The sequence below is a fragment of the Mastigoproctus giganteus genome, chromosome 12 (assembly GCF_048544385.1).
Source record: "Mastigoproctus giganteus isolate SK-2022 chromosome 12, ASM4854438v1, whole genome shotgun sequence".
Taxonomy (NCBI): Eukaryota; Metazoa; Arthropoda; class Arachnida; order Uropygi; family Thelyphonidae; genus Mastigoproctus; species Mastigoproctus giganteus.
The window spans coordinates 105,635,097-105,707,185 of record NC_143586.1 but is presented as its reverse complement, the minus strand read 5'-3'; positions in this window follow the sequence as shown (position 1 = coordinate 105,707,185).

Here is a 72,089-nt window from a genome sequence, read left to right as displayed (position 1 = left end):
TCAGCATGCATTTATAATATTTACAAAAACATTTTAAATAATCACATCTAATTTGCAGAGACAGTTCTTATATTTAGTGTCTTTGAGTCATTGATCACAAAAGTGTTGAATACATTGTTTTCTCATTTTCCAAAGGGGCAAAATTACACACTGTTAGTTTAATATGAAAATTCACAAGCAAAAAAAAAAAAAATAAATAAAAAAAAAAATAATAATAAATAAATAAAAAAAAAAAAAATAGTTACCTACTTGTTACATACATAATGTGTATTTATGAGTAAAGAACAGTGCATAATAGTTTCATGATGAACGGTAAACAGGTAATAGTAGCGATGAATCTTTTAAAGATGAAAGAAATTTTTAAGGAAAATAAAACGTTGGTTGATTTTTTGATGAAAACTAAATTAATAAAAGTTTCGTTCTGTTCATTTTTATGTTCTTCATTACGTTTTTTTTTCTCATTACTAAAAGCAGATTTTTGGAGTTCGTGAGTGTTTTTACTATACCTTTGATTTAGGTTTGGTTACGAAAAAATGAAAAGGTTTCTTTATTTTTCATTATATTTCGTAACCTGATCTTAAAAATAAAAGTACAGTAATAAAAAATTAATATTTTGTTAATACACAATTTATGCACTAGTCCACCCATAATTCTAAAGAAAAAAGGTTAGGTTTTCCCCTCCATTTCGGGAGGGTTCAAGCTCCCATGGGATTCAAGTGGAGGTAACCTGACCTTTTTATCACCATTAGGGCATATTATTGAACAAGAAAATAAAAATACAGTCATAAAAAAATTTATTTTTTTATGAATGTATTTCTAATTATGACTGTGATTCTAAACAAAAAAGGTTAAGTTACCCCCTCCACTTCGGGAGGGGGGTCAAGCTCCCATGGGATTCAAGTGGAGGTAACCTGATCTACCATTATGGAAAGCGTTCATTACGGCAAGTTACTATTAGTGCTTCTGAGTGCTACTAAAGTGATACTAAACTGATGTTATCGTGTGTTGTGTTCACGCACAAATCAGCACATCGTTTGCCATGCCTACCTGTCAATCAATATATCGTTCTCGACTTTGCTCCAGACCGATAACACCTACTGTTGTTTACCAAGCGAGCAGCGCTAGAGTGCCGTATTGGGAAACTAATTTTCTGTGTATGTTATCCGATGTTTCTTGTTGTTCTCGTGTTAGCTTTCTTTACCTTCGCCAAAAATAAATATATAAATATACAGCAATGAGTAACATATATTAGTATCACAAACTATACAGCGTTTGTCGAGGCCACGTCATGTCAAAGATCTAGGTATATTCTTAACATGTGTACGCCATATCCAAAAATTTCATTACTTCATACAGCATGTCCCCCTCCAACACTTTTTCTTACTATTGAATATACCATGAATTGTCAAACTAATAGAGTAAGCTTACCTGTGAAAAGATCTAAACCTCCCAAACATTTCCTAGTTCATTTCACAAATACAGTATACGTGGTCTCAGTTCTAATCTCAATGGTGTCCATTTCCACTTAGTCTGCAAACCCCATTTACTTTTTCTGGCAGAAACAGAGTTATTGGTTGATTCAACTACTGCTCATCTCAGTTGCCCAAATTATTCACTGTATGATTCCTTTCGCCACAAAGGGGCACTTGTGCATATGTCCGTTCCGATATTCTCTGTCAGAGTCTTGGTAATTTGGAATCTCCTCTTTTCAATCTTCTCTGGCTTAAAATCTCTCTACCTCATTCTGTCAAATTCATTTGTTGTCTCTACCATTCTCCTAACTCCACTAATCACTTGGGGCTCTTTGACTTACTCTCTTTGCAACTTGACTTTCTCCAGTCCAACTTTCCTAACAGTGAGGTAATTTTCTTTGGTGATTTTAATGTTCACAACTCCAACTGGCTTCCATTTTCTAGTCAAACAGACTCAGCTGGTTGAGATGCTGAGGCTTTTGCAATTACTAATGACCTCGCACAGATTGTTCATTTACCTACCAGAATACCGTTCTAACCATACAGCCAATACGCTTGATCTTTTTCTCACAAACAACCCTTCTAAGTACATGGTTGAAGTGAGTGGTTCTTTAGGCACATCAGATCATAACTTGTTGATTGACTCTTCTACAATGGAGCAAGGTTTCTTTCCTTTACCTTAGTTGGATTATCGTTTCAAATCTTTTGATGTCAACACTTGCTCAAATCTATCAGTGAAATTATTCTTGTAGAAATGAAGTCCTTTATTCCACACTCCACCTTAAAATCTCATACTCTATCTAAACTTTGGTTTTCCAATAAATGTGCTAAAGCTGTTCAAGATAAGAATGTTGCATATCGCAATTGGCTTGTATCTAAATCTCTGGATTCATTTTCTGCCTACACCAAAGCTCGCAACAATTGTAGAGCAGTTATCAATGAGTCCAAACTAGATTTTGAATAGGCTGAGTAGAAAACTTGCTTCTTGTCCAAATGGCATTCAAGCGTTCTGGCCTACTGCCAAAGTTATTAGCCACAACTTTTGCCTCTCTTTTGACCTTTGTCAAAAATTCTACTGCCACTTCAGCCAGCCAAAGATAAAGCTGACCTGCTAGCTTCCTACTTTTCTTCCAACGTATATTGAATCTTGGTAAATGGCTTCCTACCATTCCCAGGACACTCCATTTAATGCCCTCCTGTGGTCTTTCATCAAAAGGATGTCAGAATGATTTTGAAAAATCTTGATGCTAAGAAAGCTTTGCGTCCTGATATCTCTCTACTTCTCCCCAAAACTTGTGCTCCCAAGATTACTCCTGTTCTGTTGCCTTTTTTTACTTTCTTATCCCACAGATGTTCTACCTTGTGCTTGGAAATTTACTCATATATCCAGCCAGGTCCTAAAAAGGGTAAAAATCCCTCTCATCCAGTTATTGTCCTATTGCACTTCTACTCTTTCTAAAGTAATGGAGAAATCAATTAACCACAAACTCTTAAAACCCTGAAAACCTTCCATCTGATCAGTAATTAAATAAAGATTCCGTCAGTGTTGATCCACTGGTGATATACTGGCTTATGTTACCCATGTATGGACAAATTCAGTGTAAAAGTTTGATGAAACTCAAGCAGTTGCTCTTGACACTTGAAATGCTTTTGATTGTGTTTGGCATAAAGGTCTTCTAAATAAGCTTCCATCTTATGGTTTGCCAACTGTTTTTTGTAATTGGGTATCCTGCTTACTGCTTGATGCAGATGATGGTAGATGGCTCTGTCTTCTAATTTCTCCACTAACACAGGTATTCCCTGAGATTCAGTTCTTTCTCCCACTCTTTTCCTCTTGTATATTAATGACTTTCTTCCATTGACCAGAAATCCTATCCATAGTTTGCTGATGATAGCACATTGCATTCCATCTTCCAGTTTCAGAAACCTTGCCCTGCACAGGTTCAGCTTCTCGAATATCCACTACTAATTCCTTAAATGTAATCTACAAGTGATGCAAGGATAACTCATTAATTTGTCCTTCTAAAAACTTCTCAAAAAGGATTTTTCTGCTCCTATGCTTTTCTTCGATGACCTTGGATTTCTAGAAAAGATCACATTGGAAATTACCCTGACTTCGAATCTCTCTTGGCATAAGCACATCACAAATATTGCTTCCCCTGTTTTCTGTTTCGTTCTCAACATTACTTTTCTTCCAACCAGCTGCTTACTCGGTAAAAATTGCAAATTCGTCCAGCATGAAATATTGTTCCCACATTTGGGACAGTGCCCCCAAAACTTATCTTGGGCTTCTAGATTCCATTCAAAAGATGGCAGTTAGTTGAATTAATGACTCATGTCTAACGAAGTCTCTCCACTGTCTGTCTCATAGACATTATGTTTCTGATGCATGCCTTTTCTATAGATACTTCCATGGGCACTGTTCTTCTGAATTGGCTTCTATAATTCCCACTTTCTCTTCCAAACCATTCCGAACACATGCCACAACCAGTCAACATCCTTTTACTATTCTGACTTCAATATAACTTCAAACTCATAGAACCAACTTTTCTTCTTCCTCATTTATCCCTTCAACTTCTGTTTTATGGAACAGCCTCACTTCCTTTACATCTCCTGAAAATTAGGATCTACAGAAATTCAAATCTAATGTCAACAGTTACCTTCTTTCATCTTCTCTATCTTCAACCCATGCACACTACTAAGTTCCATAGGTTCTAATACCACTTGTGCTTGGGGGTTTTCATTAAAAAAAAAAATGTATATACAGTGACTTCTTAATTTACATGTTTAAATTATGCAAATTTAACATAACGTGCAGGAACTATATTTACAGAAAGCACTACAAGGCCATCATTTTCTCATTTTGTTTTGCTGAAGATTGTCGATTGGTCATCTGTTGGAAGTGCATGATTTTTTTCTTTTGTGCATGTTTTTATTATTACCCTTATGGCTAGTAAGCATCCTCATAGTTCTTGTGGAAGTGATGGTAAGCGCTCAAGGAAATCGATTTTGTTTGAAATGAAATTGGAAGTGCTTAAGAGTACCTTATGTACTATTTGAGATAGTGCTGATAAAATTAAAGTGTTAAGAGTGGTGTGTCCTTAACTGCACAAAAGTTGTTGTAAGTGACCAAAATAAAAACCACACTAACATTAGCCTAGCACAAGTGCTTGTAGCCTTTATGATGAGTTAAGAGAATATGAGGAAGTTAAACACTTTTCGGCAAATTCTGGATGGTTTCCAAATTTTCGCCAATGTTAAGGTTTTCATAATGTGAAAACATCTGGAGAAGCTGAATCGACCAATAAAAATGCTGCGGATATGTTCCCTGCGAAACTGAGGGCGATCATTGAGGAGGGGGAGCACACACCCAAACAGATATTCAACCTCAACAAAACAGGTTTATATTGGAAAAAAAATGCCTGATCGTACTTATATTTCCATTTCTGAAAAGACTGTGCCTGGCTTTAAGGCAGTGAAAGATTGGCTAACACTTGCGTTTGGTGCTAGTATGGAGAGCCATAAACTGAGACCTGTGCATATTTACCACTATCAAAACTCTTGTGCCCTTAAAGGTTATGACGGGTCATACCTGCCTGTGTACTGGTACTCAAGCCCCAAAAGGTGGATGACTACTCTTATTTTCAGAAGTTATCTTGGATCTCAGATATGACCAGAATTAGAACTGTACTGCAAGGAATTCTGTTCAACACCTTACTTATTCTCAATGCCACAAGCCATCCACCTGGTATTGTTGATGTCTGTTCCAATATCAAGATTTTTTGACGTGAATATCGTCTATACTGGGGTACTCTTGGGCACTCAGAGTGTAATGAAAAGTGAAACGCTTAATCACTGTTATATCTCCGAAACTAATAGACAAAAGTATAATACATTTATACTTATTTTGTCAGGTATATAATGCTATCGATGAATATGCAAGAAAAAATTTGAAATTTTGATATCTAATATAATTTTTTTCAAAAAAACTAAAAAGTTCACATTTTGGTCATTTGCCGTTGCACCTTGGTTACTTTCACTCTCAATAGCAGTGAAGCAACAAGTGCAGTGACACAACAAGTACAATGCATGCGCCCAAGAAAACTCAATTGTACGCAACAAGTGCAGTGATGCAACAAGTTGTGGACAATTGAGCAACAAAATTGTTGCATCACCACAACAACAGCCGCACTGCTCTACAAGGATACATAAATAGATTTCAAATCGGGTTTTTAGTTTTCGAGAGTTGAACAACTCATTAAAGTACCTACTTTGTTCAGTTACTTTGCATTTGTCGAGCAGTGTGGTTGTGTTGTTGGCCTATCCACCTGTAACCTGTTTGAACCGGTTTCAAGCAGTATGAAGCAGAGTTATCGAGTTTCATTGGGATGATGCCATTTGTTCTGAAGATCCTTTGCTCAGTTATTTCACATTTGCTGAGCAGTGCGGTTGTGTTTCATTTCATTAATAACGTCATGTAAAATGATCCGTGAATAACGTCATGTGAAATGAAAAAATACAATTTAAGCTTAATAAAATCAGTTTTATTTTATTTGGTATTTTAATTTCACGTGACATTATTCACGGATCCCTCCCCTTCGGCTCCATGGAGCTAATGTCGGTTCCCCTCCCCCAGCAAATACAGCCTCAATACTCCAGCCTATGGACCAACATCTGATTAAATCTTTTAAGGTACACTATTTAAAGTGCATTCTGGCTGATCTAACTGACCAGACCAACCAGAACAGATGAGTGTGCAGCAGTATTGGCAAGCCATCAATATAAAAGATGCTTTAAAATTCATTGATGCTGCATGGCATACAGTTCCACATAACTGTATTCAAAGTTCATGGCATATGTTATGTCCAGATCTTAGCAACTCCTTCAAAGGTTCTAATATTGATGAAGATTATGCAAAAACTAAGGATAAATGCATGAAACTCGCTATAAAGATAGGGTTCACTGAAGTGGAGGCAACTGATGTCAATGATTTAACTGATTCACATCATCAAGAATTATCAAATGAAGATCTGTTTGCACTGGATCAGCATCACATTCAAGAGGAGGAAACAGCAGTGAGTGAAAGCCCAGAGGTTAAAGAAGAATAGAGCCTGACAGTAAAAAGAATATCAAAGGCATTAAATCTTATGGATGAAGGCCTAAATTTGTTAGCTGATGAAAACATCTTGAACGAAGCTCTAAAGTGCAACATAAAGTTATGCTAGAACTTGGTTGTTACTATGAGTTGTTGCATAAGAAGAGGCAATATGCAAATCAACTAACTCTGGATTCCTTTTTCAAGTGCTCAAGGAAGCAGTCAACCCTTCACCTCCTGGGTTAGTATAATACCCCCACCTATTTGGTCTGAATCTGAGGGAACAGAATCTGACCATGACGATCCCTCATCAATCTGCCTAAGGCCACCCTCCACTCCAATATCTCTCTCTCTCTCTCTCTCTCTCAATTGTTGTTTGTGTTGTACTGTATATGTTGGTTATAGTGAGCATGCTTTTTCTTACTGTACAAAAAAAAAAAAGTAAATCAATAAAGATAAATGAATCTCTCTGGTTGCTCATCATTTTCTTAAGAGTGCCCAGTCTTCCAACCAAAGGAAACAAATGGTATGTACCAATGTATATTTAGCTAGATGCTAGAGTTACTCTCATAGGCCTATTATCACATTTTTTGGTGATTATTTACATTATGCACGAATCTAAATTGTGTGAGATGTTCTGGAATATAACCCTTGCATAAATTAAGAAGTCACTGTATATATTCAAGGTCAAAAACACTGCATCTAGTGGCCCTGGGTGCCAAGCGATTCTTGCACGTTTATAGACGTTATAGAGCATTTTTCTTCCCAGTGACAGAATTTTCCTTGTTTCTTTTTTCTCATCTTATTAAAGTTTTCTATTAAGTAGCTCTACTTTCCTAAAAGCTAAGAAGAGAGCCCAGAAGAAGGAAAGTACCTTTTTCTTTAATTCAATACTCTAACAGTACTAAAATCTGTGCTTAGCCACCAAGCGGCACTGCTTAAGCCTCCCTGCGGCAGGGCCGGTAACTTGAGTGGTAAAAATAAACCCCCAAGGCCAAAAGGAGCCAACATGGATACAAGCAGTTATCCACCTTTAGAGCCATCGAGCTCAAGATCAGAAATTTCTGACATGAACCATGACACCAACCAACCCAAAAGGCTTCGAAGGGAAGCACAATGTCATAATGAATTACCAAATTCCTTGGCGATTCATTCTCTATCCTCACAACCTGTGGGCAAATTATCACCATTCTTGATTCAAAAATGTTTTGAATCAATTGTTGGATCACAAAAATGGTGAAAAACTACAATCTGGAGATATCCTCATTGAAACAGCCACTGCAAAACATTCTGAGCAGCTCTTAAACACAACATTTTGTGGGCTCACAGTATCAGTTACTCCCCATGGAACCTTAAATTCATCAAAGGGTGCGATCAGTGAATTGCAGTCTCCAAAGAAGAACTACTCCAAGAACGCAGTAGTCAAAAAGTAATAAATGTGAAACAGATTATGACTAAAAAAGATGGACATCTCACTCCAATGAGATCCATCATTTTAACATTCAGTATGCCAGACACTTACCATCCTCAATTACAGCTGGCTATCTAAATGGTCAGATTCGACCATACATTCCGAATCCCATTTGCTGCTTCAAATGCCAGAAATATGGGCATTCGCATCAGGCATGTAGAGGTGAAGCAATGTGTCCCAACTGCAGATCTAAAGAGCATTCTCAAGTAGAATGCACAATCACAACCCCTGTTTGTCTGAACTGCAAAGGAAGCTGCCCAATCTTTTCCAAAATCTGTTAACTTTGGATAACAGGAAAGAAAATTCAAAAATACAAAATAGAAAATAAAGTCATTTCCTGAGGCACGTAGGCAAGTTATGTTGAGCTTACCTAGTGGATGTTCCTATGCAGCTCACACTCAGAACTTTGTTTCTACTGCAGCACAAACAGAAGTTTCAGTTCCACCTAACATCTCTCTAGCGACTCTCCCAGAGCTAAAAGGAGTAAACATGGACACTAATGACTTCCCACAATTAGAGCCAAAGGCTCTCAACATGACAACCATGAAACTGATCATGACTTCTTGCTGTCAAAAAGACTAAAAAAAGGATACAAACAAGCAGGAATCTCCAGCTTTCCTGATCATCCATTCTCTGTCTTCACAACCTGTCAGCAAGCTCTCCCCTTTCACCATACAACAATGCCTTGAAAATGCAGCAGCATCTCCAAAAATGGTGAAACATCTTCAATCTAGAGACTTGCTAATAGAGACCTCTCCCCCAAGACACTCTGACCTACTGTTAAGACTTAAATCTTTAAATGGCATTCCAATTCAAGTTACTTCACATAATACCCTGAATTCTTCCGAGGGAGTGATCAGTGCATGGGACCTATTAAACGTTTCCGAGGAAGAAATAATCCAGGAACTCAAGGATCAAAATGTAACTCAGGCCAAGAGAATCATGATGTGAAAAGATGGCACCTTAGTCCAAACATGTAGCATAATTTTAACCATCAATTCACTGAATCTACCATCCTCGAAGCAGGTTATTTAAACTGCCATGTTCAGCCCTTTATCCCAAACTCTCTAAGATGCTACAAATGTCAGAAATTTGGTCACTCCCAGACAGCATGCCATGGAGATGCAACATGTCCAAACTGCAGTTGCAAAACTCATACTCAATCAGAATGCAAGGCACAGACTCTTGAATGTCCTAATTGCAGGGGCAATCATCCAGCATACTCCAAAGATTGTGATCTCTGGAAGTTAGGAAAAAAAATACAGAAATACAAGACTGAAAATAAAATATCATTTCAAGAAGCTAGAAGACAAGTAAAATCAAACATACCAAAAAGCACTTATGCTTCCACTACCCATAGTCACAAATCAGTAGCAGGTTAGACAGAAGTGTCAGTCTCTCCCGACAAATCGATTGCCAACTGGGCTCGATCAGTACTATTGACCAGTACAATTTAGATGTAGGCTGCTACATCTAAATCGCAGTTAGTTGACCAAAGTAATAATACACCACTCACAATTCCAACTCAAAACCTAACCCACAGTAAAGTGGCAGAAAAATTGCAAAAATCAGATCTTGTGGAGGTGAAGCAACCACAACCAACAAGCATGGATACCGATGATACACCCAACCAAGAAGATTTTCTTGAATTACATGCAGATGGTGATATAGAAGATGGTGATATAGAAGATAAAAATGATTCAGGATGCCCCAATTTTCTCAGAAAAGAAAAATCTAAATCTGAGACCGTTATAAACAAACCACGCATAAAAAGCAGATAGATTCATCTTCTTCTTACAAACCCAAATAACGGAACATATTATCCAATGGAACTGTAGAGGTCTTCACAGTAACATTGATGATATACATGAATTAATTCACCACCACAAACCTCTTGCAATGTGCTTGCAAGAAACTAATTTGACATCTCTGGTCTTGGTTTCAATCAAAAATTACACTGTATTCAGGCAAGACAGGGCTGACTCCAATAGTGCTCATGGAGGAGTAGCGATACTTGTGGATTCAAGCATCCCCTTCAGATGCATTCCATTACAAAAATCCTTTGAAGCCGTTGCCACTCGTCTTGTTAGTGGTATTACTCTGACATTGGTTTCAATTTATCTTCTACCTAATCATCAATATATTATTCAAGAACTCAAAGATCTTGTTATGCAGTTATCATCTACATTTTGTTTACTAGGAGACTTTAATCACATCATCCATTATAGAGTTCCCCCACCTCAGACAGACGAGATAAGCTTATCGAAATGCTGATCAATAGACAGAATTTAATGTTACTAAATACTGGATCTCCTACATATGTGCATTTCCCTACAGGTTCAACATCTGCAATAGACCTTTCCATTTGTTCCCCATTCCTCTTTCAAAGTATAGACTGAGTAACTCTGAGTGATCCTTAGAGCGGCGACCATTATCCGTTAATCTGCAAAATTCAAACATCCTATTCCTTCAAAGCAGAAAATGCAATTAAATGGAAATTTTCATGTGCTGATTGGACAAAATACAGAACACACATATCATTTGACAACAATATCATTTTGCCCGGTTCTATCAACAGTGTTACCTAGCACATCATCATCAGCCATTTTCAATCCGCTGCAAGATGAAGGCCTCTCCAGCAACTTTCCAGTTCCTTCTGTTTTGAGCACTGGCCATCCATTTACTACCCACAAACTCATGAATTTCATCTATCCATCTCCGCCTTTGTCTTCCAGGTTTTCTTCTAGCGCCTCTTGGATACCATTCTGTTATTTTCTTAGTCCATCTGTCATCATGTCTTCGAGCTATGTGTCCTGCCCAAGACCATTTTAGTTCTTTAGTTTTGATAAGAATATCCTTTACTTGAGTTTGCTACCTAATCCATGTGTTTCTCTTCTTATCTAACAGTCTGATCCCCAATATGATTCGTTCCATTCTTTGCTGTGTAGTTCTCAGCTTCTCTTCCATTCTTTTGGTGAGTGCCCAAGTTTCACTTCCATAAGTCATGGTGGGGAGTATGCATTGGTTCGTTATTTTACGTTTCAGACAAACTGGGATATTGCTCTTCAGTATGTGACTATATTTCCTGAATGCTATCCATCCAAAATTTATTCTTCTCTTGGCTTCCAGCCATTTATCATTATTACAGCTAATAACTTGTCCCAGATAAGTATATGACTCCACCTTTTCAATTACTGCTCCTTCAATCATTATTTCCCTTTCTGTGGCATACTTGTTTATCATTACTTTTGTTTTAGCCATATTCATCTTTAGTCCAAAATCCTTACTAGCTGTGCATAACTGATTAAGATTTTCCTCTAATTCTTTGGGATTGTGGCTTATGACCACAATGTCATCTGCAAATTGTAAATGGTTTAGGTACTCTCCGTTCACATTGACTCCTTTCTGCGACCAGTCTAATCTTCTGAAAGCTTCCTCAAGGGCAGCAGTAAACAGCTTTGGAGATATTGTGTCTCCTTGTTGAACTCCTTTCTCAATTTTAAATTTGCTACTGTCTTTGTCTAGTCTAATAAAGGAGGTAGCACTCTCATATATTTTCTTCAAAATTATAATATATGGGGTATCAATGCCTTGTCTTTCCAGTGCCCGAAACATTGCCTTATGCTGTATGGAGTCAAATGCCTTTTCATAATCCACAAATGCCAGGCATAATGGTGTTTTATATTCATTTGCTTTCTCCATTAGCTGTGATATTACGTGAAGGTGATCCATAGTTGAGAATCCTGTCCTAAAGCCAGCTTGCTCTTTTGGTTGATTCTCATCAAGTATTCTTTCTAATCTGTTAGTAATGACCCTTGTGAACAACTTGTAGATGTGGGATAACAAGCTAATTGGTCTATAATTTCCAGTTTCTGATTTATCTCCTTTCTTATGCAGCAAAACTATGATTGCATTATTCCACTGCTTAGGCGTCACACCTTTTCTAATGCACTTTGTGAAGAGCCTTGCCAGTTTTTGTGTTATGTCTCTTCCTCCCAATTTTAACAACTCTACAGTAACTTCATCTTCCCCCAGGGCTTTCTGATTCTTCATTTTCTTCAATGCATGTTCTACCTCATCAGGAAGAATATTGGGTATGTCGTATGTGTTGCTACTTTGCAATCCATCTTCCCCACTGCTGGCATCATTCCCCTGCTCCTTGTATAATTCTCTATAGTAGTCTTCTGCTATTTGAATTATGCCTTCTCTGCTGTTTATAAGTACACCATCGCTATTCTTCAGTTTCAGTATCATTTGTCTTTCTGTATTACTGCTCATGGCTGCTGATTTAAATCCTTTGTTTTCCCTTAATGCTTGTTCTACTTTTCTTGTGTTAAATCTTCTTATGTCCTCTCTGAGTCTCTTTCTAATGGCTTTGCATAACTCTGTATACTCAATTTTCTCCCTGTCAGTGTTTTTCTTGCTTTTCATTTGTCGTCTTCGGTTCATCATGACAAGTGTTTCTTGACTAATTTTTTCTTCTTTGGATTTCTTTTTCCCTATAGGTTTCTTTGGCTTTATCACTTTCAAAAAGTTGTAATATTCCTCGTCGATATCTTGGTCCTGAGCAGTCTGCAGAAGCTCAAACTTGTTCTTAAGTTCCAGTACATACTGCTTTTTCTCCTCTTCTGCTATCTCAAAGACCTTTATATTATTTACTCGAGTCAGTTTTTTTCCTTTCCTTTCCTACATCTATATCAAGTGTACATCTTATCACTTCCAACATTTACCTTATTCAGGATGGTAACATCATTCACAATATATCTTCTGTTAGTGAGGATGAAGTCTATTTCATTAGTAGTTAATCCATTTGGACTCTTCCATGTCCACTTTCTGTTCATCCTTTTCTTGAAAAAAGTGTTCATTACTGACAGTCCTTTACCTAGCACATCACGAATAAACTGCTGGCCACCACATCCGCCACCAATCCTCAATATCAAGTAAGAAATAGACGAAAAATAAATTAGTGGTGGAATGAAGATTGCAACAATGCAAAAAAAGATAAAACAAAGCATGGAACCTTTTCTGCAAATATCCAACCACATCCAATCTTATTAACTATAAACGGCTTACAGCTAAAGCTCGTTATATCAGACATATAGCAAGAAAAGAAAGTTGGATCAAATTCGCCTCATCAGTTAATAAAAATACTGATATCAGATTAATCTGGAGAAAAATAAAATGTTTGAACAGTAAATTTCCACCTTTATCCACCCCGCTGCTTAACTGGAATTGACAAGAGCTCTCTAATCCTACAGATATTATATCAAATGCACTGGGAATTGTATTTTCTCTGTTGTCTTCTTGTAACACTTATGACCAATCATTTCAAAAACAAAGCCGTTACAGAGAAATCCAGATTGAATTTCACTGACAATACTGCTTTATCTTATAATCAACCATTTACCATGCTTGAGCTGCAGCAATCACATACAAGCTCAAGAAACAGTGCTGCTGGCCTTGATGGGATATATTATGTAATGCTCCAAAATCTGGATCAAAGATCATTCTCTTCGCTGCTCATATTTTACAATAAAATTTTTTCTGAATATACCTTACCAAGTTCCTGGCATCATTCTTATGTACTAGCAATTGCAAAACCCGGTAACGATCATTCTATCCCTCAAAATTATAGGCCGATATCCCTTGCCAGCTGTATCAGCAAAACTCTCAAGAAAATGATACATTGCTGTCTCAGTTGGTTCCTTGAGTCTCAAAACTTGATTAATAACAACCAATTTGAATTCCAGAAAAACTGATCATTGGATCTCATGATCAAAGCTGAGACAAATATCAGAAATGCTTTCATCAAAAAGGAGCATCTCTTCATGGTCTGCCTTGATGTTGAGAAAGCCTTTGACACTGTGGCGTTTTGGCATCTTAAAGGATCTACATTCTCTTGCCTTAAAGGTAATTTACCATATTTTATCCAAAATTTCCTTCAACAGAGATCCTTTCAAGTTTGTTATCGGGGAACCTTCTCTAAAAACTTTATCCAAGAAGGAATTCCACAAGGATCTGTTCTCAGTGCCACTTTGTTTGCAATGAGAATGAATCATATTAGCATTAGCATTAGTAGAGGCATTTGATGCAAGAAAGCAAGCCTATGCAGCATCAGCCAAAAAAAATAAATAAATAATAAAATAAAAAAAAAATAAAAAATAAAGTAAAATAAATAAATAAAAAAATAACCACTTCCACTTCACCCCTCTGTTCGTTCGAAATACCTGTCCAGCCGAGCCTTAAACTTATTTAGGCTATCAACTTCCACGACAAGGGATGGAAGTCTGTTCCACCTACCAACCACCCGCTGGCTAAAGGCAAATTTCCGCACATCTATCCTACATCTGTCTTTCCTCAATTTGAATTTATGCCCTCTCAGGTGATTATTCTGAGCAAGAGGAAGAATCCCATCAGCATTGAGCATGCTCAAACCATTCAAGGCTTTGTACACCTCTATCAGATCACCTCGCTGGTGCCTAGTTCCCAGACACTGTAATTCGCAAAACTTAAGCCTTTCTTCGTAAGAGCACGACTTTGTTCCATTCACTAATCTTGTTGCCCTTCTCTGTACTCGTTCCAGCAGCTCTACATCCTTCTTGAAATGAGGCCTCCAGGCCTGTATACAGTACTCTAGGTGTGGCCTGACCATTGCCTTATACAAGGGAATAATCACCTCCTTATCTCTGCTAGAAAAATTCCTATATATCATTGACAATACACCATGAGCTACTCTTGCAGCCCTTCTCCACTGCTCAGAGAACTTCATATCTGCCAACACAACCACCCCCAGGTCCCTTTCATTCTCTACCACTGTCAGTGTAGTACCACAGAGTTGATACGGTGCTCTGGGGTTGCTGTTTCCCATATGTAGTACTTTACATTTGTCAATGTTAAACTTCATTTGCCACCTCGAAGCCCATTTGCTCAACCTTTCCAAATCCTGTTGCAGCAGCATAGTGTCAGTAGTGTCCTTGACAACCCTGCCATACTTCGTATCGTCTGCAAACTTGGACATTAAGCTTGATATACCATCATCAATATCATTTATAAATACAGAAAACAATAAAGGACCCAATACTTGAACCCTGAGGGACTCCACTAATAACATTAGTCCACGATGAGCAGTGTCCATTGATTACCACTCTGTCTTCTCCCCCTCAACCACCCCTTTATCCACAGCAGCAATTTGCCTCCAATGCCACACTGCTCCAATTTGTGCAGCAGTCTTTCATGTGCAACAGTATCAAAAGCCTTTCTAAGATCCAAGTATATAATATCAAAGTTATTCCCTGCATCCAGTTCTTTTGTGACTGCATCATAGTATCCAATCAAATTGGTCAGGCAAGACTTCCCCTTAACAAAACCATGCTGTGTCCGAGCTATAACTGAAGTCTTGTCTAGATGATCCTGCAGTGCTTCTTTAACCAGTGCCTCCATTAATTTTCCGGGAACAGAAGTTAAACTCACAGGTCTATAATTACTTGTGTCAGTCTCCTTTGTGAATTGGGGTCACATTTGCACATCTCCAGTCCATGGGTACCTCCCCTGAGTCCAAGGAAGCTCTCATAATTATGGCTAAGGGTTTGTTTACTTCCTTTGCTGCCTCCTTTAATATAACTGGATAGATCCCATCTACCCCAGGTGCCTTTCTTGTGTTTATCTTCAACAATTTCTCTTCCACTTTACTCTCAGTTATTACAAGATTCTCTAGCTTACTGCTAGAGTTGAATACACCTCTGGCATTCCCCTCACTGAATAACTCCTCATGTGTGAATGTCGATGCAAAATATTCATTTAGTTTGTTAGCTACCTGAGCAGGGTCATCAACAGTTGACCCATCGATATCAAGTGGACCAATCTGATTCATCCCCTTCCTTCTAGAGTTTACATAAGTAAAGAACTCTGTGCTGTTTTTCTTCGCATCCTTTGCCAAGGATCTCTCGTAATCTGCCTTTGCTGCCTAACCTCCTTTGTAACTTGGTTACAGATCGCCTTGTATCTATCATAGGCTTCTGTGTCACGTGTTAATTTGTATGTATCCCATGTATTTTTCTTCTCTGCCATATGCCTCATTAGTTCATCTGACATCCATTTAGGCCTAAACCTTGAACAATATTTCTTAGTTGGTATGTAAAGCCTAGTAGCTTCCAAGATAAGTTCTTTGAATGCTTCCCATTTTGAGTTTGCTGTTGGTAACATCATCAGTTGATCCCACTGTATAGAATTTAAATACTGTCTCAGTCCATCGTAGTCGCCTTTACGAAAGCAATACCCCTTCCCTTTACCCCTAATGGTAGTTACCTCTTTGAGTAACTCCCACTTCAGAACACTGTGATCACTGCCACCTAGTGGTTCATTTATCTGCAGATTCTTAATGCATGAAGAATCACTACTGATAATCAAATCTAGAGTATTACTCCCTCTAGTTGCCTCCCGAACATTCTGATGAAGAAAACAATCATCCAATAAATCCACAAAAGCCCTGCTAGTGTGTGAGTGACCAGCCCCCAAATCCCAGTCAATATCCGGGAAATTAAAATCCCCCATTATAAGACTCTGATTTACTGGCCCACTCTATTTCTCCGTACAGTTTCTTATTATACTCATCAGAGTCATTAGGCCTATAGCACACTCCTACTCTCAATTTTGATCTCCCAATGCTTATGTCACACCAAACTGACTCGACACTGCACTGTCCAGCGATGTCGACTGGCTTCACTTCCTTGGATTTTATGTGTTTTTTAACTAATATCATAACCACTCCTCCCTTCCTATCCTGTCTATCCTTTCTGTAGACATTGTACTCCCCAAATTCCAGTTCTGCATTCCTTATATCTGTGTGACACCACGTCTCTGAAATCCCCACAATATCTGCCTTTGATGTTTTGAGCAATACCTCAAATTCATCAAATTTATTTACTAAACTCCTAGCATTGGTGTACACGCAAGTATACATGCACCTGTTCTTTTTCTTAGCTACCCTAACACAACCCAAGTGTTTACTTGTACCCCAATGATTCCCAGCAGTCTCTGAAATATCCTGCATCTTATTTTCCAGGCTGTGGCTTATTCCAATAGAAGCAGTGCAAGAATCACCTTCACCTCTGCCAGTGGCTACTGTTAATCTATTAGTCTTTGTATCTCCCAATCTAGCAGTTTTCCGACCCACCTAACACTGCCTCGATAGCATCAGCAAACATTCTTGCACCCTTTCTATTTAAGTGTATCCCATCCCTGTAGAAGCAGTCTCTCCTGTTAACAAGTACAGACCGGGCTGAAAAAAATTCTACCCCTTGAGCCCTGCACAATCTTTCCAGGGCCGAATTGATCGACAGGGCTCTCATCATATACTCCCTCCTATCGTGTCTGGGCAGAATTGCAGACACTTTAAAATTCAACCCTAATTCACGGCTTTTTTTTCATCAGTGACCTGTACTTGTTAAGTAATTCCGCCGGTCTCCTACTCTTAATATCATTAGTGCCAACGTGTACAACTATATCACCTTTTGTGCCCTTAAAAGATGATATCCGCTCTACAACGTCATCAACCTTTGACGACGTTGTAGAGCGGATATAATTGAACTCATTCCGAAAACTGTGGATTCATACCTTTTCGCAGACAATCTCACAATTTCCTGTCATACTCAAAACATGCATTACATTGAATGCCAACTATAAATATCAATCAATCGCATCCTGACCTTGAGCTCCACTTGAATAACTATCCCCTTACAATAGCTAATAGTATTTGTCTACTAGGATTGTTTTTTGACAATAAGTTAAATTTTCAAAAGCACATTTAATATCTCCGGACTGCTTGTCAAAAAAACTGAACATACTCTTAGTATGTTCAGTTTTTTCCCTAGAGTCTTATCAGCCACAGCATGGGGAGCAGATCATTACAATCAGCTTCATTTATACAGATCCATAATCAGATCACACCCGGATTACGGTACACCTGTCTTCGATTCTGCTAGGGAGAGTGCTTTATCTCGCCTCAATCCTATTTAACATTCAGCTTTTAGAACAGCACTAGGTGCATTCAGAACATCTCCAGTGCAAAGTTTGTATGCTGAAGCCCATGAACCTCCTCTAAATATCAGGAGAAAGATGTTACTGCTGAACTATACAACCAAGATCCAAAGCCAGGTGACCCATCCTAATTGGTCAATACTTTATAATTCGCAGTTTATGACCTTCTACAGAAACAAACCACAGACAGTTCAGCCTGCTGGTATTAGGCTAAAGAAACTAGCAGAAGATTGGGATATACACTTCAATAAAATCTTGCAAGATTCTATAGATCTGGACCCTCTGTCATCATGCTGTCTTGTGACAATTGTTTCCACCTGTGGGGAAAACACTCTCTATCAGACATTAACATCCAACAGCTACACATTGCACATACTCAACATTATGCTGACTTCGCTAAAATATATACAGATGGATCAAAGTCTGAGAGTGGACGAGGTGCAGCAGTGGTACTCCCTGATACTACCATTTCTCTATCTCTTCCAACACAGCATAGTAGTTACACGACTGAATTATATGCCATAACACTTGCTATAGAAAATATTTTCCATATGTCAATTCAAAAGAACATAATGTACACGGACTCGCAAAGTTCCTTATTAGCCATGCAAAGCAATTCCCCACCTAATCACCCGTTATTAAAGCTCATTAGAACAGAGTTGATACATCTCAGAGAGCATCAAAAAAAGGTTATCTTCTGCTGGATCCCAGGCCATACTGGAATAGCAGGAAATGAAATTGTGGATCATGCTGCCAAACATCCATCCATCCATCTCAGCGCCAACAAATTCCCTAGTACTGTTCAGAGATTATAAAATAAATATACAAAGTACATGTAAAGATCGATGGACTCTTCAATGGCAAGCGTAAATTCATAATAAATGACTTCAAATTAAACCTGTACCAAAATTATGGGCTTCCAGCCTCATTGTGCAAACAGACGAGAAGAAATAATTCTAGCCAGAGCCAGAATTGGCCATACTCATTTAACCCATCTGTTCCTTTTGTAAGGGAATGACCCACCTCAGTGTAATCATTGTCATACATCACTCTCAATCAAACACATACTTTTGGAATGTACTCTATATAATAATGCTCGACTAGTGTCATTCAGTTCTCTGGCAAGCTTAAAGGAACCTTCATCACTTAATCATATCATAGGCAAAAAATCAAATCTCAGAGAATTCTTCTCCTTCCTAAAACCGAATATGATTGTATAGGCATTTCTAACTGCTTCTACATCAACCAACACAGGCAGTATGAACCACTTTCATAAGTGCAATATGGCCTAAGTAGCCATTGCACTTAAAACCCCATCAACACAACAACAACAACTCTCTAGTGAATTGATTGAAATCTACACTTATAACACCTAATAAAGATAATCCTCCAAGGAAAATTACTGAAGCAACAAATACCCCAATCACCATCCCTTTTGATACTCCATCAGTTCCATTTGCGATTTCCATCTCCAATCTGCCTTTTTGGTGACTCCAATGGCCACCATCCATTATGGGGATCGCCTGTGATTGACACAAGAGGCAAATTAATTGAAACATTCATGAATAATAACAATCTAACTACACTAGGCTCTGGATCTACCACTTATATTAGGCGCCTCCGTAGTCAGGTGGGAAGGAGCAGCAGTGTGTAGCACACGCTTCTTGATTAGACCGGGGTTCAAGCCCGCCACCACCAAATATGGAGGATGCGGAAAGGTCAGGGAATGATCACCGCATATTCCCGGAGCAATATGGCCTTAGTTGCTAATGCTCCTAAAAACCAAATAACAACAACAACCATTTATATTTACCTAACTACAGGATCTACTTCTGCAATAGACTTGTCAATCTGCTCACAATCAATTCTTCTAAGCATTACATGGTCAGTGATAAACGATCCTCTAAACAGCGATCACTTTCCAATCCTTTGCTCATTACAAACATGGGTAACTGCAACTCTTGAGCACCGATCCACCTGGAAATTGAAGAAGGCAAACTGGGAGAGCTACTCCACCCAGGTCCAGCTAGACAGGAGTTATGTTCAGCAACATCCAATTGAAAATGTATCCACCTACATTACCAATCAGATACTAACTGCAGCTAAAAATTCAATTCCAAAGTCACGACCTCACAAGTGTTCCCACCATAATGACTGGTGGAATACAGATTTCTCTGATGCTAAGCATGAGAAAAACCATGCTTGGAACAAGAACAAAAGCCAAAGCAAGGCAGATTAGGCAAAAAGCCAAACGTGACTCCTGGATCTCATTTGCCTCAACTATCACCAAAGACACTGACCCACGACTCATTTGGAGAAGAATAAAAGTGCTAAATGGAAAATTCTCTCGACCACCCTCTCCAATACTCTGCTGGAATGGAAAAGATCTATCTGCATTTAAGGAAATCGCCAATAGCTAGCAGACTCATTCTCTACAATATCTGCTTCTGCTTCATCTCCTTTCAGTGCATCAAGGCAGATGCAGAATCCTGCAAAATTAACTTCTGCAAACAGCTCTCACTTCCATTACAGTCAACCTTTTAATTTAACAGAACTTACGGAATCTTTAAATAAATCTTCAAATAGTGCTGCCAGCTTTAATGATTACGTAGTAGTAGTGGCATGTGATGCAAGAAAGCAAGTGTATGCGCTTATGCAGCATCAGCTAAAAAAAAAAAAAAAAAATCGCACCATTCCCTCCAAATCCCTGTTCAGTTCCTCCTTAAATTTATTTAACCTATCAACTTCCACAACGACAGATGGAAGTTTGTTCCAGCAATTAACCACCCGCTGGCTAAAGGCAAATTTCCGCACATCTATTCTACATCTGTCTTTTCTTAATTTGAATTTATGTCCCCTTAGGTTCGTAATCTGAACAAGTGGAAGGATCCCATCAGAATTCACCATGCTCAACCCATTCAAGGCCTTACATTACATCATATTAAAACAATTACTTGAAGAGGACTTACGTACCCTACTGATCTTCTATAACCAGATCTTCTCAGAAAATGCTTATCAGCTTTCCTGGAATCATTCTTTCATACTTGTCATACCAAAACAAGGCAAAGACCAGTCTTTGGTTAAAAATTATAGGCCAATATCTCTCACAAGCTGCATGAAGAAAATTTTTGAAAGAATGGTACATACAAGGTTTTCCTGGATCTTAGAAGTAGAGAATCTTTTAACAGCTCATCAGCGTATCTTTCGTAAGAACAGATCCACTCTTAATGCTTATCAAAGCTGCAATTCAGCTTTGATAAGGATGTCAAGGCATTGCACTTTGATAATCAAAGCACAATGCCTTTGTCATGAAGTAACATCTAGTCATGGTCAATTTAGATATTGAAAAGGCATTTGACACTACCTGGCAACATGGCATTATTATGGAACTTCATCATCTAGAGCTAAGGGGTCATCTCCTTCAGATAATTCAGAATTTTCTTTGCCTATGCTCTTTTCAGGTCTGCTATCAAAACATATCATTTATGTTCCATATTCAGGAACGAGTACCACAGGGATCTATACTCAGCACAATGTTATTCACAATTAGAGTCAACAACATGACCTGAGACATCCCCAAAACTGTTGAGGCTTACATATATGCGGATGACCCTACTATGTCCTGCCAGTCACAATGCAAGAACATTTATTAAACGTCAACTCCAACTTGCCATTAACAGAACTGAATTCTGGATGTCAGAATTCAATTCTGTTGCATGATATCCAGAATTGAATTCTGGATGTCATGCAACAGATATCGACTAGCTGAACAGAAGTCTATCACCACTCAGTTTTGTAAGCAATGTGTTCTCCACCCCCATCCTGAATTGCAGGTAAACAATAGTCCGATACCAGTAGTAAATAGCATCATATTTCTGTGCCCGATGTTAGATAGTAAGCTTAACTTCCAAGCACATATGACATATCTACGAAAGAAATACTTGTCTAAAACAGTTTAACACGCTTCGGTCAGTCTCATCCTTGTCATGGGTAGCTGATCAGTACTCCTTACTTCAGCTCTACAAGTCTCTGATCCATTCATGTTTAAATTATAGCTCTCCCATATATGACTCAGGTAGGAAAAGCACATTATAATGGCTAAATGTCATCCAGCTCTGAGGACTGCACTGGGAGCATACATTCAGGACTTCTCCAATGCAAAGTCTTTATATTGAAGGCCACAATCCTCCATTACATTTTCATAGGAAAACATTGCTTTTCTACGCTTCTAAGATCCAGAGTCTTCCATTGCACCTCATTTGGGAATATCTTTATCTCACTTGATGGGATTCTTTCTATGAGAATAAGCCACATGAAAATTTACCTGCCTCACCCAGAATCAAAGGTCTTATTCAGAGTTGGAATATTGATTTAGCTGATATTTTTCGGAATGTAACTGCACCTGTTTCACCTTGGACATATGTTTCTGTCTCATAATACACATTTTCTCCAGTGGGGGAAGAACGTCATACATCCCTACAACATCAGACAGTTGCACTCAGCTCATCATCATCATCAGCCATTTTCAATCCACCGCAGGATGAAGGCCTCTCCAGCAACTTTCCAGTTCCTGCTGTTTGAGCACTGGCCATCCGTTTACTACCCACAAACTCATGAATTTCATCTATCCATCTCCGCCTTTGTCTTCCAGGTTTTCTTCTAGCTCCTCTTGGGTACCATTCTGTTATTTTCTTAGTCCATCTGTCATGTCTTCGAGCTATGTGTCCTGCCCAAGACCATTTTAGTTCTTTAGTTTTGATAAGAATGTCCTTTACTTGAGTTTGCTGCCTAATCCATGTGTTTCTCATCTTATCTAATGGTCTGATTCCCAATATAATTCATTCTATTCTTCGCTGTGTTGTTCTCAGCTTCTCTTCCATTCTTTTGGTGAGTGCCCAAGTTTCACTTCCATAAGTCATGGTGGGGAGTATACATTGGTTCATTATTTTACGTTTCAGACAAACTGGGATATTGCTCTTCAGTATGTGACTATATTTCCTGAATGCTATCCATCCAAAATTTATTCTTCTCTTGACTTCCAGCCATTTATCATTATTACAGCTAATAACTTGTCCCAGATAAAGTATATGACTCCACCTTTTCAATTACTGCTCCTTCAATCATTATTTCCCTTTCTGCGGCATACTTGTTTATCATTACTTTTGTTTTAGCCATATTCATCTTTAGTCCAAAATCCTTACTAACTGTGCATAACTGATAAAGATCTTTCTCTAATTCTTTGGGATCGTGGCTTATGACCACAATGTCATCTGCAAATCATAAATGGTTTAGGTACTCTCCGTCCACATTGACTCCTTTCTGCGACTAGTCTAATCTTCTTAAAGCTTCCTCAAGGGCAGCAGTAAACAGCTTCGGAGATATTGTGTCTCCTTCTCGAACTCCTTTCTCGATTTTAAATTTCCCACTGTCTTTGTCTAGTCTAATAAAGGAGGTAGCATTCTCATATATTTTCTTCAAAATCATAATATATGGGGTATCTATGCCTTGTCTTTCCAGTGCTCGAAACATTGCCTTATGCTGTATGGAATCAAATGCCTTTTCATAATCCACAAATGCCAGGCATAATGGTGTTTTATATTCATTTGCTTTCTCCATTAGCTGTGATATTACGTGAAGGTGATCCATAGTTGAGAATCCTGTCCTAAAGCCAGCTTGTTCTTTCGGTTGATTCTCATCAAGTATTCTTTCTAATCTGTTAGTAATGACCCTTGTGAACAACTTGTAGATGTGGGATAACAAGCTAATTGGTCTATAATTTCCAGTTTCTGATTTATCTCCTTTCTTATGCAAAAAAACTATGATTGCATTATTCCACTGCTTAGGCATCACACCTTTTCTAATGCACTTTGTGAAGAGCCTTGCCAGTTTTTGTGTTATGTCTCTTCCTCCCAATTTTAACAACTCTGCAGTAACTTCATCTTCCCCCGGGGCTTTCTGATTCTTCATTTTCTTCAATGCATGTTCTACCTCATCAGGAAGAATATTGGGTATGTCGTATGTGTTGCTACTTTGCAATCCATCTTCCCCACTGCTGGCATCATTCCCTCGCTCCTTAGCACTCAGCTCATGCTACTCTTAACTCCCATGCCTGTAAAATATATACCGACAGATCGAAAACTGACAGTATGGTAGGTGTTGCAGCTGTTTTTCCTTCCTGTATAATTGCAGCCACACTACCGTTAGCATGCAGTGTCATCACTGCTGAACTTTATGCCATAAAGTTAGCACTTAGTAAGATTATTGAACTTTCCATCTCCCCTGCAATAATTTACACTGATTCCCTAAGTGCTATTTATGCCATAAGGAAGAATTTCTCCTCTTCTCATCCTACATTGAAACACATTCATTCCCAGCTATTTTCCTGCAGCATGTCCAATCAGTCAATCAGCTTTTGCTGGGTCCCTGGCCATTCTGGGAAATGAAAGTGCTGACTTTGCCACTAAACATCCTCAACCCACTCTCCTACAATATCCTCATGTTCCTTACACTGATTATGAGCCTACTATTCGCAAAGCATGTTACGACAACTGGTCACAGATCAGGAAAAGAAATACTGACAGCAAACTTTACCATATAAAACAAGAACCAAAGCTGTGGCTCTCTGGCCTCCGACAAAACAGGCGAGAGGAAGTAGTGCTGGAAAGGCTGAGATTTGGACATACGCATCACACCCATCTCTTCCTGTTATTGAGAGAAAACCCATCCCAGTGCTCATCCTGTAACAGTCAGCTTACGGTCTGTCATTTTCTGCTTGTTTGTCCCTTACATTCAACCATCTGGTCAAACACTTTTCAATCAGTTTCCAGGCTTAACCTATCACATGATTTATCTCATATCCTAGGAAACAATGTAAATATTGAAGAACTTTTAATATACTTAAAATGTATTGGCCTATACAAGAGTATATAATTTAACAACTATAAGGATATGGTCATGCAATCAAACTATGAATAGACACAATTTGGCCTCAGTTGCCCTTGTGTCATTAAACCCAATAAGAACGACTGCACCTAGTATATTAGAAGTGACCACTCAGGAATGAAACAACATAAACAAGGGGTCATAGTGTCCATACCATGCAGAAGAATAACTGATCTTCTGTATTGCTAGGCAATATCAGATTGTCGATTATTATCATTACATGTGCAATGCCACCACTTTCTTTATTGGAGACCGAAAGTGGAGAAAACCATATTTATTCTCGAAAGAAAAACCCTGGAATTTCGCCTCTTCTCCAACATGCATTTAAGATTATGATGGGCATCACAGTGAGATCCAATATTTTTTAAATTTCAAATGCAGCTGTAAAATAGTTTTGCACTGGTCAGGCAGGTAATCCTCTGGACTGATCCTACTGATAACTTTCTAGGAGGCAACAGCTACTACCACTTGATGCTTCTACTCTACTCTGCTAGCTCATTACTGGCACGATTTAGAGTAATGTGGATGCTGGGACGCTGTCAAGGATTTGGTTATACTCTTGCTCTGTATACACCACATCCAAAAATTTTATTGATTGATACTTATATCCCCCCACCAACTTTTATCTCATCTACAGAAGAATGTATTATGAATAATAAAACTAATGGAAAAACTTATCTGAAAACACATCTAAGCCCCCCAAAAACTTCCTAATTCATTTCAGATTGTATTGGGAAATGGACTTCATTTCCCAATACAGCCTGCCAAGCACACTTTTTTGAACAAAACGTGTTATCTCAATTATCCCAATTATTCACGTATGATGTAGGAACCCTGTATGATTCCTTCTACTTTAAAGGTAATATTTGTACATATGTCCACTCTGATATTAATTGTCAGAGACTACTTAATCAAGAATCTCCTCTTTTTGATCGCCTTTGGCTTAAAATCCCTTTACCCCATTCTGTCAAATTCAACTGCTGCCTTTGGATCTCTATTTTCTTTCTCCGGTCTGGTTTTTCTAACAGTGAAGCAATTTTTATTGGTGATTTCAATATTCACAACTCCAGCAGGATTCAGTTTTCTAGTTGCACGAACCCAGCTGGTTAAGATGTTGAGGCTTTTTCAATTAAACTTTACACAACTTATTCATTTTCCTGCTAGAATACCTGACAATTCTAACTCTTAATCACCCAACACTCTTAATCTTTTCCACGTGAACAACCATTCAAAGTAGACGTTAGTAGTCCTTTAAAGGATAAAGAAACTCAGATCACAACTTCTGAGCTGTCCTTTGGCATTATAAGAATGCAACTTAGGATGTTCTGTGGGGATTAATTTCTATTACTCTTTTGTAAAATGGATGATCTGTGGGGATTAATTTCTATTACTCTTTTGTAAAATGGATGATCTGTGGGATTACTTTCTAGTGCTCTTTTCTTTGATTTGATTACTATTCTAAATCTTCCAAAACTAACATTTGCTTAGATTGTGTCAGTGAAATTATTATTGTAGGGATGAAATTCCTTGTACCTTATTACACCCTAAAATCTCATCTGTTATCTCAGCACATTTATTTTCTAATAAATGTGCTAAGGCTGTTCAAGATAAGAACATAGCATATCAGAATTGATTTGTATTGATATCTCCGGCTTCATTTTCTGCCTACACTAATAAAGCTTCCAACAATTGTGAAAAAAAAAAAAAAAAACTCTTTTTAACAGATTAAGAATATGAACCTTCTGGTCTCTGGCCAAAGTCACTGGCTGCAATTTCTGTCCTTCCATATTTCCACCTCTGGTAAAACCTGATGGTTCTAGTGCATCACAGCTAAAAATAAATCTGGCTTATTAACACCTACTTTACTTCAAACTCTTGTCTTGATCTTTTTGGTAAACAGAAAGACTACAGAGGAATCCTGAAAAATCTTGATACAAACAAGTCTCCAGGTCCTGACAGCATTTCTTCACTTGTTTTTAGGTAGAACTAATTCTTCATATTGATTTTGAGAACAAATGAAGAAATGCCACTTTTTCAGAGCTTGCTCATGTTTTTATGTCACCTTTTTATACTCTTATTCCACTGGTGTGTTTTTTTTTTTTTTTTTTTTATCCTTCTACATGGAAATTTTCTCTTATCCAACCAGCTCCAAAAAAAGGGTGACAAATCCCTCTCTTTCAGTTATTGTCCTTTTACACGTCAACTTATTTCCAAAGCAATGGAGAATTTATCAACCATCAATTCTTATAGTCTCTTGAAACCTTCCATTGGTTCAGTGACTGTCAGTGCCAATCCACTGGTGATATGTTATTTAAATATCTGGAAAAATATGATCAAATAGTCTGGTGAAACTCAAGCAGTTGCTCTTGACATTTCCAAGGCTTTTGATCACATCTGGTATAAAGTCTTCTAAACAAGTTTCTATCTTATGGTCTATCCTCTGTTTTTGCAACTAGGTAGCTAGTTTTCTCTCCAGCCTCATAGTGAGTGATGGTATGTGGTTCTCTGTGCTTTAACTTTTAAACTAATGTTGTCATTCTCAAGGCTCAGTGCTCTCTCCCATTCTTTTCCTCGTGTATATTAATGGATTTCTTCCACTAATTAAAAATCCCATCCATAGTTTTAACACTGATAGCACAATTCATTCCACCTTCCAGTTTCAGAAATTTGCTTTACACAAACACCTGCAACTCCCCAAATATCTGCCACTGAATTCTTAAATGCTGATCTCTGGGTAATTCTCCAAAAAAAACTTAGTTAACCTTCTAAAACTCAGTCCTGTGTTATTCTTTGCAAAAATTAGTCATGTGTTCATATATTCATCTTTAGTAACAGTTGGATTTCTAGAGAAGGTTGCATGTCTTTACTGGGGATTACTGTGACTTCTAATCTCTCTTCTAATTTCTCCAACTGTATCAAAAAAAAAAAAAGAAAATTCTCTGTATATTTCTTTTATTCTAAACAGCTCCTCTCTCAGTAATGGCTTCAATAAACTAGGGTTACTTTCGATATAGCAAGAGGATACTGCACAAAACGTTTTCACCCAGATTAACTTTCCATAATGGAATGATAAACTGGCTACCACTGGACATATCATACCTGCCTCAGTAGAGTAATCCTTTTTACTATTGTTCATGGGTTGGATTTGGGCTTCTCTCTTTCTAGGTGCATTATCCTCATAGAGAGAGAGAGAGAGCAACAACATATAAATACTGTGGAAGAGGTACTATGGGGCTGAGCAGACATAATGTCCAACAATGCATATGGAGCTCCACCGCACTAGAAGTTAACTGTGACTGCTGTAAGATATAGGTGAGAAGTCCCTGTCAGACTTTTTAGAAGTGAGTGCAGTAACTGTAGCATTCCTTTTAAAAGACATTGGGGAAAAAGTTTCTTCAGTGAAGTTATTTTCTGATTGGAGCAGCCTCTCAGCCTGATTCTCACTGAGCAAGTATGGGATGTTCTAAGAAATAAATTTTGAGTTGGCAAGCATACCCCAGACCCATCTGTATTAGGAAATGTTCACCTATGAGAGTGTGCTTCTATACCAATATCACTCTTGGACACTCATTAACAGCACAAGAGCCTTTCACAAGGACTTTTCAGATGAGAGTTTTCTGACTGTCAGTAATAATGATAACCCCCATTAAAGCTTACAATCTTCTCTGTGGGATAATCAGTTTCAAATATGCATGAGCTAATTTGCATACTCAAAAAAAACCATGATTTATACATAAAGGTTCACACATGGTGCACCTAAACTAAATTTCATTGACTAGTATTAATTATTTTGCAAACTAATGCACTTTTTTTTAATAATATAACTGATGACCAATTCATTCTCTGAAAATTTTTTTTTTAAAATTATGCTCTGTGTTATGGAATTTCTGCCAATCCCTTCATCATAAGAAATTAACACTAATAGTCAATGTATTAGCTATTATTGAAATCCTGTAATGTGAAGTTTAATTTTATGATTTTCAAAAAATAAATTGATTATCCATTATATCATGAATAGCCTCAGTGCCTATTTCTGAAAGGTATATTTAGATATATTTATCAGTCTACTGCAGTTGAATTTTTATCTTATTATAGAATATTTTTGAGATTGAATAGTTCATTTACAGTTCTCTTTGGTCCAATATAATTAATGTTACACTCATTCTCAGTAGGATGCTCTTGTTATTTCTAAATTGTAATAAATATATTACAGTGTATATGACTACATGAAAGGAAAATCAAAAATGTGCATTCTATCCTTATTGTCTTATTTTAAGTAATCACGAAGTTTTAATTCATTGGTTATTTATCTATTATTTACTTGCTATAAAATGTTAGGAAATAGCTCATCAAGAATCATAACAGATGATAAAAAAAATAAACTAACTTGAAATTTCTGTGTCTCCTTTGGAAATAGGAAAAGAAATTCTTCTATTAATACCAGATGACTGTTTAGCTGCTGTAATAAATGCTCTTCTATGTTCTTTGGGTAAATTTTCCCACATATAACGAAATGTGTCTTTTAAAGCAGATGTGTTTACTATGCCTGGTGGAGTATACAATTGCTGAGATACCATCTGTCTCACAAACAAAATATAACTGGAATGAAAACACAGCATATATATAAACAAACATCCATAAATTAAAACTTAAAATAGGAATGACTTCATTATAGTTATGAATTCTTAATTATAGACTACATTCAGGTAAGAAGAATTAGTAAAAAGACTAGTTTTCTATTGTAAATTTTTCAAATAACCACAGCAAAGAATACATACTTATATAAAGAAACCAGCTGGAGATGTTGAAATTAAATGTTCTTATGTTGTAATACATGATGATTAATTAGATAAAATATTATTACAGAAACTTTAGTGACTGTAGCATGTCAGTAGTTGCAAAAACTTTCTGAAGTAGCATATTTTCCAATGTCAATCAGACTCCACTATCATCTGATTAGATGATTCGCTGACTTACTCCACAATATTTGTATATTATTAATTTTTAGTAATTCTGGCTGAGTTACTGTCAGTCAAACAGTACATCAGATATTATTATTATTAGCCATATGGTGCAAGGAAGCCTGAGGTTTATGCTGCACCAACCAAAAAAAACATTCCTGAGAGACAGAGAAAGGAATCACCAAGAAAGAGAAGAATGATGATATCCAGCTCAGGACCCTGGGTTTGCCACGCCCATACTCACCAGATGTGAGCCACTTTGCATAGTCTAAATGAGCAGATAACACTTTCTTTACAGAAATTCAGCGTGAAAGTATATAATATACTTTATGTAGCCAGAGCCAGTCACTAAAATAAATGAATATTCTCGTGGCACGTTATTCATGTGGCAACAGAAAAATATAGATTCATAGTTAGCAAATCTTAACGACAAAGGCATTCTACATAAACCATGCAAAAGCTCATTTTTATATTTTATTCCAACTGTGGGATAGCTGCTTGGGCCATCTAAATTTCCAATGTGAAATATACCCTTCTCAATTTCCATTCTATTCCTGAAAATATAGATAGAAGATCACTACACAAACATCTGCAATAAAAAAATTTTTAAAAATACACAGGTGTAAACAGTTATAGGGACAGATATCTTACATGCATTATGCAATTGGAATTCATTATATTTTATGTCATCCATTTGCAAATAGCATATTATTTACAGCATTGCCATGAACAATACTCGTCCCACAGCAATAAAAACATGCATTACATAAAAAAATTCAGCCTGTAAATTTGCCAATATACTGGCAGACCTAGAAACCCTCTGTTAATTATTAAAGAATATTTTATAAAACACTGATGAAGGGACATATATGCTTACTGAAACTGTCTTGTGTCCTGTGGCTGTAGAAATTTGTAAAATAAAATGAAAAGCCACTAACAGAATATTCCACCAACCAGTAATTACTTCATCATTGCTTGTCAATTGTTTAGAAAACACTGATTAATGCAAAAACTGAATTTAATCTCTAATAAACAAGGTTGTGCAAGAGGGGCATGTGCAGGATTCTATGCACCCAGGCCCCTTGATATGGGCACCTGTACGTGGCGAGGGGATCTCCCAGTGATGCTGCTGGTCCTCCAGATTAGCATCACTGGGATCCAACACACACAGCCTAGGTTCCAGGCTAACATCGTAGGAGTCTGGAATGTTTGTTGAGAGCTACAACCTGTGGAAACTGGAAAGGGGGGGGATCCTGGTGGTTGAGGAGCCCAGCTTATGCATACCACTTTGGTCCCTAATTTGACAAGATGGGTCGTCCTGGAATGGCTCACCATTGCCTATCAATCAGCTAGTGGGTTCACTTGCAAGGGTCAACCATGTCAATGGAAAGACTCTGCCATCATGGTCTGAGGGACAGGATTCAGGCTGGTGGCAATGGTGTCAGTAGCCCCGGTGTCCAACTCCTGAGCATGTTTATTGCTTGCTGAGTAGCAGGCATCCCGTTTGGGCTCAGTGGTGGGTGTGGAGCCTGGACACTGAACCAAAATTAAAAATACTATGAATATGATAATGTTATTTCTTTTAGGACCCCAACATGGTCCCACTCGGAAAATAAAAATGGAGAAACAGACAATACCAATGCAGCAAAGAGACCCTAAACTGAAGTACTGTCAGGTCCTGTTTCATGATTCTTAACCATGCACTCAAAAACTGAGAAACCTATTGGGAAAATGTTGTCCTTTTTCATACAAAAGGGTTTAGAGGAGTTAGCAGGTTCCGCGAAATCAGTTAAGAGGCATGGTTCTGGAGATCTATTAATTGACACCAAAAATGACAGGCACTTTAAACAGCTACTCCAGGCAACTTCAATCAGAGGAATATCAATTGCTGTGACACCACACAGAACACTAAATTCATCCAGAGGTGTCATCTCAGAGTTGGACCTCCTTGAGGTAACTGAGGAAATTGGCTCCAATCTAAAGCTATGGGAAATGATAGCTGTTAAAAGAATTTCCATGTGTAGGGATGAGAGTTTAATACCAATCAGAAACCAAATTGTTTATTATGTTTAATTCTCTAACATCTCCTAATTCGATAACAGCTGGGTACATAAATTGCAGAATAAGGTCATACGTTCCAAACCCACTGCAATGTATTGAATGCTAGAAATATGGACATTTGCAGATGGCCTGTCATGTTTCACCTGACTATGCTCAGTGCAGTGCAAAAGAGCACAAAAACAATGCATGTACAGCCACCAAACTGAATTGTGTCAACAGGGAATCCAATATTTATGTGATGTTATCAACTATTCAGACACCTGATTTAATCATGAATTGGACTGTCAAACTAGATTGGATATCCACTGATCACTGAACAAAATAAGGTTCCAGTTGAGACTGACTTCCTATTGTGAACCTAGGAATACACAGGGTGTGTTGCATAGATTATCAATTAAAATCAGCAAACTGGGATAAATTTGATGAGCAGTTGCATTCCAAAACTGGAGTGGTAATGCTGTATGAGACTGGCATGCTAACTGGAACTACAGCTGCCCAAAATCGGTTATGGGACGTATCTGCAAAGGCCATGAGATCCACCTAGATTAAGATGTGCTCCAGTCAAGTGGTGGACACCAGCACTGATCTCTCTCTCTCTCTCTCTCTCTCTCTCTCTCTCTCTCTCTCTCTCTCTCTCTGTGTGTGTAAGAAAACCATTAAAGCAAGGACAATGTATCACAGGTGAAAGTGTAGGGAAGGCAATGCTCTTGAAAATGAATACAGGTGAGCAAGGTGGTAATACACATGATTGTCGTTAGAGAAAAGTATAACACATGGAAGATCCTGGTACAAACATGTGGAAATGATAATCCCTGGGGATTAGTATATAAACTGTATAGTAACAAATTACAGCACCCTGCTGGAGTTGTGCATTCAATTCAGGCTGTAGGAAGGACGATTTGTACTTTGGATGAACGTATAACACTAATGCTGGACCATTTGGTGGGAGATTTGAACCATTACAATGAGAATGAAACTAATATTTCAGCATACGAAAATATGATGCCACTTAATGAGAAATACTCTGGCATGAGAAATGATCACCAATTTCAAACAAAGGAGTTCGAGATAGCAATTCAAAAAATAACAGATGTCCTGGTATGAATCTGGTTGAGAGCGAGATAATTAAAATAAATTTTTATGTGATGCCAGCATATCTGCTTACTATATACATTGCCCTACCACTAATATCTGGACACCTGCCTTTAGACAAAAAAAAAGAGCTTTTATCGTGTCATAAATATTTTGTGCTGAAACCTTTTTCTTTATTGATGGCCTTCAATCTTCACGGCATACTCTCAATCAGCTTTACATAAATGTCAGGAGATATGTTTCTCTGCTCAGCCTTTAAAGCAGCCACCAGTTCAGCTTTGTTCTTTGGGCAATCTCAATGTGCACGTACCCAACGATCCAATACATTCCAAAGATGCTCGATCGGGTTCAGATCAGCACTCTGGGCTGGCCAATCCAACTTTTCCACACCCATATCCTCAAACCAATCTGTTACGACCCGAGCAGTATGTCATGGCACGTTGTCTTGCTGATATAGGTATGGGCCTTCCCCAAAGTATTACCATAACATTGGAAGTGCATAATTGTCCAGGATGTCCTGGTATTGACAGAGTTCATGGTTTTGTCAATAATGACTAATGGGCCCAAGCTAAACCATGAAAGGAGCCCCATACCATGACGCTGCCTCCACAAAACTTCATTGTTGGGAGGATACAATCAGGAAGGAACTGTTCCTCTGGCATTCACCACATCTAGAAATGGCTATCAGATTGGTAGAGTGCAAACCTTGAATAGTCTGTCCACAGGACTGTTTTCCACTGCTTTACAGTCCAGGATTTATGCTCCTTACACCATGTTAATCGGATTCTAGCATTTGTTGAGGTGATCAATTCTGTTGAACTGTTGAGGTAATTCTGTTGAACGTGTCATCTTGCATGCCCACTTTTGCAATTGTCTGTTCGAAGCCCAGTGTGCATATTTATAGCAGGTTCTGTGATGTGTTGCTTGCATAGGACCTGTTTCCCCATCCATGGAGGGGTGTTTAGATATTAATGGGAGGGCAGTGTATAATGCCTGTTTGAGAGGTGGGATTTTTTCAGATATTTGGAAAGAGAATTTGTTGAAATTGATATGCAGTTTCACTCAAGGCAAAGGAATGTGGATGATGTGCTTAGGCAGCTAGTTGACTATATTATTATTATTATTATTAGCCATATGGTGCAAGGAAGCCTAAGGCTTATGCTGCACCAGCCAAAAAAAAAAAAAAAAATTTCTGAATTATCCCGAGAGAGAGAGAGAGAGAGAGAGAGAGAGAGAGAGAGAGAGAGAGAAGAATGATGAATATCCAGCTCAGGACCCTGGGTGTGCCAAGCCCATACTCACCAGATGTGAGCCCCTGGGTGATATAGAGCAGAAATTGTAGGCTAAATACTATCTAGGTATCTTTATTGATTTTGCACGAGTGTTTGATACAAAAAACTGGCAAAGTGTCTTAATGGTGTTACATGAGGCTAAATGTTCCCCTCAGATTTATTCAGTAATCAAGTATGTATTACCGAATAAATCTGCTTCTGGTTCATTTACTAGAATTGTTCATAAGGGATGTCCACAAGGATCTGTATTTGGGTCTATGATAGTGAATCTAGTCTTAAATGACTGGCTGAAAAGCAACTAATCAATGTAAATAAGGTAGCATATGCTGATGACCTGGTTATGTCAGTGAAGGGTGACTCTCTATCACAACTGGAAGAACATTCTAATTTTGTTTTATCAAAGCTGCAGAATTAGTGTGATTTGCACACACTTCGAGTTTCAAAAACAAAGAGTAAAACCATATTACTCAAGGGCCATTTATCAGTGACAAGAAATCCAAGGGTCGTGCTAGGAGTGAAGGGTAGCCAGTCTTCAATCAATTAAAACTCTAAAATATCTAGGAGTAATAACTGAGAGGCAGATGTTCTTTATAATCCACATTACATACACTGCAGCCAAAATTTGAAAGTTTGTGGGCATGGCTGCTCGAATTACAAGGAAAGAATGGGGCATCAGGGGTAAAGCATTGGCCTTATTTTATGACTGTATTTTCCTACCAATTGTGGGGTATACATCACATATCTGATTGCACTTCGCTTTGCAGAAATTCAATGTGCAAAAAATCTTTCCAATTTAGTGATATATCCTACTGAAGATGTGTATGGCCTGTCAAACGGTGTCTACTGATGCACTACAATTTTTAACAGGTCAACTACCAATGGATTTACACTTGGTCTTTCTATCAGTGAGTTACCATAGATTTTGATGTGAGTTACAAAGAGGAAAGGAAGTGTCTATATAGTGTCAGGTACCTTCATGGTATTGCATTCTGATATGTATATTACATTGAGAACAAACTGACCCTGTATGAGGGAATCAGAGATGCATTCAAATTTCATTAATACAAAGTTCGGGAGACCTAAATCTTCACATTTTGTAATAACAAGGTTTGTAGTAACAAGATTCCCTAAAAGTTTCAAAATTTTTTTTTTTTGGTACATACTATATATCAAAAGAATAATATCAATAAAAAAATAAATTAATAAATTACAATAATAAAAATAAAATATAATAAAAACAAAAGCCTTGTCTAACAATACAGCAATAGGAATAACACATTTTTTAAAGATTTTATTTTATTTGTAAGATAAACTAAGAGAAAAGCAATTAATGGAAATATCATACAGTATATATTTTGATATATAAAATATTTTGGTATCACATTAAAAAGAATTACAATCTTAATATAAAATGAGACAAGGAAACTATTTAACTTTTTAATAAATTAATCTAATTTAAAGAAAGAATCCAATGTTGTTTGCACAGTTTTTGACCTATATTCATTTTTAACTACAGCACAGACATCAAATGCAATAGTTGTTTCTTTATCAGCATTACTGCAGGTCAACACATTCTCTAGTATGCGCAGTGCATTTTGGGCATTTTTTTTTAGACGGCTGTGAGTGTGCATGCATGTGTGTGCACATGCACGCACGCATGCATGTGTGTGTGCATTGCTTCACTTTTGCTGGTAACAAAAACATTGTTTTGCTTGGTGCTCAGCAGCTTTTCTGGTGTTGGTGTTGCTGTGCTAGAAACTTCATTATCCACCTTCACAAACTTAAAATTTGCTAACAAAATCCATATGCTCCTTCACATTCCTCCATTCCTCAATGTTGCTATCACATTTGTCTGCTGGACCATGTTTTTCGATGATATTCTCTCCAGAGCCACTCTTTCTGAATCAGTTGATTATTACACTTGATGCAATACTGTCCCAAGCAATCACAAGATTACAGATAGCCTCCAAGATAGCATATGAATAGTATCCAAGACATTCCAATTTGGCTGCAGATTGTTCCCTCCTTCTATTTTGCAGATCAAGTACCTTATCAGGTGGGCTCTATATGCTCTTTAAGTTATAAATAATACCTTGATCCAGCGGCTGCATAAAACTGGTGGTACTGGGAAGTAAAAACAAGAAGAAACAAAGAGCTGAATATTCCATATCAGGAGACAAGAAAACAGGTAAATCCAGTAACTAGCAATAAGCCGACATATGCTCAGAAGGCTGTAGGGAAATATTCTGCCAGAACTCAAACTAATATGATAATTCCCACCAAAAGAATCTTTTGCTCCCATTGCATGCTACTTATTGAACACTCAAAAGCCAGTTGAGTATTACAGTAAAAAGAATTACAATCTTAATATAAAATACAAAACTTATTGACTTGCAGGCAACAATAGTGAAAGAAGAAAATGCTGACAAAGCTTAGGATGAACCAATGAGAAGCCGAGATGCTTCATCACCAGAGAGAGATGGCAATGGCATTTTGTAAAATTGCATCGGCAATGGCGAGGTTTCAGAAGATGGATCGTGAGAGCGAACGATTCTTAAAAGTTAACAGAGAGATGAATGATTTGCTTGCTACAAAGAAATCTATGATGAAAAGAAAAAAGCCACCTTTCAGTCATCCATCAATATGTTCGTTCGTAAGGTTGAGAGGCTGACCCCTTCTAAATCTTCACCGCCCTTAACCTCTGCAGTGGCTTACTTATTAGCATTAAGATTAGTAGAGGCATATGATGCAAGAAAGCAAGCTTATGCAGCATCAGCCAAAAAAAAAAAAACCCACTCCCATTTCACCCCTCCGTTCATTCGAAAGGATGAACTGAGCCTTAAATTTATTCAGGCTATCAACTTCCACAACAAGGGATGTAATTCTGTTCCACCAACCAACTACCCGCTGGCTAAAGGCAAATTTCTGCACATATATCCTACATCTGTCTTTCCTCAATTTGAATTTATGCCCTCTCAGGTGATTATTCTGAGCAAGAGGAAGAATCCTATCGGCATTGAGCATGCTCAAACCATTCAAGGCTTTATACACCTCGATCAGATCACCTCGCCGGTGCCTAATCTCCAGACACTATAATTTGCAAAACTTAAGCCTTTCTTCGTAAGAGCAACTCTTTGTTCCATTCACTAATCTTGTTGCCCTTCTCTGTACTCATTCCAGCAGCTCTACATCCTTCTTGAAATGAGACCTCCAGACCTGTATACAGTACTCAAAGTGTGGCCTGACCATTGCCTTATACGAGGGAATAATCACCTCCTTATCCCTGCTAGAAAAATTCCTGTATATCATTGACAAGACACCATGAGCTACTCTTGCAGCCCATCTGCACTGCTCAGAAAACTTTATATCTGCCTGCACAATTACCTCCAGGTCCTTTTCATTTTCTACCACTGTCAGTGTAGTACCACAGAGTTAAGCGCCTCCGTAGCCAGGTGGGAAGGAGCAGCAGTGCATAGCACATGCTTCTTGATTAGACCGGGGTTCGAGCCCGTCACCACCAAATATGGAGGATGCGGAAAGGTTAGAGAATGACCACCTCATATCCCGGAGCAATATGGCCTTAGTTGCTAATGCTCCTAAAAAAAACAAAAAAAAAAACCCACAGAGTTGATACGTTGCTCTGGGGTTACTGTTTCCCATATATAGTACTTTACATTTGTCAATGTTAAACTTCATTCGCCACCTCTCAGCCCATCTGCTCAACCTTTCCACATCCTGTTGCAGCAGCATAACGTCAGTAGTGTCCTTAACAACCCTGCCAACCTTTGTATCGTCTGCAAACTTGGACATTAAGGTTGATATACCATCATCAATATCATTTATAAATACAGAAATCAACAATGGACCCAACACTGAACCCTGAGGGACTCCACTAATAACATTAGTCCACGATGAGCAATGTCTATTGATTACCACTCTGTCTTCTCCCCCTCAACCATCCCTTTATCCAAAACAGCAATTTGCCTGCAATGCCACACTGCTCCAATTTGTGCAGCAGTCTTCCAAGTGCAACAGTATCAAAAGTCTTTCTAACATCCAAATATATAATATCAAAATTATTCTCTGCATCCAGTTCTTTTGTGACTGCATCATAGTTATCCAATCAAATTATTCAGGCAAGATTTTCCCTTAACAAAACCATGCTGTGTCCGAGCTATAACTGAAGTCTTGTCTAGATGATCCTGCAGTGCTTCTTTAACCAGCGCCTCCATTAATTTTCCTGAAACAGAAGTTAAACTCACAGGTCTATAATTACTTGTGTCAGCCTTTGATCCTCCTTTGTAAATTGGGGTCACATTTGCACATCTTCAGTCTATGGGTACCTCCCCTGACTCCAAGGAAGCTCTCATAATTATGGCTAAGGGTTTGCTTACTTCCTTTGCTGCCTCCTTTAATATAACTGGATAGATCCCATCCACCCCAGGTGCCTTTCTTGTCTTTATCTTCAACAATTTCTCCTCCACTTTCCTCTCAGCTAATGGGTGACATGGAAGCCTATGATATATATAAGCTGGTCGGTAACCAAGTCACAAAGGAGATTAGGCAGGTAAAAACATATTATGAGAAATCCTTGGCAAAGGATGCAAAGAAAAACAGAAAAGAGTTCTTTACCTACGTAAACTCTAGAACGAAAGGAATGAATCAGATTGGTCCACTGGATATTGATGGTTCAACAGTTGAGGATCCTGCTCAGGTGGCTAACAAACTAAACGAGTATTTTGCATCTACATTCACACATGAAGAGTTATTCAGGAAGGGGAATGCCAGAGGTGAAGTAAACTCTGGCAGTGAGTAGATGATTTTGTTATGTATCCCCATGCAGTTTTCTTCTCTCCCATATGTCTCATTAGTTCATCTGACATCTTGAACAATATTTCTTAGTTGGCATGTAAAGCCTAGTAGCTTCCAAGATAAGTTCTTTGAATGCTTCCCATTTTTAATTTGCTGTTGGTAACATCACCAGTTGGTTCCACTGTATAGAATTTAAATACTGTCTCAGACCATCGTAGTCGCCTTTACGAAAACAAAAACCCTTCCCTTTACCCCTGATGGTAGTTACCTCTTTGAGTAAATCCCACTTCAGCACACTGTGATCACTGCCACCTAGTGGTTCCTTTATCTGCAGATTCTTAATGTATGAAGAATCACTACTGATAATCAGATCAAGAGTATTATTCCCTCTAGTTGCCTCCCGAACATGCTGATGTAGAACACAATCATCCAACAAATTATCAGCTGAAGACGTCAATTCTGGCAATGATGCTCGAGAGTTAAAACTTACTGACATTATGCCCGTCTCCTCTTTTTTTTTTGTAATTTTAAAATTTTGAAATTTTTTTAAATTGCACGCTTTTATAATTTTTCCTGTGCATGAGATAAAAAATTGAATAAATACAATAAATAATTCTAATTACATGTTCGTTGAACATTTCTTTTTTGATTCAATCAATTCAGCGAGCATAACTGCTAATGCTGCACAAGCATGGGGGAAATTCCGACTTACGTAAAATCTGACTTATGTAGCATTCCGCGGAACGCAACCCTTACATAAGTCGGGGAGTTCCTGTATACAGAGATAAAATAAATCATAAAAACTGCACTATGCACATTTTAAATTTTGGGGCTGTGTTTTACCCCATGCAACTATTATTGTTTTGAAATATTATTAAAAAACCAATTTATTAAGAGGGTGGTAACACTGCTTTTAAATTATATTTATACAATACTAGTTACTGCATTTTAACCTAGCATAATAAAATATGTCACTTAAAGTTCAATATTCATTGCCCCAGGTTTCCATGACCAAGCGATTTCTGAGCTCTGTAAAGCAATCTAAAGCATTCTCCTTTAAAGGAATCACTCTTTTCTTTAAGTTTACAGTTAGTTTCTCTTAAGTTATTTCAAAAAGTTGGAAAAGAAAAGACCCCTTTCTTTTTATTAGAGTTACTAACCCAACTAACCTAACAATTGCTTGGCCACTCATGGCATTATGCCTGCCTTCCCATGGCGGGGATGGTAACCTGAGTGGTAAAACCAACTCTCAGGGCCAAAAGGGTATAAAATGGACTCATGACTATTACCAAAATAAAAGACAAAGAAAAGATCCATGTCAACAAGATCATCCAGCTTTTCTCCTTATACATTCATTGTCGGACATTCCTGTGAGAAAACTATCCCCATTTCTAGATCAGAAATATTTGGAAAATGCTGCCGGATCACCAAAGATGGTAAAACATCTGGAGATCTATAGACATTTTACCATCTGATAAAAACAGCTGGTACAAACGATGAAACCAAAACATTTAGAAATATTAATGAAACTGACCATCTTTGTTGCTTGTAAAAATAACATTACATGCCACTCTAATCTAAATACCTCCAAAGAAATTATAGCAGAGTGGGACCTCATTAATATCTCAGAGGAAGAAATTATGCAAGAGTTGGCAATTCAAAGAGTCATACAAGCAAAGAGAATATTAATCTGGAAAATTGGAGAATTAGCAGGCTACACGGAACATAATACTGACTTTCAGTACCCCAAATTTACTGACAACAAAGCAGGGTATCTAAATTGTCATATACGTCCATATATACTGAATCCCATCAGGTGTTATAAGTGCCAAAAATATGGACACTCCCAGGTAGCATGCCATGGCACTATGACATGCCCAAATTGTGGTTCAATAGAACACACCTAAGCTGACTGTACTGTAACCTCCTTCACCTGTTCAAATTGCAGAGGTAATCATCCAGCATATTCAAAAAATTATGAAATGTGGAAAAAAAAAAAATACAAAACAGAAAACAAAGTAACATACCAGGAAACCAAAAAGCACATCATGCCGTTTATGCTGAAATGCACATATACACAAGCAACTCAACAGACTCTTTCTATTGCTACTCGGACTGATATCACAATCCCTCGAAACACTTCATTTGCCAATTGGGCCAGGTCTGTGCTTAATGTTAAGCTACAACCTGCCAAACAAAGTCAACAAGAACGAGGAAGTAATACTCCAATTTCAATTCCAACTACTAAAAAAGCAGACCAATCCTCCCCCCCCAATACATATAGATGTTGACAATGACTGAAACAGATGAAACTATATTACAGAGGTGGTCAACTAGACGATGACCTTTGGGAGCTGCAAATGGAAAGAGCTATACAGTAAGTCCCCGACATACGTTCCAGGACTTCTTATGTAAGTTGAGTTGTACGTAACTCGAGGATGATTAATAAAATCATTTTAAAATCAATAAAATCCCCGAGGATTTTATTGCCAAAGATTTCTCGTAATCTGCCTTCGCCTGCCTAACCTCCTTTGTAACTTGGTTACAGATCAACTTGTATCTATCATAGGCTTCTGTGTCACGTGTTAATTTGTATGTATCCCATGCATTTTTCTTCTCTGCCATATGTCTCATTAGTTTATCTGACATCCATACAGTTCATCTGACAGGATAGGAAGGGAGGAGGGGTTATGCTATTAGTTAAGAAACACACAAAATCCAAGGAAGTGAAGCCAGTCGACATCGCTGGACAGTGCAGTGTCGAGTCAGTTTGGTGTGACATAAGCACTGGGAGATCAAAATTGAGAGTAGGACTGTCTTCCTCTTGCTCAGAATAATCACCTGAGAGGGCATAAATTCAAATTGAGGAAAGACAGATGTAGGATAGACGTGCGGAAATTTGCCTTTAGCCAGCGGGTGGTTGGTTGGTGGAACAGACTTCCACCCCTTGTCGTGGAAGTTGATAGCCTAAATAAGTTTAAGGCTCAGCTGGACAGGTATTTTGAACGAACAGAGGGGTGAAGTGGAAGTGGTTTTTTTTTTTTTTTTTTTGGCTGATGCTGCATAAGCTTGCTTTCTTGCATCAAATGCCTCTACTAATGCTAATGCTAAAATATTGCTAATATATCCATGATATGCCAAAATTACAAATACCACATAATATCCTCGGAAGAATGAAGAAAAATAGTTATATATTTTTTTAATTAGTTCAATTAAAAACTTTATCTGGGAACAGCAGTGAAATAGCCAAAGTGGCACATAAGAAAAGAAAACATAAAAGGAAGAAAACAATGCATGTTATTGTACTGTAAAAAAACTGATATGTATTTCATAGCCTTGGTTATTATAGTTGACTTCATTGGTGCCGATCCCTTCACCGCTTCTTGTCTTTGTCCTTTATTATTGTGTTCACTGTTGACACTGACAAATCTAAATTCCGCATACTTGTTCAAGTTTGACCATTTTTGTACATCCTTATTATTTTAATTTTCTGATCCAAATCGATTACTTTCCTTTTCTTGGTAGATTTACTAGTACAGCTGTCACTTATTCCCTTAGTCAGCACCATGATGATGGTCAAAATGAAATTTTCTGTAAAGAACTTCATAGGGTTAAGGCGGAAATACTATTATCACCTCACATGAGCTCATATTTTACTAAAGCACATTTCTGGAGATCACTGCCATAAAAAAATAAAGAAAATTTGTACTTTTTGATTTATTGGGGCTTTTCTGTTAGCGCAATTCATTATAAATGGGTAATAAACTTGATCTTATTGCATTTGCAATAATACCGATAACTGGAATTCTGTGGTTTTTTTATGTTATTATGGTGAAATGTGTGTCCCCTTCACTGAAACCTTCAGTCATATAAAAAAAACATAAATAAAACTTCAGAATCTTCTCTTCATTCCTATTTTTTTAAGCTTCGTAAACTTGTCTCTGTATGTATCTCACTTGTGCAATTTGTGCGTTCTGTGTTCATCATTATTGATTGCTTATTATTTTTTTTTTTTTACTGTTTTAAATTTTACAATCCTAAAAAAAAAAAAAAAAAAAAAATTTAGCAAAAAACAATTTACGTAAGTCTGAAGCTGCGTAAGTTGGGAACTTACTGTATAATAAAATGTGTGCATATGTCTCCATGAGCCGATGGCTCCATCTGTTGTGCATAGCATCTCTAAGATAAAACGCTTTAGACATACGTGTGGTTCAATCAACTTATTACTGTGCATGAGTTAATTTGTGTGAACATTACTAGTTTCTTTTTAAGTGAGACCCTTTAAAAGTTATTATGCTGTCTGAAAAACATAAATATGAAGACGAGAATAGGGGATTTAAGGCAGAGTGGGAAGAGGAGTTTGTTTTTGTGGAGAGAAATGCTAAACCAATGTGTCTTTTGTGTCAAGTAACTTTGTCACAGTTAAGGCCAGATGTCGTGGAGACATATGCACGCATTTTATTATACAGTAAGTTCCCGACTTATGCAGCTTCGGACTTACGTAAATTGTTTTTCACTCTTTTTTTTTTTTTTTTTTTTAGGATCGTAAAATCTTAAGAGCCATTATGAAAAGAATCGCAGTTCTTTCACCTAACGATTTCCTGCTACGGCAAACTAAAATATTGTCTTTAAAAGAAAAATTTAATAGTCAAACCAAGGTTATGTCAATGTTTATTAAAGAGGCAGATGTAACAACAGAAGTTGGATTTATTTTGGCCTTCAATATCGCTTGGGCAAAGTGCCCCTACATGGAAGGAAAGTTCATTAAGAAAAATATTGCTCAAGTAATTTAAGTTTTAGTCCCAGAAAATAGAAAACAGCACAAAATGATTGAACAAATCCCTGCATCCAGACATGCGGTGGAAAGATGAATTTCAACTGAACACGGAGCAGCTAAATATTTTAAATATGAACCCGTTATGGAGCTAGTTCTGAAAATTGTTAATTACATACGCTAAAGCACCAAAACGGTGGAAAGATGCGGTGGAAAGATGAATTTCTGTGATCAGCACTGACGTCGTAATTAACTTGCATGTGATTTAAAGAATTGCTCTGCACTAAGTCTGGCCTTGGACAAATCTACAGACATTAAAGATAAACCACAACTAGCCATATTTGTTTGTTATGTAACAAATATGGCTAGTTGTGAAAGAAGAACTATTAGATCTGATTGCTTTGAATGATATGACTCGAGCTTCAGACATAAAAGGAGTTCTTGATCTTGTGCTGGCGCCTCCGTAGCCAGGTGGGCAGGAGCGGCAGTGCATAGCACACGCTTCTTGATTAGACCAGGGTTCGAGCCCGTGACCACCAAATGCGGAGGATGCGGAAAGGTCAGGGAATGACCACCACATATCATCGGAGCAATATGGCCTTAGTTGCTAATGCTCCTAAAAACCAAATAACAACAACAATGATCTTGTGCTTGGTAAAGCTTCTGTACTGATTAAAAAGATAATCAGTGTTGCAACTGACAGTGCCCCGGCTATGGGAGGTATCAATAAAGGGCTTGTGAGATTTTTAACTGCTGATGCATTTTTTCCTGATTTTATCCCTGTCAATTGCATTATTCATAGGGAACACGGAGCAGCTAAATATTTTAAATATGAACCCGTTATGGAGCTAGTTCTGAAAATTGTTAATTATATACGCTGAAGCACCAAAACACATTGACAGTTCAAAGCCTTCATGGAAGAAATAGACAATGATCAGCTTCCAGGTGATGTATCGTGCTACGCTCTCGCCAGGTGGCTCTCGGTAAGCATTGTTCTAATAAAGTTCTTTCACTGGATGGAGCCAATCAAACAATTTGTCAAAGAAAAAGGGAAATCTTTTCTTCAGCTTGATGATACCAGTGTTTAACAGATATGGCATTTTTCACAGATGTTGTTCAGCATTTACAAGCATTAACTGTATCTCTGCAAGGACAAGGAAAACTTATTTCTGATCTAGCACAGAGTGTGTTCAGCTTCCACAACAAACTGAAATTCTTTGAGAAGGACCTGGTTTCTAAAACCTTCACTCATTTCATGTGTTTGAGTAAAACTTTGCAAACTCTACCCGGATTTGAAATGATAACTAGAGATTATGCATGCAAATTACACAGACTGGCAGAAGAAATTAATGATAGATTTCGTGATTTAAGAGCACTTAAATCATCAGCATTTTTGGAAAATCCTTTTCTTGTTGATATTATAATGAATGGCTGTCCCATCTCACTGCCAATTGCTGGGAATACAGCACCTGTAGAGTTGGACCTACTGGAGCTCCAAGAGGATGAAGGATTAAAACAACTAAAAGGAAGTGTCTCCTCGACTTGATTTTTGGAAGCAGGTTCCTGAACAAAAATATTCTAAAACATAAGAGAGTGTGCAAGATTAATGTCTATTTTCGGTATGACATATTCTTGTGAGTCTTTGTATTCAACACTTAAATTTATTAAAAATAAGTATCAGTCTGTTTTGACTGATGAGTATTTAAATTGCTTGTACATACTGCCCTAAAAAGTCATTAACCAAACTTTCAGCAGCTAACTGCTAAGAAAGATGGACAACACCCGTAAAGCATCGACGAGCAAACCTGAATATGTAAATATCTTCTGTGAAGCATTCTATCAGAATTAATATTTTGAGAAATTTCTGTATATCTTATGTTTTTGAAAAAAACTTTGTAGCAAGAAGCATACTTACTTAAATTTAGATTGCAATTCACTTTTATAAAAAGCACAAATTACATCCAGAGCCAGAACTTAAAATTAAGAAATCGATCAAATCCCTCTTGTCAACAATATATGTTTTTTTAGGTTTAACACTAGATCAAAACTCAATTTTGCAATGCATGTAACCTCTGCTTGAAAAAACTCAATATACTCAGAGCCATTTCAGCTATGGCATGGGGTGAAGAGAGATGCACTTTTGTGCATTTGTATCATTCTCTCATCAGGTCATCCCGACTATGGTACAATCGTCTACGACTCAGCTAGGAAAACTGAATACTATATAGCACAGTGCTCTTTGTACTCTTCTTGGGGCTTTCTGAACATCCCCAGTCCAAAGTCTCTACACAGAGGCCAACAAACTTCCACTCAACCTCAGAAGGAAAAAGTCACTCCTCACCTATGCAGCCAGACTTAAAAGCTTTCCAGATCATCCCAATCAACCACTACTCTTCAATCCTGAATGGATAACACTGTATAACAATAAACCCACTGAAAATAGACCTGCTGGTATCAGACTACATGAATTGATGCACTGCTGGAATGTACATTTTGAAAACATGCTTAAAGAAACCAAAATACCTGATCTTCCCTGATCCACAAATCCACCTTACTGTGACACCTATTTCCAACAATGGGGGGAAAAAGTCCCTGGAAAACTATAACATAAAACAACTGCATGAAGAGCATGTTTCTAACAATGCACAGAGCTGCATAATATATACTGATGGCTCAAAATAAAGGTGCCGCTATAGGTGCTGCAGCAGTCTTTCCCTCATTTGCAGTATCTGTATCTCTTCTGGCTGAATGTAGCAGTTATACTGCAGAACTATATGCAATCCAGCTAGCTACAGACAATATCAACACCAATACTTTAATATATATAGACTCCATGAGTGTGCTGTCCGCAATAAGTAATAAATTCTCAACCCCACATCCCATAGTAAAAGAAATCTGATCTTGTATAAATCATTTGCAGAATAAGAATCATTCTCTAAGCTTCTGTTGGATTCCAGGTCATGCTGGCATCACAGGTAATGAAAGAGCAGACCAGGCAGCTAAACATCCAAACAGCACTACACCTCCATCTTATCAAGTACCCTATAGATTTTTTAAAACATATCCAACATATTTGTAGAGATTAGTGGCTAAACATTTGGAAGACACAGACAAACAATAACTTATTTGAAATTAAACATGAACCACAACTATGGAACTCCAGCTTCAGGCAAAACAGGCATGAAGAGGTAATATTGGCAAGATTGCACATAGGGCAAACACACGCCTGACCCAGCTGTTTCTGCTCATGGGAAATGGCCCTCCTATTCAAAAGATCAGCTGAATAGTTACCTATATGAGGAGAGAAACTCATATTTATTTTATTTTTATTATTTATATTTTTCATTTTTTTTTTTTTTTTTAGTATAGCAAAAGCAGGTGGCTACTTTCACTTTCACTATATGACTAATATTAACATACAAAAATGCAATATTAAAATAATTATTCTACATAAAATTGACTTAGATTCAGATCATTCATGGTCTATGAAAAATCATTTGCAGCCCAGATGCAGACAGTTGTCCAGATCTGGGAGTAGTGTATATTATCAGCCATATGGTGCAAGGAAGCCTGAGGCTTTTGCTGTACCAGGCAAAAAAAAAAAAAAAAATTCTGAGTTAGCCTGAGAGAGAGAGAGAGAGAGAGAGAGAGAGAGAGAGAGAAGGAAACCACCAAGAAAGAGAAGAATGATGATATCCGGCTCAGGATCCTGGGTATTCTAAGCCCATATTCTTAGCTGCAGGGGGGGTAAATATGTGTGTAAGCATGCTTTATTTTTTTCTAAAATAAATCTCGCACAATAAAATTCATAGTGAATAAAAGCAAAAGCAAAATTAACTTGCCCTTTTAAATCCGGATCAAATGAACAGTGTTCTTCTGCCCTATTACATTCTTCTGATCGTATTGTATAACTGAAAAAGAATAATATACATTGTCATAAAAGAAAAGATTATGTATGGTATGAGTTACATCCAGGAACAGTAATTATTACTGTTCCTGGATGTAACTCATCTGCACCTTTTGTCATATTTTGCACCGAAAGTTTTGAATTTGGTGTTAAAATTGGACTAAGTATTACCACTTAGATTTTACAGTTCTAAACTGAAATTTTGCGTAATCAAATGCTTTTATTTTTTCAATGGGAAAGTTGTTCCCATCTTTGGTTTAGTCTAAAAAATAATCGCTGTACCTCAGAAATGATGAAAACAGATTTTATTTGAAACAAAAATAAATCCAATGGTCATAGTGCAAGAAGAGTGTAGCATAACTACACTCTTAGCTAGCCATTCACAGCTAAACATACAAATGCCATACTGAAGAGTGAATATGACACAACCATTGTTGTTTTCATTCTTTTTTTTTTTTTTTTAAATAATATTAGTTTACATTCATTTAAGAAATATAGATGTGACATTTCTAGACTAAACCAAAGATGGAGGGCAACTTTCCCCATTGAGAAAATGCCAGCTGATTAGGCAAAATTTTAATTTATAAATCTAAATAGTAATACTGAGGCCAATTTTAACAACAACTTCAAAAATTCAGCCAGATATGACAGAAGTTTAGACAACAAACAGTGTAAACCTAAAAATAGGTAAGATAGACCCTAGGGCATTTTATTTTAATTGAAACATCCTGTAATGTGTACATAAATTAAATAAAGATGTACTCAGATTATATATACATGCATGAGTACAATAATAAATATACATTACTTATACTCTCACTTCAAGGACTTATACTCACACTGCTATTTGGCCTAACTGATATTAGTAAAAGGCACAGGAAATGTAATGGCTTTTATGTTTCATTTTTTTTTTTTTTTGGTGGGGAGATCATTAAAAACTTGTTTACAGATAACACAGAAACAGAACATGCAAAAATAATTTTTAAGTAATCTTAGGATAATTGCCTCTATTATTCCCCTCACTGTGGATAATTTCATATTCATAGGGAACACAAACAAAATAATCAGAAAAAAATACGAAATAAAGTTCATAAAAGGCTATGCTACAAGAATCAGTACGAAAGTAATGTCTCCTATTTTTTTCCTCAGAAAATTTAATTCCTGCAGCTATGCTCTTTACATCAATTAATCCTCAGATCATTAATAAACACACTGTTATTTTTCCACAAAGCACCATCATTTTCTTTGCACTTCCACCATCTCTGAGTCAGATGTATTCCAATCCCGTAAAAGTCCTTACTCTTGCTCCAAAGGGCTTTGCAAACACTGTTCTTGAGTTGGTCTCATCGCAAAATGGGTTTTACGGAGCGCATCCTTCAGTTGGCCAAAAAGGTGATAGAGGTGCAAGATCCTGGCTATGAGAGGAAGAACAGTGCACTCCAGTTCTGCAATTGCCTCCATTGTACACAGATTGATGTGGGCCCATGCATCGTCATGGAGAAGAACCTCGTTAAGGATTTTGTCCGGTCGAACTCTACGGATGCAGGCTTTCAACTTTTTCAACGTTTCCACATATCGATCTGAGTTGGTTGCAGTGCCATGCTCCAAGAAGTCCACAAGCAAGACACCATTTTTGTCCCAAAACACTGTTGCCATGACTTTACTGACAGAAGTTGGTATTGCACAATGAATTCTGATGGTGCCACTCCATCAACTGTCTCTTTATTTCAGAGTTATCACCATAAACATTTTTGTGATATGTATGGATTTCGATAGGTGTCATTTCTTCCTTGGTAAGAAATTCAAGCAGAGTGATGGAATTCCAAGAAATCCACCACTCTGCTTGATACATACATCTGTAGCATCCACCATTTTGAATTATCCGTGTGTTGCCCTCATGAGACCAATCACAGCACCACTCAGTATGGTGAAACTAGAGACCACTAGTAGTGACATACAAAATGATCTACGGCACCACATTTGAAAGCAAAAAATTAGGAGGCATTACTTTCATACCTGTCCTTGCATATACGTTTGAATTTTTGGGACATTATTTGACCACATAATCTATTTTGAAAACTAACATTATGACTGGTACAGAGTAAAACACATTACTTTATTTAGATGACAGTTACACAGTTTTAAACAGTTCAACAAATTTTAGGCATTCTACTTAAATACAAGTATTAAAGCAACACACAATATATACAAATTGTATTACAGAAAAAAAAAAGAAGTTAAATATTAATTTTGGAAGAAAATAAACTAACATTAAATAATCCTATATAACATCATTCATTAATGTAACATATGTCATTACAAGACCACTTTTTTTTTTTTTTTTTTTGCCAATTCAGGGTACATGCTTTATTTTTTTCAAAAATATACACCTATTTACACTAAAATCATAATTAATAAAAATTAACTTACCTGTTTAAATTCTTATCTGATGGACAGTGATCTTCTGGATTATTGCATTCTTCTAATTTTATTATAAAACTGAAAAAGAATAATATACCTCTCCATAGAAGCCACTGAATGCGCAAGTTATCATAATAGCAGTTATATTTTTATGTATATAAATTAAAGAGATGTGCTTAGATTACATATTCTTCATATTTCAAGAAATTATAAATTAGCTAAAGCTATTCGGCCTAATTCATTTTAGTAAAAACCATGGGACTACCTTTTCCATTTCAAGAGTGGTTTTCAACTTTTGTGTGTGTGTTTTTTTCCTTCGGGGCGGGGGGAAGACAGCATAAGAAAATTCTGTTTATAGGTAACACAAAAGTATGCTTTGGAATAATCTTTGGGAGAGGACTTCTTGGTAAGAGCAACCTTTTTGTTTTCCAATCTCATTGCCCTTCCCTACATCCATTTAAGCAGATCCACATCCTTTCTAAAATGAAACCTCCAGATCTGTATGCAGTACTAAAGATGCAGCCTAACCTTATAATAAATCACCTCCTTATCCTTACTAGCAAAATTCCTGTATATTATTTACAAAACCACATGAATTGTCCTGGCAGCTTACCTGCACTGCTCAGGGAACTTCATATCTGACTGCACAATTAACCCCACTTCTCTTTCATTTTACACTACCCTAAGTGTAGTACCATACAGTTGGTAGGTTAATGCTAATATTAAACTTCAATTTCCATTACTCAGCCTATCTGCTAATTTTTGTAGATCTAGCATACCTTGATTACTGTCATTAACTACTGTACCAACCTTTGTAATATCTACAAACTTAGACATTAAACCTAATACACCTTCATTAATACCATTACTAAATGGCAAAAGCAACAAAGAATTATAACCAATACTGATTTCTGAGAGACTCCAGTAATGACATCAGTCCACTGATAACTACTCTGTCTTCTCCCACTCAGTCATCCCTTTATCCATGGCAGTAACTTGCCCCAAACCACAGTGCTCCAATTTGTACAGCAATCTTTTATGTGGAACAGTGTCAAAAGTTTTTCTGAAATCTAAGTATATTATGTCAAATTTATTCTTTGCATCTAATTTCTTTGTTACTATATCAGAGTATCCAATCACAGCTCAGATCTGTATGCAGACAGGATCACCCCTTAATAAATCTATGTAGTGACTGCAGTATAACTGCACTCCTGTTCAGATGGCCCTGCATTACTTTCTTTAACCAATGACTCCATTTTTTCCATGGAATAAAAGTCAAGCTTATGGTTTGTAATTACTCGTGTCACCCTTTGATCCTCCTTAGTGAATTGGGGATACATCTGAACATCTTGAGTTGGTAGGGACCTTCCCTGCATCCAAGGCTGCTTGCTTACCTACTTTGCTGCCTCCCTTAATATAACTGGATAGGTCCCATCCACCTCGGGTGCCTTATTTACTTTTAGGTTCAACAATTTCTTTTCTGCTTCCTTTTCAGTTATCAGAAAATCATTTAGATTTAGCTCCAAGTTATAATTGGGTCAACTTATGGGAGTCCCATCCCTAAGAACTTCTTTTCAGGTTTCATGAAATATACATGAAAAATATTTATTTAGCTTGTCAGAAACTTGAACAAAATCATCAATAATTATGCCATTCATGTCTAATGGGCTAATTTGGTTCATCCCTTTCCTTCTAGTGTTTACATCACCAAAGAATTCTTTGCTATTTTTCTTTACATTCTTAATCAGTGACCTCTCATAATCTGTCTTTGCTTGCCTAAACCCCTTTGTGATTTGATTGTAGGCTACTCTGTTCTTATTGTAAGTTTGTGTCTCCTAATTTATAATCATGTCATGCTTTTCTTCATTTTGCTTCTCTGCCTCCTAGTCTCATCAGCTCATCTGACATCCGCTTAGGTTTAAACCTCACACAGTATATCTTAGTCAGTATAAAAAGCTTAGTAGTTTCTCTGATTACTTCCCCAAATGCTTCTCATCTAGAATTTGCAGTTGGTAACATCAATTAGTCCCACTGAAGAGATTTAAAAACTGTCTACACCCACTATCACTACCATTATAAAATCCCTTCCCACCAGCCTCAACAGTGATTATACCTTTAAATAGATCCCCACATCGATATATTATGATCACTGCCACCTGGTGATTTCTTTATATGGATATTCTTAAATCATGAGAAGTCACTGCTGATATTCAGATCAACAGTCCTGCTTTTGTGTGTTGTCTTTCTAATGTGCTAGTGTAGAAAACAATTAACCAGAAAAGGCTTGCTTCTGTATGAGTGACCAATCCACAAATTCCAGTCTACATCTTGAAAATTCAAGTTCTGGTTTGCCAGCCCACTCTGTTTGTCTGTATAGTTGTTTATTATACTCCTCATAGTCATTTAGCCCATAAAATGCTCCTATTCTCATTTTCGTTTTCCCAGCTAATGTCACTCCAAACTGATTTATCAATGCACTGGCCACCTACATCAGCAGGAGGCACTGCCTCTGAATCTAAGTGCTTCGGCTAAGGTAAAGAAAGCCAACATGAGAAAGACGAGAAACGTCGGATAACTTAGGCGGAAAATTTGTTTCCCGACATCGGACTCTAGTGCTGCTTGCTTGGTAAACAGATGGTAGGTGTTATCAGTCTGGAGTCGAAATCGAGAAGGATATATTGATTGACAGGTAGGCGTGGCAAACGATGAAATGATTGGTGGTGACATTTCGTCAAATGACAGACAAGCTACTGTGTAGTCATTGGTTGGCATTATAATGGGTATTTATGAGTAAAGAACGGTGCATAATAGTTTTGTGATGAACGGTAAACAGGTAATAGTAGCGATGAATCTTTTTCAGATGGAAGAAATTTGTAAAGAAAATAAAATGTTGGTTGATTTTTTGATGAAAACTAAATAAAAGTTTCGTTCTGTTCATTTTTATGTTTTTTTCTCATTATTAAATACAGATTTTTGAAGTTCACGAGTGTTTTTACTATATTGTTGATTTAGGTTTGGTTATGAAAAAAGGGAAAGGTTTCTTTATTTTTCATTATATTTTGTAACCTTACCTTAAATGATAGGTTAGGAAATAATAGAAACGGTTTCCTTATATTTTGTGACCTAACCTTAAACGTTAAGTTAGGAAATAATAGGAAAAGAAAGAAATGAGTGTCTTTAAAAATAAAAGTACAGTAATAAAAGATTAATATTTTGTTAATAAACAATTCATGTGCTAGTCCACCCATGATTCTAAAAAAAAAGGTTAGGTTACCCCCTCCATTTCGGGAGGGGTTCAAGCTCCCATGGGATTCAAGTGTTTGTGAATCCCATGGAAAAAAGGTCAGGTTACACCTGACCTTTTTTCACCATTAGGGCATATTATTAAACAATCCCTTCCTATCCTGTCTATCCTTTCTGTAGAAAGGATAGACAGGATAGGAAGAGAGGAGGTGTTATGCTATTAGTTAAGAAACACATAAAATCCAAGGAAGTGAAGCCAGTCGACATTGCTGGACAGTGCAGTGTCGAGTCAGTTTGGTGTAACATAAGCATTGGGAGATCAAAATTGAGAGTAGGAGTGTGCTACAGGCCTAATGACTCTGATGAGTATAATAAGAAACTGTACGGAGAAATAGAGTGGGCCAGTAAATCAGAGAGTCTTATAATGGGGGATTTTAATTTCCCAGATATTGACTGGAATTTGGGGTCTGGTCACCCGCACACTAGCAAGGCTTTTGTGGATTTATTGGATGATTGTTTTCTACATCAGCATGTTCGGGAGGCAACTAGAGGGAGTAATACTCTTGATTTGATTATCAGTAGTGATTCTTCATGCATTAAGAATCTGCAGATAAATAAACCACTAGGTGGAAGTGATCACAGTGTGCTGAAGTGGGATTTACTCAAAGAGGTAACAACCATTAGGGGTAAAGGGAAGGGTTATTGCTTTCGTAAAGGCGACTACGATGGACTGAGACAGTATTTAAATTCTATACAGTGGGACCAACTGATGATGTTACCAACAGCAAACTCAAAATGGGAAGCATTCAAAGAACTTATCTTGGAAGCTACTAGACTTTACATACCAACTAAGAAATATTGTTCAAGGTTTAGGCCTAAATGGATGTCAGATGAACTAATGAGACATATGGCAGAGAAGAAAAATGCATGGGATACATACAAATTAACACGTGACACAGAAGCCTATGATAGATACAAGTTGATCTGTAACCAAGTTACAAAGGAAGTTAGGCAGGCGAAGGCAGATTACGAGAAATCTTTGGCAAGGGATGCAAAGAAAAACAGCAAAGAGTTCTTTACTTATGTAAACTCTAGAAGGAAGGGGATGAATCAGATTGGTCCACTTGATATCGATGGGTCAACTGTTGATGATCCTGCTCAGGTAGCTAACAAACTAAATGAATATTTTGCATCAACATTCACACATGAGGAGTTATTCAGCGAGGGGAATGCCAGAGGTGTGAATACACCTCTGGCATTCCCCTCGAGAATCTTGTAATAACTGAGAGTAAAGTGGAGCAGAAATTGTTGAAGATCAAGACAAGAAAAGCACCTGGGGTGGATGGGATCTATCCAGTTATATTAAAGGAGGCAGCAAAGGAAGTAAGCAAACCCTTATTATGAGAGCTTCCTTGGACTCAGGGGAGGTACCCACTGACTGGAGATGTGCAAATGTGACCCCAATTCACAAAGGAGGATCAAAGGCTGACACAAGTAATTATAGACCTGTGAGTTTAACTTCTGTTCCAGGAAAATTAATGGAGGCACTGGTTAAAGAAGCACTGCAGGATCATCTAGACAAGACTTCAGTTATAGCTCAGACACAGCATGGTTTTGTTAAGGGGGAGTCTTGCCTGACCAATTTGATTGGATACTATGATTCAGTCACAAAAGAACTGGATGCAGGGAATAACTTTGAATGGAAGTTGATAGCCTAAATAAGTTTAAGCTGGACAGGTATTTCGAACGAACAGAGGGGTGAAGTGGAAGTGGTTATTTTTTATTTATTTATTTTATTTATTTATTTTTTTTGGCTGAAGCTGCATAAGCTGGCTTTCTTGCATCAAATGCCTCTACTAATGCTAACAAGAAAATAAAAATAGTCATAAAAAAATTTTTTTTTTATGAATGTATTTTTAAATATGACTGATTCTAAAGAAAAAAGGTTAGGTTACCCCCTCTACTTCAGGGGTTCACGCTCCCAATATATATATACATTATGGAAAGTGTTCATTAGGGCAAGTTACTGTTAGTGCTGAGTGCTACTAAACCGATGTTATTGTGTGTTGTCTTCGCACACCAATCAGCACATCGTTTGCCATGCCTACCTGTCAATCAATATATCATTCTCAACTTTGCTCCAGACCGCTAACACCTACCATCTGTTTACTGAGCGAGCAGCGCTAGTGTGCTATATCGGGAAACTAATTTTTCATGTAAGTTATCCGATGTTTCTCGTCGTTCTTGTGTTGGCTTTCTTTACCTTCGCCAGTGCTTCTTAACTAAGAGCATAACGCCACCTCCTCTTCTCTCATCTACTGTGCATCCTTTCTGTCCACAATGCATTTCCCATATTCAAATACAATTTCGCATTCCTTATGTCTGAGGGATGCCAAAACCTTAGTGTCTGCTACAACACCTTACAAAATAGTAAGATGAATGAAAAATCACACTGTATGTTGCTTCAATATCTTTGAAAGAAATGGTATTGCCAAAAGATGTCTTTTCAGCTGCCAGCAATAAAGAGCCCAAAGCATTTTAAAAAACAGAAAGTGAACACAGAGAAACATAGAATTTTTGAATTATTTCAATGTCTGCATTGAAATATAGTCCTGCAATTACTGATAATTTATAAACCGTTTTATATGAATTTTAAAAATTATGAAAAGTAGAGAACTTTCTCATCCTTTCCTGTAAAAGACAGGATGTTTTGATCAAAAATAGCTGCAATGGAGGTTCTCAATGGATTAAGGATGCTTTTATCAAAAATAGTTGCAATGCAGGTTGCAATAGTTGCAAAGTTCTTTGAACCTGACTTCGATTCTTGAAGTCAGGTTCAAAGAATTTTGTGATAAAATTTGTGATGACGATTAAAAAAAATAATACTTACTCTTCCATTTCTCGATTACTACCAATAAAATCTCTAGTATTATCATTATTATTTGTTCCAGATATTATGGAGGATGGCAATGAATTACTCTATATAAAAAAGAAGCAGAAAAATTATTAATAAAATCATACAAAACATAAAACAATTTATTCTGAAACAATGAATTTTAAATACCATAGAATTTAATTTGCCCATAATTCTAAATTAAGATTCAAATGTTAGAAAAATTTTAGATGAGGATTTCAGGATATAAGCTGATTTGATACAAAATATCATGCATTCAGAAATCACTATAGCGTGCTGATTATTTTGATTAAGTCACGTACTTAACACCTAAAAGCTTTCCTGTGTTGCACTGCTTGTATTAATTCTCTGTTTAATTCTTGTTTGTATTTAATCTATGATATCTGTCCTAGTTTCTTTGCATACCACTTACTGTATGTAGATATACGTGCAGTGCATATTAGGCCTGTTTTGAAGGTCACTTCAAACAAGGTTCCTTTAATACAGGATGTCTATAAATGGTGGGAACACTTTCAATAATTTATTAGACATGGAGTAAGAGAGATACCATTTACTTATTTATACCATGTGAAAGAGAAAACACGAAAGTTTCCCAGTTGTTACTGCCGAGGCGTGTAGTTCCATCATTCACTGCCAGTTGGCATTACCTGTCGTACCTTTACCACACGCATAGCCTTGTTGAGAGGTGGTTTCAACAAAGTTGAAAGAATGATTTCTTCTTGTGGGGCTACATAAAGAATCGTGTTTATGTACCACCTTTGCCACGTGATGTCCAGGAACTAAAGCAGAGAATTGAAGAAGCTACCACCATGGTCATACAGGATATGCTGGACAGGGTATGGCAAGAGTTCGATTACTGTGTGGACATTTGCCGTGTCACACGTGGTTCCCACATTGAATCAGTGTGAAGTAAAAAAAAACTTTGACATTTTCTCTTTCACAAGGTATGTATATGACACTGATATCTGTCCTAGTCTTTGTGCAATAAATTACTGAAAGTGTTCCCACCATTTATAAATACCCTGTATATGAACTGTCTTAAATTTTTCTAGTATGTAATGCTCTCTTATCTGTGTTTCTAACTAACAATCAAAATCAGAGAAAAGGATCACACAAGTTAACCAGATATGCTGTCTGTGCTCACAAAAGCTGAAGTTGAAGAATTTTTTTGTAGAATTCAGATCCATAATTTGATAAAACCAAATAAAGTAATACGGCAATAGATATATACAATGTTGTTACATCAACAAAGGAATGATGAGTTTTATTCACAATTTCTTTTGTTTTTTAATTCTGATTTGTGTTTGAAAATAATTTTGCTCTAGTGTTGGGCAATAAAGTCAAAATAAGAACATATTTTAAAGCATTTATGCACAAAATTTCAAAATTTTGTGAAAAAAAACTCACTTTACAAAGCCTGCTGCAAAAAAATTCACTGCAAGCAAACTTGCCAATGAAAGGGTTAAAATGTGCCCATATCTTCAAATATGCTATATTACTGCCAATAACTTTTTGTATGCCATTATGCTTTCAGTATTTTTATAAAGATTCACTGGTCTCACATTGTAGTGGACCAACGTAGTTTATTCTCTTCCTTATAGTTTTTTTGTGTATGTTCAGAATACAAAACACTCTGCACTACTGTTCATGACACTCTTTGCCAAAGCTAGCAGTTTCCTTAAATACCTAACACCACCTCAGTAGCATCTACAAATATTACTGATAATCCTTCTATTCGAGTATATTCCATCTTTATAAAAGTGTGGGCCATGCTGTGAAAACTGTCTTGATTTTTTCCGAATTTCTTTGAGCTTAAATGCAGTTTGTTTTCTCATGTTACAACATCCATTTCAATATTCTTATTGAAGACTGCTTACCCCACCATTTGAAGTGTGAACTTTTAGAGTTAGGGAATAATCAAACCATACCTACAGCCTTATTAGTTCACAATAACTAATAAGGCTAAGTGGAAACAATTAAAACAATCTTTCTGTATAGAAAAGATTAAATCTGCAAACTTACAATGCTTGCAGATTTGATTTTCATTACTTATTTCATAACAACTACATCATATTTTTAATAATGCACCCACATTCCTCCTAGTTTTTCTTCTTTTGACAAAAACTGGCTTCCAGTATTAACATGCAAACACCTGCAACAGTGTTTAAATGATTACACTGAAACAATGTTTCAATTATTACAATGAAACAGTGTAATCATTGAAAGAGTGCATTACCTTATTTAAAACATAAAAAATATTTTTGAAAGAAAACTATATAAATAAAATCTAAATAAAAAATGCCTTACTTGTGTCTGCTGATTTTTGGGAGTTAAAATTCTTGTAAATGACTCAGAATACTCAGATTCTGAATCACGCTTTGGAACACTGCAGTGGGATATTTGTCCTTTGTTGTTTCTTGAGTCTACATTGCATTTTTTTGCAGCTTGTAGTGGATAATGTGCTAAAGAAGAACATAAAATTGTTTAAATTATACTCTTTCTCTCTCAATATAGAGAGTCAACTTAACATATTAATTATTACTGAAAGATTGTTTTTACATTCAATTTCTGTCTTGGGGACACTTTGGGTCCTCTGGAGAGACAGATTAAGTTATGGCCGGGGAAACACAGGAAGGCTTTAAGTTCATGTTAAAGATAACTCCATTATCCACGAGCTGACCTGAATTCCAAAAACTCTCAGTAAAAATGCACTGTTATGACAACTGTTTCAAGATTTTCTGGTTTCCCATAGCAAACTTAAGCAAATCAATGAATAAGGTAATCAGGTGCAAGTGAACAATTAAGCAGAGTACAGAAGAAGCACTTCTAACTGAACACACAGCTAATGCAAATATAAGACCAAGCTTTTATGGCCAAAAATTTCCCCAAGACAAGACAAAAATTAATGCAAAAATGCATACAATTCTTAAATTATATCATTGTCTGAATTGAAATATTACCTCACAGCCTTCATATTTGTATTATTCCACTGCTTATTCTGCTTAGGGGTTACTGAAGAATTTGGGACTGTCTAATCAAGAGAAGACTGCAAAATCATCTAAGCTAGGTTTGTTGAGAAGAAACATGGATCCTAACTCTCAAGTAATGAACTAACGACTTCCAAGAGGTGTGCACTGGTGAGTATCAAATCAGCACTGAAGTTAACCATGTCCCTATCACAAAATTGAACAGGCTCATAGTTTATTGTAAGTCAGAGGAGATTTTTTAAAGTGGGGGAGGTCTGTCTGGAAGACCTATTCGGGCACCTTAATGTTGTCAAAATTGTGATGTATTTCTGCATTTAAATTTTTAAAAGTTGCAAGGTATAATTTACTTTCCATAATAAAATGTTGTTTTTTTCTTTTTAAGAAGGATTTAGTGCATTTTTCTATACTTTTAGTCGGCACTTTTTTGAAAAGAGAATAAGTTAAATAATCTTGAGGAGATGGTGTCACTATTTTTATCAGCTTTACTAATATCTCTTTCACAGATAAAGCCAGTTCAGAGATAAAGGTTATGTTAACTTGTTAACATATATACCACAAGCATCTCTGCTGGATAATTTATTTAAGAACTATATGAAGTCTAAAGTGACAGCTTTGTAGGTAAGAAGGTTGGCAATACTTCTTGCTGAAGTTCCTGTATATAAAAACATTCGTGAAACAGCTGAGTGTTGATAAGACGGCACATATGACACTTCTGCAGAGGCATGCATTGTGTCTGTAGTACAGTCTGCGTGTGTGATCAATATCTGCAAATGTTGCATTAGATGCATATGTTATTTTTTAATTTGATTTCTTTTGTTATGCTATCTTATTATAGGCTGTTACTGTTTTTGTCTGCCTCCTACAACAGTTGCTTGCTTTTCAGCTTTTTATCTCTCAATTGCCTGTATTACATTACATTCATGCATTATATTCATGCATTACATTGAACGGCAACTACAAATATCAATCAATTGCATCCTGACATGGATGACACAAAATGGTTATAGACTATCCAGCCAGAAATCTACTGCCATTCACTTCTGTACCAGATGCAATATGCATCCTGAACCCAACTCCACTTGAATAACCATCCTCTCCCCATAGCTAATAGTATTCGTCTACTAGGATTATTTTTCAACACTAGGTGCATTCAGAACATCTCCAGTGCAAAGTTTGTATGTTGAAGCTCATGAACCTCCTCTAAATATCAGGAGAAAGATGCTGCTGTTGAACTATGCAACCAAGATCCAAAGCTAGGTGACTCATCCTAACTGGTCAATACTTTATGATCTGCAGTATATGACCTTCTATAGAAACAAATCACAGACAGGTCGGGCTGCTGGTATTAGGCTAAAGTGGGATATATACACTTCAATAACATCTTGCAAGATCCTATAGATCCCGACCCTCCATGGTCTGTCATCATGCCATCTTGGCATCATGGTATTATAATGGATCTTTACCATCTAGGTCTAAGGGGACAGATGCCTGATATAATTCAAAATTTCTTGCGACTTTGGTATTTTCAGGTCTGATATAAAAATGCACTCTCTACATCTCACATTCAAGAGGAAGGCATACCTCAGAGTTCGATACTTAGTCCAACACTATTCGCAATTCGAGTTTGCAATATGACAAGAACATCCCAAAAACCGTTGAAACTTACATGTATGCAGATGATCTTACCATTTCCTGTCAGTCCAAAAGTATGAACACTATTGAACGGCAGCTCCAACTAGCCATAAACAATATAGAATCCTGGACTTCACGGAATGGTTATCGACTATCAGAAAATAAATGCACTGCCACTCACTTCTACAAGTTATGGGCTCTCCATCCTGACCCTGAACTAGAAATAAACAAAACTCCAATCCCACTTGTAATACCGTTAGATTTCTTGGACTGACATAGGACAGCAAATTAAACTTCCAAGCTCACGTCACTCATTTAAGAACTACTTGTCTAAAGCATATGAATATACTTCGATCAGTCTCGTCCATGTCATGGGGAGCTGATCAGTATACCTTACTACACCTGTAGAAGTCGCTAATCTGTTCACGCTTGGATTACGGTTGTTCAGTATATGACTCTGCTAGGGTAAGCACATTAGAATGGCTAAACGTCATACAGCATAGTGCTCTGAGGACAACCCTAGGAGCTTTCAGGACTTCTCCGATCCAAAGTCTTTATATTGAAGCGCATGAATCCCCCATTACACCTGCATAGTAAAACACTACTGCTCCAATATGTGCTGCCTCCGTAGCCAGGTGGGAAGGGGCAGCAGTGCGTAGCACACGCTTCTTGATTAGACCGGGGTTCGAGCCCGTCACCACCAAATACGGAGGATGCGGAAAGGTCAGGGAATGACCACCGCATATTCTCGGAGCAATATGGCCTTAGTTGCTAATGTTCCTAAAAACCAAATAACAAACAAACAAACAGCTCCAATATGCTGTTAAGATCCAGAGTCTACCATCGCACCCCAGTTGGGAGTATGTCTATAATACTCAGTGGGAATCGTTCTATGAGAGCAAGCCAAATGAAAACAGACCTGCTTCACTCAGGATTAAAGAGCTTGTTCAGAGTTGAAATGTCAATTTAAATGAAATTTTTCAGGACACAACTGCACCTGTTCCACCTTGGACTTATGTGTCTGTCTCTCACGATGTGCACTTTCTCCAGTGGAGGAAAAATATTATACCACCCTGCAATATCAGACAGTTACATTCAGTTCATGCTACTATGAACAACCATGCCTATACAATTTATACAGATGGTTCTGAAACTGACAAAATGGTAGGTGCTGCTGCAGTTTTTCCTTCATGTACGATTTCAGCCACACTACCACTAGTTTGCAGCGTCTTCACAGCTGAATTATATGCCATTAAGTTAGCGCTTAATAAGATTACTGAGCTTTCCATCTCACCTGCCATAATTTACATTGACTCCCTCAGTGCTGTCTCTGCCATAAAGAAGTTTTCATATTCTCATTTTATCTTGAAACAGATTCATTCCCAGCTATTCTGATGCACTGTGTCCAATCAGTCGATCAGTTTCTGCTGGATCCCTGGTCATTCTGGCATTCCTGGAAATGAAAGTGCTGACTTTGCCACTAAACATCCTCAAAGCGCTCTCTCACGATATCCTCAGGTTCCTTACACTGACTATAAGTCTGTCATTCATAAATTGTGCTACAATAAATGGTCACAGATCTGGAAAAGTAACATCAACAATAAACTTTACCAGATAAAAGAAGATCCAAAGCTGTGGCTCTCTGGCTTCCGAAGAAACAGACAAGAAGAAGTGGTATTGGCAAGGCTCAGAATTGGACACACACTCACCATACCCATCTCTTCCTGCTACTGGGAGAAAACCCACCTCAGTGCTCATCCTGTCAGATGCAACTTATGGTTCGTCATTTTCTGGTTGAGTGTCCCTTATATTCAACCATTCGATCAAACACTTTCTGGTCACTCTTAACATTGAACATCTCATCTAATTTATCTCATATATTAGGAAATGAAGCCGATATACAAGAACAATTCATGTATTTAAAACATATTTATTTACAGGCAACATCTCTAACGATATATTGCCTGTAAATAAACTGTGAACAGACACAATTTGGCCTCAGTAGCCCTTATGTCGTTAATCCCAATAACAATAACAACAACCAAGTATATAATATCAGAATTATGTTTGCATCCAGTTCCTTTGTGACCACACATTATAGTATCCAATCAAATTGGTCACAACTGAGTCAAATTCACTTCTAACTCGAGCCATTGCCATCATTGCTCTGTACTTGTTAAGTAAATCCTCAGATCTCCTACTCTTAATATCATTAGTGCCAACATGTACAACAATATCCTCTTTTGTGCCCTTAAAAGATGATATCTGCTCTACAACAACATCTACTTTTGTCCCTGTCAGACATATCCTGGTTGTATTCTAATGTTATTTTAGTTTGATGTCATTTTAGAACAGCTTACAATAAAAAATCTGAAATTATCAGTCAAGGCAAAAGGTAAAACCTTTTACCTTGTCAAGCCATAGATCTTAGAAATGAGGAGAGTTAAGAGAAAAATAAAGAGAAAAAGGCTATAAGAAAAAGAAAAAAACTGGATTGGATATGTACTGAGAGAATAGAGTTTAAGAGATGTAATTTGAAGGGGAAAATGATGGGCAAAAGGCTGAAAGAAAGCAGGAGCATTGGAATGGTGGGTAATTCTTACTGTGGACTGAGGAGAGGGTGGGTCAGAGATGAGGAACATATAATGATGGTAATAAATATGCTTTTCCCAATACATTATAAGCATTATCATTTTAACAACCAAATATATATTTCCTGAAAATTACGTGTATAAAAATTCAAGCACAGTGTTAACTAAGCTTTATTTGTATTATCAACCTTTAATTCAGCTATAATATTAGAGTTTTTCATATAAAAGGTGATAAAAATAATTAAAAATACAATTGTTATTACCTTTCCCCAAGTCTGTAATTTCATAGGCATATATTTTAGCTTCTGGTTGTTTTTTGGAATGATCTAGAGAATCTTTATTTGTTCTTTTTCTACATTCAGAAATCTTTGATTTTTTGGGGGGTGGAATCTCATAGCAGTGGTTTGCCTGCGAATCTTTCAAGAAATTCTTAATAGTATTAAAAGATCTCTTACAAAAAGGTAATTCAGATGTGTTATTCTTGGCTTCACTAAAAGTACAAATAAAAATCATTAAAGGAGGATAATTCAAAAATTAAAAAAACAATTTATCTGAGAATTTTCTACAAAATCAAAGATATGATAAACAATCATTAACACCAATACAAATAAAATATTGCATTATTAATTAATACCGAAGTGTATTTATGTTCTGCATTCGTTTCTACAGTAACAACATTCCTAGTATATTCTCAAAAAGAAAGAGGATCACAAAAATCATTTTCGTGATTTAGTGACTGCTGTTTTTTCGTTAAATAAGCTTTATCTGGCTGCTAAAAAGCTTAAAGAAAACTTCAGGTTTCCAGGTGTATCTTGTAATGGCTTAGCAAGTTGATCTTACCAACATGTAACAGAAAAAGATCAACAAAACAGAGCTGGTTGTGACAGTGAGAACAAGGAGGAAGTTAACATACATAGCTCATTATCAGAGTAAAAAACAGAAGGAACATGAGATATACTTGATATGTTCATTTTATAATTATACCTCATATTTGTGCACCTTATCTTTTGCTTTTTCACTGGCTTTTTTTTTTTTTTTTTTTTTTTGAAAAATTATTTTTACTCATCATGTATCTCTAAAATAAAGCATTTTAACCAGAAATTAAAAAAAAAATTTGTCCACTTAAAACAACCTCTATCATAGAGGTTTTTAGGATCACAGCTTTCTGGAGTTCCATTTCAGTGTTCTCTGGGAGGCCTATTGCTATAAGGTTCTTATGGAGGGTCTTTGGCACTATGCTAGTGGTGAAAATGGTGTTCGGAATGGTCATTGTTCCCATGCCACATTTCTTTGATTTCTTTTTTTACACCGATGAGGCAAAACATTATGACCAGGGGGGTTGTTATGCAAATCGAAGCAACTGCAGGTGAACTATGGCATGTGCATGGGTCAGGACATGGTATAAAAAACACCTGATACTGAGCTCTGTTAATCAGTGTTACTCTTGTTCTTCAGATGAGAAAAGCAGTGGACTTATGCGAGTTTGACAAAGGCCAAATTGTAATGGCCAGACGACTGGGTCAGAGCATATCTGAAACAGCAAGGCTGGTGGGGTGCTCACAGTCAGCTGTTGTTAGTACCTATGGAAAGTGGTCCGAGGAAAGAAAATCCACGAACTGCCAGTGAGGTGTTGGATGTCCACGGCTCATCGATGCTCGAGGTGAGCAAAGGCTCTCCCAGATGGTACATGGCAACAGAAGGGTGACTGTGGTGCAACTCACTGGTAATTGGAATGCTGGTGACAGGAGTATTGTGTCACAACACACAGTACATCGAACCCTGCTGAAAATGGGGCGGCGTAGCTGCAGGCTGCTCTGAGTGCCCAGGGTTCACCGGTGATGGCGCCTACAATGGGCACGCGAGCATCAAAACTGGACCTTGAGTGATTGGAAGAAGGTAGTCTGGTCAGATGAATCACACTCCCTGTTGCACCATGTGGATGGCCAGGTATGTGTGTGTGTGTTGTTTACCTGGGGAAATGATGGTGCCTGGTTGCACGGTGGGATGAAAACAAGCCAGTGGTGGCGGTGTCATGCTTTGGGGGATACCCTGGGTCCAGTCATCCATGTGCCGGGAACTCTGATGTCTACCACCTACCTAAACATCATTGCTGACCAGATGCACCCTTTCGTGGCAGTGGTCTTCCCCTCTGGCGGTGTTGTCTTTCAGCAGGATAATGCGCCATGCCACACCGCCCAAATTGTTCGAGACTGGTTCGCAGAACATGAGGATGACTTCCAGATATTGCCCTGACCTCCAAATTCCCCAGACATCAATCCCATTAAGCATCTGTGGTTTATGTTGGAATAGCAACTGTGAACCCCAGGGACTCACATCTGGTGAGTATGGGCTTGGCACACCAAGGGTCCTGAGCTGGATATCATCATTCTTCTCTTTCTTGGTAATTCCTCTCTCTCTCTCTCTCTCTCTCTCTCTCTCTCTCTCTCTCTCTCTCTCTCTCTCTCAGGGTTACTCGGAAATTTCTTTTGGCTAGTGCAGCATAAGCCTCAAGCTTCCTTGTACTATATGGCTAATAATAATAATAATAATCTGCGGCATCTCAACCACGGACCTCACAGGAGTTAAAGGATCTGCTAGTTACGTGTTTAGAAATCTAGTTTAGACATGTTTAGAAATCTAGTAATGTCCATGCCTCGCCGGGTAAGAGCTGTTTTGGCTGCATGTGGAGGACCAACGTCATGTTAAGTAGGTGGTCATAATGTTTTGATTCATCGGTGTATTTCTATGTACTTCATGATCATTTCCTTCTTGATATGTCCAGTCTGCTGCATGGGATCATCTTGTCTGTTATTATGGTGCAGTCCTAGTATAGTCTGTGAATAGGAGTCTCTATGGCCTGAGGTTTGTATTTGTAATACAGTGCACTTTCTTTGATCAACTGGTCTTTTTGTGCTAATTTCTTCTGTATTATCTTGGCAACCTGGTAATGTTTATGAGTGTACTCCACTGGGTAATCATCTTGCTGGGATGTGTTCAATTATCTCTGGGGCCAGGTAGCATCATCAGTATGTGTCTGTCACTCTGGGGTTCTCAGTGATGTATTTCCTGTAGTTCCTGGCATTGATTACCTGGTCATTTGTAGAATAGATGTGCGGAAGTTTGCCTTTAGTCAGTGGGCAGTTGATTGCTGGAACAGACTTCCATCTGTCGTTGTGGAAGTTGATAGCTTAAATAAATTCAAGGAAGACCTAGACAAACATTTGGAGTGAATGGATGGGTGAAATGGGAATTTTTTTTTTTTTTTTGGCTGAAGCTGTATAAGCTTGCTTTCTTGCATCATATGCCACTACTAATGCTAATTCTAATGGTCTTGGATGACAAGCATGATTCCTTTGGTCTTGGGGAAGAGCTTCCCACTCGTGAGTCATAGGTTGGAGCCATCTTATGTTATCTATGTAGTCTTGATGGAGATCACTGTGGTATCTGCCATGTAGTGCCTTCTCCACCCATCATTCTGTCTGTGTGAGTGGGATCTCTTTGTTAAGGTTGAGTGCCATTTGTCTATCTTATGGTTTGGGAGATTGGGGCTCTTTTCCTGGAAGTAACCACTCAGGTTTTTAATCACTTTCTTCTGTTGTTCAACGAGGTCTGTCAAAATCCCTCCATACTCCTTTCTGGGCGTCAGTCTGTCAATGGCCAACTTGGGTGGGTTGGTGGTTCTTGATCATCATTGTTCTGGTCAGTCTCAATCTCCTCCACATAGGGCTCCCTTCAAGGGCTCCCTTCAAGATTTCAGGGGGGCATGGCCCCCCTGAAATCTTGAAGGGAGCCCTCATAGCCTCACATATCAAACATTTTTGTTAAATCATAAAAAAAACATTGTTGAATTTTAAAACTAAAGAATTAAAATAAATATTTAAATAACAAAATAGATATTTTTTATTTTATCCTATTAAATATTTATTTAACAGGATTTAACTGCTGCAGTCACTGTAGAAGTAATTGACGAATTCGTCGCCTATGTTCCTTTTGAATATTTGAGTTTACCTCAATATAGTACGTAGAACACTTCCGTATGATACTCTCCAGAAGTTAAAACGAAAAAATCTAAAACTTACAGTAGAGTAAAAAATAAATAATTAAAAACCAATTTAACACAATTCAAATCAATTTAATGCAATTAAAAATAATCTAACGAAAATATTCAAAGCGATTTTCCTTCCTGAAGCTGACAACGCTTTTCGACCGTATGCCGTGATCACAGGAATGAAAATTACCAAATAGGGTTGAACCTGAAACTTAAATAGTGATTATTTGTCTTCGCGCATGCGCTTAAAGGTCCATGCATCAGAGATCAAATATGACTGCCGAACATTAACAGAATTCTCGTGTAATTTAATTTCTGTGGTTTCTGCAATTAATAGTCGTGTATAATTATATTGAACATTAAGTATTTTGGCCTCGTTAAATTAAAAAGTATGTTTTTCGTTAATGGCATGAAAGACTAATTCTGACGCTGCTGAATGAGAAGCACGAACTGAGGCTTCATGTTGATTTACACGAATATTCGGAGAAAATCGCGTTGAACCTTGGTAAGACGAGTCGCAATCACCGCAAGAAATGTATATCAGATCATTAATTTGTGTTGTGAACATAGAAAGAACCGAGCAATTGTTCAGTATAGTGTGTAATTTCCGTATTGGCCTGGCCACAATTTTAAATTCGGTATCTTTAAAGAATCTATTAAGCTGTTTGTGCCACTGTTCAACATATGGGACAGAAATAAAGTAATTTTTGACATTACTATTGTTGGTTGGTGTAGTATTTTGTATCCTATCCTTAGCCTGTACCCTAATTTGGTTTATTGTGGCAAGGGGATAACCCCTGTTTAAGAACCCGCTAGTTAATATTTGTATTTCTGGGCCCAAAGCAGATTCCTTCGTTGAATATTTATAGGCATTTAGAAATTGATTAAAGATAATCGATCTTTTGTAGGTGAACGGGTGATAGCTATTATAATGTAGAAGCATACCGGTGTTTGTAGGTTTTCGATAAATGCTAAATTGGATTTTATTCGAGTCCTGAGTAAGCGTGAAATTTAGAAAGTTTAATGACTTTGTATCCATATCCTCCCTTTCCAATGAAAATTTGAGTCTAGAATGAATATTATTAAACGAATGTAAAATGTCTTGGATAGTACTACTATCAGTAATAACTAGAACATTGTCTAAATACCTCCCATAGTATGTGATACGGGGTCGAAAAGGTGTCAAATGTATATATGCTCAATTGTTGAGAGATAAATTTCTGACATTAAGCCGTTTAGGCTCAAACCCATTGGCAATCCAAAAATTTGTTTGTACACCTTGTCTTGAAAGGTGATATAGTTGGCCTCAACTAACAGTTTAATTAAGTGAAAAATTTCCTTAATAGGTAGCTTCGTATAATTAATCGGTTTCGAGTTTTTATTTAACATAACCCAAATAATATCTAATATGCATTCAACGTTTACATTCGTATATAACGAGGTAACATCTAGTGAGAATAAATTGTCATTGTCACCAAGTCTACAGTCTATAAGATTATTAAATAATGTATCGTAGTTCTTAATCCCAAATTGTATTACCTGTCTAAAGGGTTTTATAATGCTATATACATGTGTGGCTAAGGATGAAAATGCCGAGTTCCTGTAGGAAACAATAGGTCAAATAGGAAATCCAGTCTTGTGTAATTTTACCTGTGCCATAATAACGGACAAAACAAACCCACACAACAGACCAGGCATAACCTTCAGTGTCAAGAAGGAAATGGCTACCTACCTGATTGACATAGCGGTGCCCAACACCTGTAACCTCTAGAAAACATATGAGGAAAAGATCAAGAAGTACTCAGATCTAAGACAGGAAATCAAAAAAATGTGGCATATGGAACAAGTAATGACCAACATCAACCACCAGCATAGTGCCATAAGAACCTAGCAACGATTGGCCTCCATAAGAACCTAGCAACAATAGGCCTCCCAGAGAACACTTACATGGAACTCCAGAAAGCTACAATCCAGGACACGTGTCCAGGACCATGGACAGGTGTCTAGGAGAGTTCCTTGACTAACAGTAATAATAACAATAATAACCAGACACAGTCAACCACCCCCATGTGCTTGGTACCAGTACCCATCACAGGGGGAAAAAACTCCATAAAGGAAAAAAAAAAGTATTTTCAATAATAATGAACAAAAAGTCCATTTTAACGTAATAATTCAAACATAAAACTGAAAAAATATGTAACTTAACATTGTAATGAAAAAATGTGTACCACTACCAACAGACTGTATGTTGCGAGCCACAGTGCAGTAGCATAAAGGGTTTGGCAGCCTCTCACAGATCATCAAAGTGAAAAACAATATGTTAGTCCAAACTGTAGCAAATACAATACTAAAGACACCAATAGGAAGATACACAAAGTAACAACTATTAATCCCCAATCTGTCAGTCACCAACAATAACTATTTTTCTGCTGGTCCTGTGAGGGGGACAGGATGCTACTGCCAGATTAAGAATCATTTTCTTCTGACTTTCAGGCAAAATAACTGGATTTTTCCATCTAGCATCTCTCACTGGAGGCTGTCTAATCTGGCCATGGTGAGAAGAAAGCCCATAAGTCTCTATCCTGTCATGGTCTAGGTGAGGCTCAATCCCATGTTCGTAGGTGGCAAAATTTAAAGTACTGAAATATTAATTTTAAAAAAAGTTAGCATATTCATGTTGAAAAGCATATTATTAAATTTAAAACTAAATTTCAGTAGGAAACACTGTAAAATATCATTTAAATATTTACTCTTTAGAGATTTTGATGGATGATGCACTTGAAGACTCTACTTTCTGATCTGAATTTATTTGGTCTAATTCAAAACTGATAGGACATGATTTCCTATTTGTATTTTTAACACTTTCTTGAATCTGAGGAGTTCTTATAAGATTCTGTTGGGCCAGTGACACTACTTCTGAGATTAAGGGCTGACAAGAAACATAACAATGGTCATCTGCAGGATAAGCTACATTTACTTCCTGTGGAAAGAAATTTTCATGTTATTAGAACACAACATTAAAATTTGATTTAACTTATTCTCTATGATATATACAATATATTGCATACTACTTTCCTTGGTATCCAAAAAAAAAAAACATGCTATATCTATATTTATAGATAAGTAAGTATCCCAGTTTTTTCTGAAAATAAGCACTTATAAGGGGAGGGGGTGAATCAGATGAAAACAAGCATTGTGCTAAACACAGTTGAAATAAACATATCAACAATAAAAAAAATAAACAAACCAGAATTTATTTATTTATTTCCATTGTGATCGTAATCACAATTTTGCGATGTGTGCAGGAGATAAGAATGGTGGCACATACATATTCATTAATATTACAGTTTCAAAACAGCAGTACATATCATGTCATGCATCAAGCTAAAAATGTTAGGCATCAATATGATTTTTAGTAGCTGAATGTGACAAACCAGCAAACATCCATTGCAAAATGAAGCCATCGGTGATGACATGTACTTGCCTGAAGGGTCTGTCTGTTAGTCAAAACCTGTGGGTGGGGGTATGCAAAGGTTTAAAGGTAACAAAATGTAGGCAGTATCACCACATTGGATAGGTCATACTGATTCTTCACCAGCAGCCCAAGAAGATCACATTACATTCCTGAATGTGTTACAGAAGAAGAAGAAGGCTTGATTTCAAAAAAAATCAATTGATGTCTTTTAATGATCTCACTATAGCATTGCATAGGTTCTGTGCTAAACCTGGTCTAAATGTAGCTGAAATTCAGAAAAGCAAGCATTAGGTTTATTTTTCCCCCATGAGTTATGCTGTGTTTTTTTGCCTAAACTATATGCAAATCAGCCTGTGAACACACACTACCTATAAACATAATACACTGCAATATGGACTAAGGTGCTGACAAACCATAAAATCCAAAAACAACAACAGCACATTGTGTCCATTATAAAGTGGACAACAATGAGCATCATGATGGGTAGAGTCACTAGTGCATCACTCCCAGCCTGAAACCAAACTAGAGGGCAAGGAGTGGCCTCATTCACCATCAGCAAAGAAGTTTTGTCAGCAGCAGCTAATGTCTCATACTGACTATTTTCTGGAATGTGAATATCATCACACTAAAACACTCCTCAGCAAAGGAATCCATATACAGAAAAAGGAGAGTTGAGTCTGAAGCTAGCTATCAGAAATAAAACAATGTGGATTGATCCAGGATGTCTATTTATGAGTGCAACATGATGATACACCATCCCACACATTTCATGTGTAATAGTATCAATAATCAAGGGCCTGTCTCCATGGAAATTATCCCACATCCCATATTCACCAGACCTTAAAGGCAAATTGCAGCCATTAT